The following is a 72,089-nucleotide window of genomic DNA, read 5'->3' on the forward strand; positions in this document are numbered from 1 at the left end:
AGTGGGTTTTCCCAATTGTGAGCAGCAAGAAAGTGGCTGCTCATGTGTATAAAGAACTGTACGAAAAGATGCACCACCACCTGAAGCGCATGCTTCATTTTGAAAATCCAGCTGTAAGGGCCTCAATTACGGATTGCTTTCGGAAACATATCAGGCATAATTCAGGAAAGCGGAAATGTAACAAAGCTTGCAGTTTGAAGTTTCCATAAGGCGGGGACTTGAGGACTATTAGGAATACAGTGCATCTATTGGCAGCACTTTGTTGTTTATGTGGGGCAATCTGGGGCTCAGCATCTTGCCCAAGGCAGTTCGGCATGTAGATGGGAAGGACTGGGGATCGAACTGCCGACCTTCAAGGGTGATGGAGGACGACCACTCTATCCCTCAGCCAAAGCCGCCCTATATATAAAGGTAGGAATGTCTTTCAACAAAATAACACAAATGTCTTTGATGTCTTTAGCAATGTGAGGTAATGCACCTTAATGTCACCGGCCAATAGACCGAACAAAGGACAAGGAGACTGTAATATGATCAGAGCAGATCACAGACCAGTCTTTGTCTAAAAGACATTTTATATGTTTAATCTCTAGATATAAAGGTAGAACAAATCTACCTGTAGAGGATTCTGCTGAACAGATACCAGAACTGAGAAGCACCCAGCTTACAGAGGACAGAACACAGAGACGATGGGAAACACAATCCGATTTTCAGAGAACACAGAGATGATGCCTTCTCAAATGGTCTTCATACCTGATGAGATTGTAGCAGATGGTCGGACCGTATCAGACGTTACAATGACAGAGTGTGACTTTGAGATGACAGATCTGGAGATGGAAGTCCGGACATTTATCTCTTTGGTGGTCTTGGATGTCTTAAAAAAGTGTAAATCGAAATCGGACTATGGAGAGATGACCACCATCACCCTAGCACATCAGCTGATGATTGGAATCATGAGAGACTACCCTATCACGGAGTGGGTTTTCCCGATTGTTAGCAGCAAAAAAGTGGCCGCTCAGGTGTATAAAGAACTGTACCAAAAGATGCACCACCACCTGAAGCGCATGCTACACTTTGAAAATCCAGCTGTAAGGGCCTCAATTACGGATTGCTTTCGGAAACATATCAGGCATAATTCAGGAAAGCGGAAATATAACAAAGCTGGCAGTTTCAAGTTTCCATAAGGCAGGGACTTATGGACTATTAGGAATAGGAGCTACTTTTGGATGGCTCTTGTTAGCTATTAGCTCTTTGAGAAAAACATCACATTAATTCTACTAATGTAGAATGAGAGTGGTGCGCCGTAGGGAAGGTCGCACTGACAATGGCTCCGCATGCACTACGAAGTTTTATGTTTATTACGGTTTTTCTTGTTTGTTTTTTGTGCACTGTCGTTCATACAGTATGATCGACTAGCACCTTATACGTTGTTATACGGAAATACGTTGATCTGTTTACCGATACGCCGACGGAGCAGAAAGAAGAAAGGGAAGTGCTCCTCCATCCTGTGCAGATCTCGGACGAGATGCTGCAATTCCCCACTGCCGAGCACTCTACTCGCAAATGTTCAATCCCTGGACAATAAAATGGACGAGCTACACGCACGGACTAATTTCCAGCGGGACATCACAAACTGCTGTGTGCTGGCTTTCACTGAGACCTGGCTGGATCCTATGGTGCCTGACTCGGCCATCACTCCGGACGATTTTTTCCATCTACCGGCAGGACAGAATCTACAAGTCGGGTAGGAGCAGAGGTGGAGGGCTGTGCTTGATGGTGAACTCTCGCTGGGGCTTGAATGTTGATTGCTTTCAGCTCTCTGCTCACCATCAGAATAACAGCTATTATTCGGATTGATTGTGTTTGTAAATGCAATAACTTGAAAGAAACATTACATTAATTCTACGAAATTAATTCTGCTGCAGAGACCAAGTGTTTTTGTTTTCACCACATGGACACCAGCGTTGGCCCTCATGATGAAAAGCTCTCTGGACAGCTTCATTGGTGTCTGCTACGTGGTATTCTTTTTGAAAACCTGTCCTTAGAGCCGTCCACTTTCACAGAAAATCTGTAGCTAGGTTTTCTCCGGGTGCTCCGGTTTACCTATATATTTTCTAATAAAATTTTAAAAAGTATATATACATGTAGTTGGTCTTGAATTCCCTCCTCAATAAACTGAAAACATTGCTTTGAAAATGTGTAAAGTAAAATATTGAACTGTATACGGGAGCTGAGGGTTTACGAAAAAGGGACAAGCGTACGGAAAAAATTCAAACATAACGCTGACGGCCACTGGATATTACAGAACTATTGGAGGTTTGAAAAATGTAAGATGATGGCTGTAATGTGAACAAGTTGATCTTTTGTCTTTTAATGCTTGAAAATGTTTAACAACAAATTTTTCCATCTTCCGGCAGGACAGAACCTACAAGTCGGGTAGGAGCAGAGGTGGAGGGCTGTGCTTTATGGTGAACTCTCGCTGGGGCTGGAATGTTGTGTGCTTTCAGCACGCTGCTCACCAGACCTGGAGCTGCTATTGGTAAAAGTGCTGCCTCTATACCTTCCCTGTACATTCCACTGCAGGCAGATTGTATTGTATATAAGCCTTGGGGTTCTGTAAATCATAGCAGTTGTAGATACCAGGACTGAGAGGCACCCAGCTTACAGAGGGCAGAAGAAGACAGAGACGATGGAAGACTCAATCCGATTTTCATCGAACCCTGAAATGATACCAAGATAAATGGTCTTCGTACCTGATGAGATTGCAGCAGATGGTGGGAGCGGATCAGTATGACTTTAAGAGGTTTGAAAATTTTAAGATGATGGCTGTAATGTCCTGAACAAGTTGATCTTTTTGTCTTTTAATGCTTGAAAATGTTTAACAACAAATTGTTCCATCTACCGGCAGGACAGAACCTACAAGTCGAGTAGGAGCAGAGGTGGAGGGCTGTGCTTTATGGTGAACTCTCGCTGGGGCTCGAATGTCCGAACTTCCACAGATAAAGAGATGGACGTTCGGACATTTATCGCCTTGGTGGTCGTGGATGTCTTAAAAAAGTGCAAATTCGAAAAATCGGACTATGGAGAGATGACCACCATCACCCTAGCACATCAGCTGATGATTGGAGTTGGTTTTCCTGAGCAGCAAGAAAGATGCTGCTCAAGTGAATGATGAACTTCACGAAAAGACTCACCTCCACGTGAAGAGCATGCTACATTTTGAAAATCCAGCTGTTAGGGGCTTAATTACGGATTGTTTTTCGAAAACGTATCAGTGTCAGTTTAGTTCGTTTATTTCAGCCTCTGTGTTTTCTGTTTTATTTTGTAGTCTCTGTTCCTTGTGGGGTGTTTCTGTCTTCATTTCCTGTCTTGGTGATTGTCCTTGTAACTCCTCATGTGTTGCACCTGTGGCCAATTACCCCTGCCTACCCTGTATGTATTTAAGCCTCAGTCTTTCCCCTTGTCCTCTGTCGGATTTTCTGTTTTGCGTCCTGTTTTTCTCCAGTGTTTCTTGTGCTCGTTCTTGTTCCTCTAGTCGTTCTGGTGGATTATGTTCCATGTTGCTGTTCTGTTCTGCGTTCCTGTCCTGCCCTGTCCTGATCTTCTGAGCCTCGTGTAAGCTTTTTTGTGCTTTTGTTTATATTAAATACCCTTTTTGTTAAATATCTCCGCTCCTGGGTCCATCTCCTTCCTCAAATCGTGACAATCAGGCATAATTCAGGAAAGCGTACATATGACAAAATTGACATTATCTGTTAGTGTGCGCTAACCACTTTGAATCGGACTGTTTTATCAACCTGTGCCAATATAACGCCGGATTCTCAAAAAGGTTGTTATTGAAAGAGGGGTCGATGCCATTTTTCCATCACATTACTGAAGACGAGGGAAATGTAAGTATTTTTTTTTTTTTTTATAATTCTGGTATTTGCTTCTTTTAGACATTTTGTGTGGAGGCCAGTGACGTAAGCATGTTGTGCCGTGTATGTGAAGGGGGGGGGGGGGGGGGGGGCTAGTATGTTGTGGTTGGGGATAGGAAGAGACTTTACAGGAGTTTTCATGTTTGACTTTTAATAACGTTATTGAACAATTAATCGAGGACGGCTGGCGAGTCTTAGCGAGAAGACGGCGTCGGAGTCCACGGTGAACGGTGTTCGCACGGCAGGTTCGTGAGTGTTGTGCTCTCCACGCTCTTTTCCCCCCCTCCGCTTGAGTGTCCTCCCGTGAGTACTGTGCCGCTGATTTTTTTTTACACGGCAGCACTGGTCTGGAAGTTAGCTACAGCGCCCATAGCCGCTAATACCGAGGCCCGTAGCACACAGAAAACTGTGCTGCACTGACGTCGGTGTTGGGACCTCAGCTGTAAGAGGCCTCGCTTGGAGGAGGGAGAGGACAACACAAGTGGTTCAAGTATGGACTTTGGAGAGCCATAGGATGCTATCTATGATCCTGATGACTCGATCACAGTCTTGACTGAGTCAGCAGATGTGACGTGAGTAACTCAATATTTAATCTAAACATTTCAATAATCAGATGATTACCATCCTACACTTTTTTAGCTGTTGCAGCTTTTTTGTGAAATCTGTCGTTCAAATAGAATGGAATCTTCCAACCCTGTTCATAAGACACCCACATATATTGTCTATGAAAACTGCTTCGTGGAGCTGTTTGAGGTGTGTCCTGTGTGTCGGCGGGGGGCAGATGTACTATATAAGAAGGGCGAGTGCACAGCAAAGCCGGTGAAAGCAGATGCAATCTTCCGTGATTCTCACAGGCTCTATTTTAAACCCAAACAATGTACAAACAGTATGTGAAACATAAGTAACGACCATTTATTTATCGTCTTCACGATAAATAGACTAATATAATTACAAAATAATTATAAAAAGAGAATTTAAATTATCCTTGTGGTATTTTTACCCAAAAATTGTACAGATATTTCATTAAGACCCCAAGAAACCATATCAATTGTGGTAAAATGGGCATAATATGTTCCCTTGAGGGTGAGACTTGTGGACTATTAGGAATAGGAGCTACTTTTGGATTTTTTTGAGAAACCTGTCCTTGGAGCCGTCCACTTTCACAGAAAGTCTGTCACTAGGTTTTCTCCGGGTGCTCCAGTTGTCCTATATATTTTCTAATAAAATTGTAAAAAATATATACATGTAGATTGGTCTTGAATTCACTCCTCAATAAACTGAAAACTTGGCCTTGAAAACGTGTAAAGTAAAATATTAAACTGTGTGGGAGCTGAGAGTTTACGAGAATGGGACAGGCGAACCGACAACCTTAAAACATAATGCAGACGACCAGTTGATATTGCAGAACTATGGAGGTTTGACAAATTTAAGAGGATAGCTGCAATGTCCTGAACAAGTTTATTTTTTGACTTTTAAATGCTTGAACATGTTTAATAAATTGCAGAAGTTGTTAGCAACTGAATCCCAAATTGCAGAAAAGCTGAAACAGGAAAACTATAAGTGTTTGCAACTACAGAAGGATTGATAACTTTCTCAGAGGGAAGACAGAGACATTGTCGAAGTAATATTGAAATGTATTTATTTTATTTGTTAGTTTTTGACTGCTACCAGGTTACTTCAAGATTGGGTTTTTTTTTGAGACTGCTAAACTTGAATTTACACAATGTTTTGATATTCCTCCAGAAATTAACTTGAATTTTACTCGGTAAATTAATGTTATTAAATTAAGACATTTCTGTCTATAATGACATTTTATATCTTTGATCGCAAAAAAGTTGAACTAACCAGCTTGTAGAAGAATCTGTTGAGAAATTGTTGAACGGATACAAAGGCAGAATAGATACCCAGCTCACAGAGGGCAAGAATATTCTCAGAACAATGAGATGATGGCGAAGACACCAAGATTTGAAGCGATGAGATGATGAATACAGTTGTGTCCAACACACCAGATCAAATGGTCTTCTTACCTGAGAGACCAACAGATTGTCGGACCGTGTCAAACAATCCAAATTCACAGTCTGAGAGGATAGAGCTAGAGATTGTCCTCCGAAATCCACGACTGGTGGTCGTGGATTTCTTAATAAAGTGTCAATCAAAAAGTCACTATGTAGAGGATCGCACCATGATCCTTGCATTTCCTGAAAGGCTACCCTGTCCCGGAGTGAGTTTTTCCCGAATGTGAGCAGCGAGAAAGTGACTCAGGATGTGTATGATGAAATGTACAAAAAGATGCACAACCACGTGAAACACATGATACATCTCGAAGTGACAACTGTGAAGGCTTTAATTGTGGAACACTTTCGATGTCATCTCAGGAAATATTCAGGAAGGCGGAGGCGTGGTGGGTTCCTACCCAAATTCTATTTAGGTGTGGCTGCATGTCAGGAGCAGCAGTAATAACAAGTATATTCGGATTGATTGTGTTTGTAAATGCAATAACTTGAAAGAAACATTAGATTGATTCTACGAAATTAATTCTGCTACAGTGTTCAAGGGTTTTTGTTTTCACCACATCGACACCAGCGTTGGCCCTCATGATGAAAAGCTGTCTGGACAGCTTCATCGGTTTCTTCTACATGTGCGGCTCTGCCTTTTCATCATGAGATGTTGGTATTCTTTTTGAAAACCTGTCCTTAGAGCTGTCCACTTTCACGGAAACTCTGTCACTAGGTTTCTCCGGGTGTAAATACAATTTCAAAAAGTATATATAAAATGTTCTTCCTTGCATTCACTCCACAATTAACTGAAATACATTGATTTGAAAATGTGTAAAGTAAAATATAAAACTAGATGTGGGAGCTGAAGATCATAAGCTAAAATCTGGAGCTCATTTGTAAATAAATTCGAAGAAATTTAATCAAGGCATTTCTGAGAGATCAAATGAATGGTATTCAAACGACTGAATCCCAAATTGCAGGAAAGGCTGAAACAGGAAAACTACACGCGTTCACAACTACAGAACGATTACTGACCTTCTCACTGCGAAAACACAGACATGTTATTATATAAACTATATATAACTATATAAATACAAAGCCATTTACCATTTATGTCAAACGAGTTTGCTAAAAATAGCGCTTTCTAGTCATGATGACCACTAAAAGCTCTTTACAGTACAGTTTTACATTCATCCATTCACTTTGTTGTTTTATGTTGGTTAATCTGGGGTTCACCATCTTTCCCAAGGCAGTTCGGCATGCAGATGTGGTAGACTGGGGATCGAACAACCGTCCTTCAGGTTGGAGGACGACCGCTCTACCCCTCAGCCAAAGCCGTCCTATATATAAAGGTAGGAATGTCTTTCAACAAAATAACACAAATGTCTTTGATGTCTTTAGCAATGTCAGGTAATGCACCTTAATGTCACCGGCCAATAGACCGAACAAAGGACAAGGAGACTTTGATATGATCAGAGCAGATCACAGACCAGTCTTTGTCTAAGAGACATTTTATATGTTTAATCTCTAAAGATATAAAGGTAGAACAAATCTACCTGTAGTGGAATCTGTTGAACAGATACCAGAACTGAGAAGCACCCAGCTTACAGAGGACAGAACACAGAGACGATGGGAAACACAATCCGATTTTCAGAGAACACAGAGATGATGCCTTCTCAAATGGTCTTCATACCTGATGAGATTGTAGCAGATGGTCGGACCGTATCAGACGTTACAATGACAGAGTCTGACTTTGAGATGACAAATCTGGAGATGGAAGTCCGGACATTTATCTCCTTGGTGGTCTTGGATGTCTTAAAAAAGTGTAAATCGAAATCGGACTATGGAGAGCTGACCACCATCACCCTAGCACATCAGCTGATGATTGGAATCATGAGAGACTACCCTATCACGGAGTGGGTTTTCCCGATTGTGAGCAGCAAAAAAGTGGCCGCTCAGGTGTATAAAGAACTGTACGAAAAGATGCACCACCACCTGAAGCGCATGCTACACTTTGAAAATCCAGCTGTAAGGGCCTCAATTACGGATTGCTTTCGGAAACATATCAGGCATAATTCAGGAAAGCGGAAATATAACAAAGCTGGCAGTTTCAAGTTTCCATAAGGCAGGGACTTATGGACTATTAGGAATAGGAGCTACTTTTGGATGGCTCTTGTTAGCTATTAGCTCTTTGAGAAAAACATCACATTAATTCTACTAATGTAGAATGAGTGGTGCTCCGTAGGGAAGGTCGCACTGACAATGGCTCCGCATGCACTACGAAGTTTTATGTTTATTACGTTTTTTTTTGTGCATACTGCACTGTCGTTCATAAGAGTTTTTCTCAACTTATGGGAGTGCTTGCTGTGGCTCCTTGGTTCTACCACCGATCTGTTTACCAATACGCCGACGGAGCAGAAAGAAGAGAGGGAAGTGCTCCTGCATCCTGTGCAGATCTCCGACGAGATGCTGCAATTCCCCATGGCCGAGCATTCTACTCGCAAATGTTCAAAATCCCTGGAAAATAAAATGGATGAGCTACACGCACGGATTAATTTCCAGCGGGACCTCACAAACTGCTGTGTGCTGGCGTTCACTGAGACCTGGCTGGATCCTATGGTGCCTGACTCGGCCGTCACACTGGCCGTTTTTTCTATCTACCGGCAGGACAGAATCTACAAGTCGGGTAGGAGCAGAGGTGGAGGGCGGTGCTTGATCGTGAACTCTCGCTGGGGCTCGAATGTTGTTTGCTTTCAGCACTCTGCTCACCAGTCAGAATAACAGCTATTATTCGGATTGATTGTGTTTGTAAATGCAATAACTTGAAAGAATAATTACATTAATTCTACGAAATTAATTCTGCTGCAGTGATCAAGTGTTTTTGTTTTCACCACATGGACACCAGCGTTGGCCCTCATGATGAAAAGCTCTCTGGACAGCTTCATTGGTGTCTGCTACGTGGTATTCTTTTTGAAAACCTGTCCTTAGAGCCGTCCACTTTCACAGAAAATCTGTAGCTAGGTTTTCTCCGGGTGCTCCGGTTTTCCTATATATTTTCTAATAAAATTTAAAAAAGTATATATACATGTAGTTGGTCTTGAATTCCCTCCTCAATAAACTGAAAACATTGCTTTGAAAATGTGTAAAGTAAAATATTGAACTGTATACGGGAGCTGAGGGTTTACGAGAATGGGACAAGCGTACGGAAAAAATTCAAACATAACGCTGACGACCACTGGATATTACAGAGCTATGGAGGTTTGAAAAATGTAAGATGATGGCTGTAATGTGAACAAGTTGATCTTTTTGTCTTTTAATGCTTGAAAATGTTTAACAACCAATTTTTCCATCTACCGGCAGGACAGAACCTACAAGTCGGGTAGGAGCAGAGGTGGAGGGCTGTGCTTGATGGTGAACTCTCGCTGGGGCTCGAATTTCCGAACCTTCACAGATAAAGAGATGGACGTTCAGACATTTATCGCCTTGGTGGTCGTGGATGTCTTAAAAAAGTGCAAATCGAAATTCCGGCTATGGAGAGATGACCACCATCACCCTAGCACATCAGCTGATGATTGGAGTTGGTTTTCCCAAGCAGCAAGAAAGGTGCTGCTCAAGGGAATGATGAACTTTACGAAAAGACTCACCTCCACGTGAAGAGCATGCTACATTTTGAAAATCCAGCTGTTAGGGGCTTAATTACGGATTGTTTTTCGAAAACGTATCAGTGTTAGTTTAGTTTGTTTATTTCAGCCTCTGTGTTTTCTGTTTTATTTTGTAGTCTCTGTTCCTTTTGGGGTGTTTCTGTCTTCATTTCCTGTCTTGGTGATTGTCCTTGTAACTCCTCATGTGTTGCACCTGTGGCCAATTACCCCTGCCTACCCTGTATGTATTTAAGCCTCAGTCTTTCCCCTTGTCCTCTGTCGGATTTTCTGTTTTGCTTCCTGTTTTCTCCAGTGTTTCTTGTGCTCGTTCTTGTTCCTCTAGTCGTTCTGGTGGATTATGTTCAATGTTGCTGTTCTGTTCTGCGTTCCTGTCCTGCCCTGTCCTGATCTTCTGAGCCTCGTGTAAGCTTTTTTGTGCTTTTGTTTATATTAAATACCCTTTTTGTTAAATATCTCCGCTCCTGGGTCCATCTCCTTCCTCAAATCGTGACAATCAGGCATAATTCAGGAAAGCGTACATATGACAAAATTGACATTATCTGTTAGTGTGCGCTAACCACTTTGAATCGGACTGTTTTATCAACCTGTGCCAATATAACGCCGGATTTTCGAAAAGGTTGTTATTGAAAGAGGGGTCGATGCCATCTTTCCATCACATTACTGAAGACGAGGGAAATGTAAGTATTTTTTTTTTTTTTTATAATTCTGGTATTTGCTTCTTTTAGACATTTTGTGTGGAGGCCAGTGACGTAAGCATGTTGTGCCGTGTATGTGAAGGGGTAAGGGGCTAGTATGTTGTGGTTGGGGATAGGTAGAGACTTTACAGGAGTTTTCATGTTTGACTTTTAATAACGTTATTGAATAATTAATCGAGGACGGCTGGCGAGTCTTAGCGAGAAGACGGCGTCGGAGTCCACGGTGAACGGTGTTCGCACGGCAGGTTCGTGAGTGTTGTGCTCTCCACGCTCTTTCCCCCCCTCCGCTCGAGTGTCCTCCCGTGAGTACTGTGCCGCTGATTTTTTTTCCACGGCAGCACTGGTCTGGAAGTTAGCTACAGCGCCCATAGCCGCTAATACCGAGGCCCGTAGCACCTACTACGGGGGCCGGTAGTAGCGGCTATGGGCGTTGGGGGTAGCTGCTGTAGCTTGAAGTTAGCTACAGGCGCCCGTAGCTGCTATGAAAACACTGCGACCTCACTACAAAAGTACAGGTTTGTTTACCCTCAGTTATTCGTCATGTCATTGATTGTGTCTCCGTGTTAAAGTTGTAACAGCATCTCATTTGTTGTGACTCCATGGATACTGAATGTCTGTTCTATCATACGCACACAGAAAACTGTGCTGCACTGACGTCGGTGTTGGGACCTCAGCTGTAAGAGGCCTCGCTTGGAGGAGGGAGAGGACAACACAAGTGGTTAAAGTATGGACTTCGGAGAGCCATAGGATGCTATCTATGATCCTGATGACTCGATCACAGTCTTGACTGAGTCAGCAGATGTGACGTGAGTAACTCAATATTTAATCTAAACATTTCAATAATCAGATGATTACCATCCTACACTTTTTTAGCTGTTGCAGTTTTTTTGTGAAATCTTTGTCGTTCAAATAGAATGGAATCTTCCAACCCTGTTCATAAGACACCCACATATATTGTCTATGAAAACTGCTTCCTGGAGCTGTTTGAGGTGTGTCCTGTGTGTCGGCGGGGGGGAAGGGGTACTATATAAGAAGGGCGAGTGCACAGCAAAGCCGGTGAAAGCAGATGCAATCTTCCGTGATTCTCACAGGCTCTATTTTAAACCCAAACAATGTACAAACAGTATGTGAAACATAAGTAAAGACCATTTATTTATCGTCTTCACGATAAATAGACTAATATAATTACAAAATAATTATAAAAAGAGAATTTAAATTATCCTTGTGGTATTTTTACCCAAAAATTGTACAGATATTTCATTAAGACCCCAAGAAACCATATCAATTGTGGTAAAATGGGCATAATATGTCCCCTTTAAGGGTGAGACTTGTGGACTATTAGGAATAGGAGCTACTTTTGGATTTTTTTGAGAAACCTGTCCTTGGAGCCGTCCACTTTCACAGAAAGTCTGTCACTAGGTTTGCTCCGGGTGCTCCAGTTGTCCTATATATTTTCTAATAAAATTGTAAAAAATATATACATGTAGATTGGTCTTGAATACACTCCTCAATAAACTGAAAACTTGGCCTTGAAAACGTGTAAAGTAAAATATTAAACTGTGTGGGAGCTGAGAGTTTACGAGAATGGGACAGGCGAACCGACAACCTTAAAACATAATGCAGACGACCAGTTGATATTGTAGAACTATGGAGGTTTGACAAATTTAAGAGGATAGCTGCAATGTCCTGAACAAGTTTATTTTTTGACTTTTAAATGCTTGAACATGTTTAATAAATTGCAGAAGTTGTTAGCAACTGAATCCCAAATTGCAGAAAAGCTGAAACAGGAAAACTATAAGTCTTCACAACTACAGAAGGATTGATAACTTTCTCAGAGGGAAGACAGAGACATTGTCGAAGTAATATTGAAATGTATTTATTTTATTTGTTAGTTTTTGACTGCTACCAGGTTACTTCAAGATTGGGTTTTTTTTTGAGACTGCTAAACTTGAATTTACACAATGTTTTGATATTCCTCCAGAAATTAACTTGAATTTTACTCGGTAAATTAATGTTATTAAATTAAGACATTTCTGTATATAATGACATTTTATATCTTTGATCGCAAAAAAGTTGAACTAACCAGCTTGTAGAAGAATCTGTTGAGAAATTGTTGAACGGATACAAAGGCAGAATAGATACCCAGCTCACAGAGGGCAAGAATATTCTCAGAACACTGAGATGATGGCGAAGACACCAAGATTTGAAGCGATGAGATGATGAATACAGTTGTGTCCAACACACCAGATCAAATGGTCTTCTTACCTGAGAGACCAACAGATTGTCGGACCGTGTCAAACAATCCAAATTCACAGTCTGAGAGGATAGAGCTAGAGATTGTCCTCCGAAATCCACGACTGGTGGTCGTGGATTTCTTAATAAAGTGTCAATCAAAAAGTCACTATGTAGAGGATCGCACCATGATCCTTGCATTTCCTGAAAGGCTACCCTGTCCCGGAGTGAGTTTTTCCCGAATGTGAGCAGCGAGAAAGTGACTCAGGATGTGTATGATGAAATGTACAAAAAGATGCACAACCACGTGAAACACATGATACATCTCGAAGTGACAACTGTGAAGGCTTTAATTGTGGAACACTTTCGATGTCATCTCAGGAAATATTCAGGAAGGCGGAGGCGTGGTGGGTTCCTACCCAAATTCTATTTAGGTGTGGCTGCATGTCAGGAGCAGCAGTAATAACAAGTATATTCGGATTGATTGTGTTTGTAAATGCAATAACTTGAAAGAAACATTAGATTGATTCTACGAAATTAATTCTGCTGCAGTGTTCAAGGGTTTTTGTTTTCACCACATCGACACCAGCGTTGGCCCTCATGATGCAAAGCTGTCTGGACAGCTTCATCGGTTTCTTCTACGTGTGCGGCTCTGCCTTTTCATCATGAGATGTTGGTATTCTTTTTGAAAACCTGTCCTTCGAGCTGTCCACTTTCACGGAAACTCTGTCACTAGGTTTCTCCGGGTGTAAATACAATTTCAAAAAGTATATATAAATGTTCTTCCTTGCATTCACTCCACAATTAACTGAAATACATTGATTTGAAAATGTGTAAAGTAAAATATAAAACTAGATGTGGGAGCTGAAGATCATTAGCTAAAATCTGGAGCTCATTTGTAAATAAATTCGAAGAAATTTAATCAAGGCATTTCTGAGATATCAAATGAATGGTATTCAAACGACTGAATCCCAAATTGCAGGAAAGGCTGAAACAGGAAAACTACACGCGTTCACAACTACAGAACGATTACTGACCTTCTCACTGCGAAAACACAGACATGTTATTATATAAACTATATATAACTATATAAATACAAAGCCATTTACCATTTATGTCAAACGAGTTTGCTAAAAATAGCGCTTTTCTAGTCATGATGACCACTAAAAGCTCTTTACAGTACAGTTTTACATTCATCCATTCACTTTGTTGTTTTATGTTGGTTAATCTGGGGTTCACCATCTTTCCCAAGGCAGTTCGGCATGCAGATGTGGTAGACTTGGGATCGAACAACCGTCCTTCAGGTTGGAGGACGACCGCTCTACCCCTCAGCCAAAGCCGCCCTATATATAAAGGTAGGAATGTCTTTCAACAAAATAACACAAATGTCTTTGATGTCTTTAGCAATGTCAGGTAATGCACCTTAATGTCACCGGCCAATAGACCGAACAAAGGACAAGGAGACTGTAATATGATCAGAGCAGATCACAGACCAAGTCTTTGTCTAAGAGACATTTTATATGTTTAATCTCTAAAGATATAAAGGTAGAACAAATCTACCTGTAGAGGACTCTGCTGAACAGATACCAGAACTGAGAAGCACCCAGCTTACAGAGGACAGAACACAGAGACGATGGGAAACACAATCCGATTTTCAGAGAACACAGAGATGATGCCTTCTCAAATGGTCTTCATACCTGATGAGATTGTAGCAGATGGTCGGACCGTATCAGACGTTACAATGACAGAGTCTGACTTTGAGATGACAGATCTGGAGATGGAAGTCCGGACATTTATCTCCTTGGTGGTCCTAGATGTCTTAAAAAAGTGTAAATCGAAATCGGACTATGGAGAGATGACCACCATCACCCTAGCACATCAGCTGATGATTGGAATCATGAGAGACTACCCTATCACGGAGTGGGTTTTCCCGATTGTTAGCAGCAAAAAAGTGGCCGCTCAGGTGTATAAAGAACTGTACCAAAAGATGCACCACCACCTGAAGCGCATGCTACACTTTGAAAATCCAGCTGTAAGGGCCTCAATTACGGATTGCTTTCGGAAACATATCAGGCATAATTCAGGAAAGCGGAAATATAACAAAGCTGGCAGTTTCAAGTTTCCATAAGGCAGGGACTTATGGACTATTAGGAATAGGAGCTACTTTTGGATGCTCTTGTTAGCTATTAGCTCTTTGAGAAAAACATCACATTAATTCTACTAATGTAGAATGAGTGGTGCTCCGTAGGGAAGGTCGCACTGACAATGGCTCCGCATGCACTACGAAGTTTTATGTTTATTACGTTTTTTTTTTGTGCATACTGCACTGTCGTTCATAAGAGTTTTTCTCAACTTATGGGAGTGCTTGCTGTGGCTCCTTGGTTCTACCACCGATCTGTTTACCAATACGCCGACGGAGCAGAAAGAAGAGAGGGAAGTGCTCCTGCATCCTGTGCAGATCTCCGACGAGATGCTGCTTTTCCCCACTCCCGAGCATTCTACTCGCAAATGTTCAAAATCCCTGGAAAATAAAATGGATGAGCTACACGCACGGATTAATTTCCAGCGGGACCTCACTAACTGCTGTGTGCTGGCGTTCACTGAGACCTGGCTGGATCCTATGGTGCCTGACTCGGCCGTCACACTGGCCGTTTTTTCTATCTACCGGCAGGACAGAATCTACAAGTCGGGTAGGAGCAGAGGTGGAGGGCTGTGCTTGATCGTGAACTCTCGCTGGGGCTCGAATGTTGTTTGCTTTCAGCACTCTGCTCACCAGTCAGAATAACAGCTATTATTCGGATTGATTGCGTTTGTAAATGCAATAACTTGAAAGAATAATTACATTAATTCTACGAAATTAATTCTGCTGCAGTGATCAAGTGTTTTTGTTTTCACCACATGGACACCAGCGTTGGCCCTCATGATGAAAAGCTCTCTGGACAGCTTCATTGGTGTCTGCTACGTGGTATTCTTTTTGAAAACCTGTCCTTAGAGCCGTCCACTTTCACAGAAAATCTGTAGCCAGGTTTTCTCCGGGTGCTCGGTTTTCCTATATATTTTCTAATAAAATTTTAAAAAGTATATATACATGTAGTTGGTCTTGAATTCCCTCCTCAATAAACTGAAAACATTGCTTTGAAAATGTGTAAAGTAAAATATTGAACTGTATACGGGAGCTGAGGGTTTACGAGAATGGGACAAGCGTACAGAAAAAATTCAAACATAACGCTGACGACCACTGGATATTACAGAGCTATGGAGGTTTGAAAAATTTAAGATGATGGCTGTAATGTGAACAAGTTGATCTTTTTGTCTCTTAATGCTTGAAAATGTTTAACAACCAATTTTTCCATCTACCGGCAGGACAGAACCTACAAGTCGGGTAGGAGCAGAGGTGGAGGGCTGTGCTTTATGGTGAACTCTCACTGGGGCTCGAATGTTGTGTGCTTTCAGCACGCTGCTCACCAGACCTGGAGCTGCTATTGGTAAAAGTGCTGCCTCTATACCTTCCCTGTACATTCCACTGCAGGCAGATTGTATTGTATATAAGCCTTGGGGTTCTGTAAATCATAGCAGTTGTAGATACCAGGACTGAGAGGCACCCAGCTTACAGAGGGCAGAAGAACACAGAGACGATGGAAGACTCAATCCGATTTGCATCGAACCCTGAGATGATGCCAAGATAAATGGTCTTCATACCTGATGAGATTGCAGCAGATGGTGGGAGCGGATCAGTATGACTTTGAGAGGTTTAAGATGATGGCTGTAATGTGAACAAGTTGATCTTTTTGTCTTTTAATGCTTGAAAATGTTTAACAACCAATTTTTCCATCTACCGGCAGGACAGAACCTACAAGTCGGGTAGGAGCAGAGGTGGAGGGCTGTGCTTGATGGTGAACTCTCGCTGGGGCTCGAATTTCCGAACCTTCACAGATAAAGAGATGGACGTTCAGACATTTATCGCCTTGGTGGTCGTGGATGTCTTAAAAAAGTGCAAATCGAAATTCCGGCTATGGAGAGATGACCACCATCACCCTAGCACATCAGCTGATGATTGGAGTTGGTTTTCCCAAGCAGCAAGAAAGATGCTGCTCAAGGGAATGATGAACTTTATGAAAAGACTCACCTCCACGTGAAGAGCATGCTACATTTTGAAAATCCAGCTGTTAGGGGCTTAATTACGGATTGTTTTTCGAAAACGTATCAGTGTTAGTTTAGTTTGTTTATTTCAGCCTCTGTGTTTTCTGTTTTATTTTGTAGTCTCTGTTCCTTTTGGGGTGTTTCTGTCTTCATTTCCTGTCTTGGTGATTGTCCTTGTAACTCATGTGTTGCACCTGTGGCCAATTACCCCTGCCTACCCTGTATGTATTTAAGCCTCAGTCTTTCCCCTTGTCCTCTGTCGGATTTTCTGTTTTGCTTCCTGTTTTCTCCAGTGTTTCTTGTGCTCGTTCTTGTTCCTCTAGTCGTTCTGGTGGATTATGTTCCATGTTGCTGTTCTGTTCTGCGCTCCTGTCCTGCCCTGTCCTGATCTTCTGAGCCTTGTGTAAGCTTTTTTGTGCTTTTGTTTATATTAAATACCCTTTTTGTTAAATATCTCCGCTCCTGGGTCCATCTCCTTCCTCAAATCATGACAATCAGGCATAATTCAGGAAAGTGTACATATGACAAAACTGACATTATCTGTTAGTGTGCGCTAACCACTTTGAATCGGACTGTTTTATCAACCTGGGCCAATATAATGCCGGATTCTCGAAAAGGTTGGTATTGAAAGAGGGGTCGATGCCATCTTTCCATCACAATACTGAAGACGAGGGAAATGTAAGTATTTTATTTTTTTTTATAATTCTGGTATTTGCTTCTTTTAGACATTTTGCGTGGAGGCCAGTGACGTAAGCATGTTGTGCCGTGTATGTGAAGGGGTGGGGGGCTAGTATGTAGTGGTTGAGGATAGGTAGAGACTTTACAGGAGTTTTCATGTTTGACTTTTAATAACGTTATTGAACAATTAATCAAGGACGGCTGGCGAGTCTTAGCATGAAGACGGCGACGGAGTCCACGGTGAACGGTGTTCACACGGCAGGTTCGTAAGTGTTGTGCTCTCCACGCTCTTTTCCCCCCCTCCGCTTGAGTGTCCTCCCGTGAGTACTGTGCCGCTGATTTTTTTTACACGGCAGCACTGGTCTGGAAGTTAGCTACAGCGGCCATAGCCGCTAATACCGAGGCCCGTAGCACCTACTACGGGGGCCGGTAGTAGCTGCTATGGGCGTTAGGGGTAGCTGCTGTAGCTTGAAGTTAGCTACAGGCGCCCATAGCTGCTATGAAAACACTGCGACCTCACTACAAAAGTACAGGTTTGTTTACCCTCAGTTACTTCGTCATGTCATTGATTGTGTCTCCGTGTTAAAGTTGTAACAGCATCTCATTTGTTGTGACTCCATAGATACTGAATGTCTGTTTTATCATAGGCACACAGAAAACTGTGCTGCACTGACGTCGGTGTTGGGACCTCAGCTGTAAGAGGCCTCGCTTGGAGGAGGGAGAGGACAACACAAGTGGTTCAAGTATGGACTTTGGAGAGCCATAGGATGCTATCTATGATCCTGATGACTCGATCACAGTCTTGACTGAGTCAGCAGATGTGACGTGAGTAACTCAATATTTAATCTAAACATTTCAATAATCAGATGATTACCATCCTACACTTTTTTAGCTGTTGCAGCTTTTTTGTGAAATCTGTCGTTCAAATAGAATGGAATCTTCCAACCCTGTTCATAAGACACCCACATATATTGTCTATGAAAACTGCTTCCTGGAGCTGTTTGAGGTGTGTCCTGTGTGTCGGCGGGGGGCAGATGTACTATATAAGAAGGGCGAGTGCACAGCAAAGCCGGTGAAAGCAGATGCAATCTTCCGTGATTCTCACAGGCTCTATTTTAAACCCAAACAATGTACAAACAGTATGTGAAACATAAGTAAAGACCATTTATTTATCGTCTTCACGATAAATAGACTAATATAATTACAAAATAATTATAAAAAGAGAATTTAAATTATCCTTGTGGTATTTTTACCCAAAAATTGTACAGATATTTCATTAAGACCCCAAGAAACCATATCAATTGTGGTAAAATGGGCATAATATGTCCCCTTGAGGGTGAGACTTGTGGACTATTAGGAATAGGAGCTTCTTTTGGATTTTTTTGAGAAACCTGTCCTTGGGGCCGTCCACTTTCACAGAAAGTCTGTCACTAGATTTTCTCCGGGTGCTCCAGTTGTCCTATATATTTTCTAATAAAATTGTAAAAAATATATACATGTAGATTGGTCTTGAATTCACTCCTCAATAAACTGAAAACTTGGCCTTGAAAACGTGTAAAATATTAAACTGTGTGGGAGCTGAGAGTTTACGAGAATGGGACAGGCGAACCGACAACCTTAAAACATAATGCAGACGACCAGTTGATATTGCAGAACTATGGAGGTTTGACAAATTTAAGAGGATAGCTGCAATGTCCTGAACAAGTTTATTTTTTGACTTTTAAATGCTTGAACATGTTTAATAAATTGCAGAAGTTGTTAGCAACTGAATCCCAAATTGCAGAAAAGCTGAAACAGGAAAACCATAAGTCTTCACAACTACAGAAGGATTGATAACTTTCTCAGAGGGAAGACAGAGACATTGTCGAAGTAATATTGAAATGTATTTATTTTATTTGTTAGTTTTTGACTGCTACCAGGTTACTTCAAGATTGGGGTTTTTTTTGAGACTGCTAAACTTGAATTTACACAATGTTTTGATATTCCTCCAGAAATTAACTTGAATTTTACTCGGTAAATTAATGTTATTAAATTAAGACATTTCTGTCTATAATGACATTTTATATCTTTGATCGCAAAATAGTTGAACTAACCAGCTTGTAGAAGAATCTGTTGAGAAATTGTTGAACGGATACAAAGGCAGAATAGATACCCAGCTAACAGAGGGCAAGAATATTCTCAGAACACTGAGATGATGGCGAAGACACCAAGATTTGAAGCGATGAGATGATGAATACAGTTGTGTCCAACACACCAGATCAAATGGTCTTCTTACCTGAGAGACCAACAGATTGTCGGACCGTGTCAAACAATCCAAATTCACAGTCTGAGAGGATAGAGCTAGAGATTGTCCTCCGAAATCCACGACTGGTGGTCGTGGATTTCTTAATAAAGTGTCAATCAAAAAGTCACTATGTAGAGGATCGCACCATGATCCTTGCATTTCCTGAAAGGCTACCCTGTCCCGGAGTGAGTTTTTCCCGAATGTGAGCAGCGAGAAAGTGACTCAGGATGTGTATGATGAAATGTACAAAAAGATGCACAACCACGTGAAACACATGATACATCTCGAAGTGACAACTGTGAAGGCTTTAATTGTGGAACACTTTCGATGTCATCTCAGGAAATATTCAGGAAGGCGGAGGCGTGGTGGGTTCCTACCCAAATTCTATTTAGGTGTGGCTGCATGTCAGGAGCAGCAGTAATAACAAGTATATTCGGATTGGTTGTGTTTGTAAATGCAATAACTTGAAAGAAACATTAGATTGATTCTACGAAATTAATTCTGCTGCAGTGTTCAAGGGTTTTTGTTTTCACCACATCGACACCAGCGTTGGCCCTCATGATGCAAAGCTGTCTGGACAGCTTCATCGGTTTCTTCTACGTGTGCGGCTCTGCCTTTTCATCATGAGATGTTGGTATTCTTTTTGAAAACCTGTCCTTCGAGCTGTCCACTTTCACGGAAACTCTGTCACTAGGTTTCTCCGGGTGTAAATACAATTTCAAAAAGTATATATAAATGTTCTTCCTTGCATTCACTCCACAATTAACTGAAATACATTGATTTAAAAATGTGTAAAGTAAAATATAAAACTAGATGTGGGAGCTGAAGATCATTAGCTAAAATCTGGAGCTCATTTGTAAATAAATTCGAAGAAATTTAATCAAGGCATTTCTGAGATATCAAATGAATGGTATTCAAACGACTGAATCCCAAATTGCAGGAAAGGCTGAAACAGGAAAACTACACGCGTTCACAACTACAGAACGATTACTGACCTTCTCACTGCGAAAACACAGACATGTTATTATATAAACTATATATAACTATATAAATACAAAGCCATTTACCATTTATGTCAAACGAGTTTGCTAAAAATAGCGCTTTTCTAGTCATGATGACCACTAAAAGCTCTTTACAGTACAGTTTTACATTCATCCATTCACTTTGTTGTTTTATGTTGGTTAATCTGGGGTTCACCATCTTTCCCAAGGCAGTTCGGCATGCAGATGTGGTAGACTTGGGATCGAACAACCGTCCTTCAGGTTGGAGGACGACCGCTCTACCCCTCAGCCAAAGCCGCCCTATATATAAAGGTAGGAATGTCTTTCAACAAAATAACACAAATGTCTTTGATGTCTTTAGCAATGTCAGGTAATGCACCTTAATGTCACCGGCCAATAGACCGAACAAAGGACAAGGAGACTGTAATATGATCAGAGCAGATCACAGACCAAGTCTTTGTCTAAGAGACATTTTATATGTTTAATCTCTAAAGATATAAAGGTAGAACAAATCTACCTGTAGAGGACTCTGCTGAACAGATGCCAGAACTGAGAAGCACCCAGCTTACAGAGGACAGAACACAGAGACGATGGGAAACACAATCCGATTTTCAGAGAACACAGAGATGATGCCTTCTCAAATGGTCTTCATACCTGATGAGATTGTAGCAGATGGTCGGACCGTATCAGACGTTACAATGACAGAGTCTGACTTTGAGATGACAGATCTGGAGATGGAAGTCCGGACATTTATCTCCTTGGTGGTCTTGGATGTCTTAAAAAAGTGTAAATCGAAATCGGACTATGGAGAGATGACCACCATCACCCTAGCACATCAGCTGATGATTGGAATCATGAGAGACTACCCTATCACGGAGTGGGTTTTCCCGATTGTTAGCAGCAAAAAAGTGGCCGCTCAGGTGTATAAAGAACTGTACCAAAAGATGCACCACCACCTGAAGCGCATGCTACACTTTGAAAATCCAGCTGTAAGGGCCTCAATTACGGATTGCTTTCGGAAACATATCAGGCATAATTCAGGAAAGCGGAAATATAACAAAGCTGGCAGTTTCAAGTTTCCATAAGGCAGGGACTTATGGACTATTAGGAATAGGAGCTACTTTTGGATGGCTCTTGTTAGCTATTAGCTCTTTGAGAAAAACATCACATTAATTCTAATGTAGAATGAGAGTGGTGCTCCGTAGGGAAGGTCGCACTGACAATGGCGCCGCATGCACTACGAAGTTTTATGTTTATTACGTTTTTTTTTGTGCACACTGCACTGTCGTTCATACGAGTTTCTCAACTTACGGGAGTGCTTGCTGTGGCTCCTTGGTTCTACCACCGATCTCTTTACCAATACACCGACGGAGCAGAAAGAAGAAAGGGAAGTGCTCCTGCATCCTGTGCAGATCTCCGACGAGATGCTGCAATTCCCCATGGCCGAGCATTCTACTCGCAAATGTTCAAACCCTGGAAATTAAAATGGATGAGCTACACGCACGGATTAATTTCCAGCGGGACCTCACAAACTGCTGTGTGCTGGCGTTCACTGAGACCTGGCTGGATCCTATGGTGCCTGACTCGGCCGTCACGCTGGCCGTTTTTTCTATATACCGGCAGGACAGAATCTACAAGTCGGGTAGGAGCAGAGGTGGAGGGCGGTGCTTGATCGTGAACTCTCCCTGGGGCTTGAATGTTGTTTGCTTTCAGCACTCTGCTCACCAGTCAGAATAACAGCTATTATTCGGATTGATTGTGTTTGTAAATGCAATAACTTGAAAGAATAATTACATTAATTCTACGAAATTAATTCTGCTGCAGTGATCAAGTGTTTTTGTTTTCACCACATCTACACCAGCGTTGGCCCTCATGATGAAAAGCTCTCTGGACATCTTCATTGGTGTCTGCTACGTGGTATTCTTTTTGAAAACCTGTCCTTAGAGCCGTCCACTTCACAGAAAATCTGTAGCTAGGTTTTCTCCGGGTGCTCCGGTTTTCCTATATATTTTCTAATAAAATTTTAAAAAGTATATATACATGTAGTTGGTCTTGAATTCCCTCCTCAATAAACTGAAAACATTGCTTTGAAAATGTGTAAAGTAAAATATTGAACTGTATACGGGAGCTGAGGGTTTCCGAAAAAGGGACAAGCGTACGGAAAAAATTCAAACATAACGCTGACGACCACTGGATATTACAGAGCTATGGAGGTTTGAAAAATGTAAGATGATGGCTGTAATGTGAACAAGTTGATCTTTTTGTCTTTTAATGCTTGAAAAACAACAAATTGTTCCATCTACCGGCAGGACAGAACCTACAAGTCGAGTAGGAGCAGAGGTGGAGGGCTGTGCTTTATGGTGAACTCTCGCTGGGGCTCGAATGTCCGAACTTCCACAGATAAAGAGATGGACGTTCGGACATTTATCGCCTTGGTGGTCGTGGATGTCTTAAAAAAGTGCAAATCAAAATTCCGGCTATGGAGAGATGACCACCATCACCCTAGCACATCAGCTGATGATTGGAGTTGGTTTTCCCAAGCAGCAAGAAAGATGCTGCTCAAGGGAATGATGAACTTTACGAAAAGACTCACCTCCACGTGAAGAGCATGCTACATTTTGAAAATCCAGCTGTTAGGGGCTTAATTACGGATTGTTTTTCGAAAACGTATCAGTGTCAGTTTAGTTTGTTTATTTCAGCCTCTGTGTTTTCTGTTTTATTTTGTAGTCTCTGTTCCTTGTGGGGTGTTTCTGTCTTCATTTCCTGTCTTGGTGATTGTCCTTGTAACTCCTCATGTAAACACAGGCATTTCTGAGATATCAAATGAATGGTATTCAAACGACTGAATCCCAAATTGCAGAAAAAGCTGAAACAGGAAAACTATAAGTCTTCACAACTACAGAACGATTGATGACTTTCTCAGTGCGAAAACAAAGACTTGTTATTTCCAATGAGTTTGCTAAAAACACTTGAACATGGTTCTCAGCAGGAGCTCGACACGCTTCACTCATATGTCTAACATAGCCAGCACTTTTTTCACTAACACAGATAAAACACAGAAACAATCACAGACCGACACAGAGCCGCTGCTAGCCATTCGGGTGCCCTGCACGTAATTCCTTGGTGTAACTTAGGCCAGCTAACACGACTCAAGCAGATGAGATCAGCAAATCCACCACACGCACAGCTTGAACGCTGCATATTTGCCCACTGGCTCTCGCTGCCTGCTTCTCTTGGCCTCTTAACCACCATGGCCTTAATTGGAAATTGTTGTTTTCTCATTCTTTTTTCCCCATTTTTGCATCTGTAGCATGTTAGAGAACGTCATTGACACACTCACACCAAATGACTACTTTTTGGAGATTCAACGTTTTGTGTTATCCAATCCATTTGCAGCACGGTACACAAGTACCAGTGTCCTGAAGTGGATATGTGCAGCCACTGGTAACCAGTGAAGGGAGTGTGTAGTTTGAGAGAACGTAGGTTGGTTGAAGACCAGTCGAGCTGCTGCATTGTGGATGAGCTGCAGGGGTCAGATGGCACTAGCAGACTGATCAGCCAGGAGAGAGATTGCAGTATTTTAGAAATCTTTAGGGACATTCGGAGGTTTTCCAGATCATCTCCTCTGTGCTTCTCGATCATCTTTTCTCATATTACCTCTGTGCAGCCAGACATTCCTCGATGATCCAGGGATTTACGACAGCAACCATGCAGCCTTTAGTCAGCTCCTTTCCTATAGAATCCATTATATTACAATAAAACTCAAGTTAGTCATTACATTTTCCAGCCTTTTCTCAGATCAAGCATCTAACAAAAAATTTAACATGTATGAAATTATTAAAGCATTTTAAATACATTGAAATTATTTATTTTCACATTGAGGGGCTTTGTCACAACAAGATTGATAATTGTAAAAGAAATAGGTCTGGTCCCCCTGATTCTGCCGTGAACATTTCTAATATTGAGGTTGAAAAAATAGGCGAACAGTGCCACCCATTGGTAGCGGATGCTTTTCTACAAGCATTTGCACGTGTTAGTTATTCCATGTCCTACACTTGAGGAAAGCACTTTGATTTAACAGACATCTTTCAGGCTATTCAGATCCTTTACGGAACCAAAATTAAATCATGAGCTTAAAAACCTAGTATTTATCAAAACCATCCTTAGTGTTTTTCTGAGGGTGATTTACTGGTGTGACAAGCACTCACTATTATAGATTGCAAGCTATAAGAAATTAAGTATGTCTAAAATCATCCTACAATTTTGGCCTTGTATGGTACCGTCCACTGCACATCCTACTATACAGAACACTAAAGAAGATTTGATCGAGTAAAATTCCTCTTTGAGTGATAATTGCACATTATATCCTGCACACCAGTCTTCCATTTGCATTTTTATGACAACAAAACCCCTCAGTCTCATATAACACAGGCATAGAATATCAAGCATTTGGTCACAGACCATTGATTTTCTTTGTGGCTGATATAATTTCTCATTCTTCTAAGCCCTATTCATGCACCCCTTGACAATATGCAAATAATGTCCCTGGGCTACCATTGTATTGTGCCACACTTGAACAATATGTGTGAGAGGAACACGATTGTTGCTGGAGTTGTTATCAAATTCCACGAGCCTTTAAAAAAAGGGGTGGGGGCTGCAGCTGATCATTATGTAGGAGCGCAAACAAAGAGATCTATGTGATATGCCGAATGCTGCTTGGAAACGAGGGTCCTGTGTTAAGAGGAGCATGGAAATGAGGCCCTTGTGTGTGCTGCTCATCTCAATTAATTCCACCTCTTTCTATACTGCAATGACATTTGGTCACGTTGAGGAAAAGCAACACGGGTTAGTGGAGGTGGCTTCATGTTTCACAAACCTCAATGTTGCCGACAAGGAAGAGGCAGCCACAAGTCAGGTTAATGGGCAAAATACGATTTTTATTTATGAATAAACAAAACATAACTATTTCATTAAATGTACATATGGAGTAGGGTGGCATGGTGGTCCAGTGGTTAGCGCTGATGCCTCACAGCAATATGGATGTGGGTTGGAACCTGCCCGCCTGGGCCTTTACTCTGGGTTCCCCCCACAGTCCAGAGGAGGTGCAGCTTATGTTGACAGGGGCCTGACCTGGGTGTACCCCACGTCTCGCTCAATGCATCTTAATTTAGAATGTGCTTATTTTAACCTATATATTGATGAACTTTGTTACCGTGTTTAAAAAGTGCTATACCAATTATGAATGTTATTATTAAACTATACTACTTGTGCACCAGGCACAACTTTTATTTGTATTTATAAATATTTCTTATTGATATTCATCAGACTTATTACACTCGGGCCAGGAGATGGCAGCAAAGGCCTGCTGTGCCAACAGTAAAACTTTAAAACCGTCAATGGCTTAAAGGCTTCACATCTGACTGTAAGGCTTAAGGAGGAGGCACAGATATACATAGTTAGAGTTCAGGTTAGATTCAGGTCGGTAGAAAGACATATTGACGGCACGGATTCTGTTTGAACCTTCTCCCGGGCTTTAGGAATCTAACGCTCAACAAAGTCAATTATTAGTGTGACCACCACACAAAACACAGTGAGTGAGTCAGTTCTGATGATTTAAAATGTAAATACAGTCCTAAAGCTCAAAGCATTTATTGTCATATATACTGCCTTCCACTATGAATAGTGTGTTTTTATTTAAGTGTTTAATATATATATCAAAGTATGACAAATATATAAATAGAAGTATGTACAATAAAGCACCAACATAATCTCTGTCAGCCTCTGTCAGCATTTTTCGTAGATGACTGTCTCTGAATAGAAAGTTAATATAGTAGAACATTCCATTATGTCTGTGCTTTATCGCTGCCACAACGTAATTTCACATTTCAGGTTCATTGTTTCTTCCTTTTTTTTGAAGATGTCTTGAAATTCAGGACTTCCCAGCATACCAAAATGAAAATGTAGGAAAGAAACACAGAGATCAGAGAGAGAGAGAGAGAGAGATATTTAATCTGAACGCAGTAGCGACGGCCAACTGCAGCGCTGCAGGGCGTGTATTGACAACTCCAACAATCTTAAGATTATCAGTAGTCGTGGTAATGTTGCCTTCAGGGCTCAGGCTAGTACCTGCAACGCCAGGACACTGACAGGCCGACATAGCGTTCTCACCTCCGCCTCAGTTTGATTGACAGCTTCATACAAAAGCCCCCGAGAATCCCCGTTATATGCCTGAGCTGAGCAAAAATCCCTTTGCACTTTGATTTGATCAGTGACAGAAGAATCATTATCTACTGATCTTCTGCTTCAGTAAAAGCAATAACATAAAAAATGCAGTTCATCGCCAGATTGCAAACTTGTAATCTGAAAAAAATAACCAGTAACTACAGCTGTCAGACAAATGCATCAGGGCACCGTCCATGTACACACTACCGACATGATTCACTCGCTGCACCTTTTGTTCGACAACCTTTTGAAACATTAACTCATAACTGTTGCAGGCAAACACAGCAGTTTTATCTTTTCTAGTCAATGTGATGACACGAAAGAGACGCTTTCAACTTCAAACATGTTTTGTGACTCTTGTACAACAGAGACCGGAGCTCCCAGTTCCAGTCTTTTCTTTTAGTTTTTAACACCTTGCTTGAGACAAAGGCCAATGGCCGTATACCTCTGACTGGTTGAAGTGGAGGTCAGACAATAAGGCTTTGTGGATTCACCTCAGCAGCGGGGTTCAATAAGTCGCTTTGATAATGAGAATAATGTCCGTGTGTGTCAAAGAGAGGAAGAAGAAAGAAACACGCGATGAAAGAGTCAGTTTTAAAGTCTCCTACAGTCTGGGGTTGTCTGATGAAGGCCAGCACGTTTTGTAATGCTAAAGTACAGTTTAGTTTCAGACCCAGGTGATGCTGATACGGTTACACCCCGACGACAGAGGGGAAATGTTTAAAAGGACTTTCAAGCTGCTTTCAAAGGGATGTAGGTGTCCGAGTGACAGCCTCTGGACTTTCTGCCGACTTTCTCCCGTCAGCGCCAAAGAAGGAAAGTCAGCAGAATGTCTGGAGCCGATGTGAGAAAACATCAGGATATCCTCTGGGAAGTGGAAAAGTGGGAAAAAGAAATCTCAGGATTAAAAAGTTGTGTATTACTCTTAGAAGACATGAACGAAAAAGATACCGAGGCCGGTGTTGATGCACTGTGAACAAAAACATGTGATGTCCACTGCGGAATGAACATGTCATGTCCTCCGGCAAACTTCGGAGAAGTCTGTACACAATTCCTACGAAATATTCATCAGTTCTTCAGACACGATGCTTCCTCTGCAGCTGCTTCACCGAGAACGGATTGTCGAAAGAATAGTAACAAGGTTCTTTCGATTCAAATACAATTTATAAACAAACTTGATGTGACGCTAATATTTATTGTACATAAAATTATGAATGTGTCTCTTCGTATCAATTGATTCTTATGATCGACTGTTACGTAAGAAATTAACACACGGATGCATCACCAATTATCACACAAACAAACAAAAATGAAGCCTAAATTATCTTATGCGCGTCTCTTACTGGGCTAAACACTCAAAACATATGTAGCGTCTAAGCTAACTTCATGTTGTTCTGTCTAAGATACTGAGGCAGGAGTTTTAGCTAGATAGCTAACTGTTTGAAAATTAACAAATTAAAAACCACTGCTTCAAAAAAATATGTTAACAAAACACGTATAAAACATCTCAGCGCACACATTCAGAAGTTCAACAGGTCACGCGCTCGTCTCGTACCAGAAACAGGTGAAACGTCAATGATGACAGACAAGGTACTCTTCTTCTGTGGTCACTTCACTGATAATGAGACATCGTGGCCGAGAGCTCCCCATTCAGGCCTCTGCAGGCATCACTACTCAATCAAGAGCAGAGGCTGAGCAGGTAGATCACAGATTCTAGGGATCAGGTGTTGGTGTTTTTAAGTTTGTTAATAATTTTACACAGTTTTTAACATTTTACAGAAATTAGGTTTCATGACCTCTATGATATAACTTCATTAATGACACATTTTACTCTTGCAGTTATTTAAATTATCCCCTAATTATAATGAATTTCTTTTTTTTTCCAGTTTTACAGACTCTTAATAAAATCCATCTGTCACCACAGTTTGTAGATGATGTGTGTTCAGCCGCTTACAGCAGCGGTGATTATCTCTATAAAGCTGAAAGGCTTCAGAGTAGGTCCATTACTTTTCCGATGTATAATTCATGATTTTGAATGATTTTTATGAATAGTCAGGCCTATTAAAGATACTTTGATTTAAAGGAACACTCCAATTTTGCGTGAATTGGAGTGAATTTTTGTGTAATACAGCTGTGTGCTGGTCAAGTGCAGTGAATGTGAAAATAATCAAATGTGAAAACTAGGTTTGCTCAGGATCAACCTAAAACTAAGTGAGATCTGTTTTGATATTTCCTGCAATAACAAGGGTCAAACACAGAAACAGAATCATTCATCTTCTCCATTGAGGTTTCAGAAAATCTTTATAAAAAGAATTATAAGCGTGGAACCTTTCCAATGACCTCAATGGCCTGTTGAATTTTAACTTGCTGTAGTGATTATCACACGTTTGGACTATTTTCATCATCTCCAATAAAGCTCATGGTTACTCTGTGGTAAATGCATTGTGATGCTGAATGATGTGATCATAGCAGATATGAGTTTTGTGGTTGTGGTGAACTCTACCAATCCGACACGTTGCTATTACACCTGAGGATTGTGGGTATTGCAGTACTTCTCCCGGACATCACAGATAAAAAGAAATTTTATTAAACCTCGGTTGATATCACACGTTTCTTGTAGCTACACCAGGACCAGAATTAATTTTTACAATCTTGTAACGTGTGGTAAGTCTACCTTGGTAGGTTAAAAGATTATGGTTGAAGATCAAAATATTTTTGCAGAAAATGAATGGGATTTTACTTCACGCTGTTGAACTCTATAGGAATTGGCTCTAGCCCTGCATCCCTTACAGGATAACCAATAAAGATGGAAGAGATGAGATGCACTAGCAGCCATAAATGAGAGTGAACCTCTGACAAGTTATAATGTTGTCAGGTTCGTTACGCTGTAGCTAAAGGCTCATTCTTTACACTGATTCCTGTCAGCTTTAAACTTCGTATATATGATTTTCAACACATAAACTTCTGACAGGCAGAGTCATGCTGGCTGAAATATACTGTATCTGCAAGATTTTCTTGTCATTGTGCTCACATCTCTTATAATCACATCTCATTAAGTCAGTGCATGTGTTTGTTTTTGTGTTGTCCTTGCAGCTCCACCTCAAATCAACTCAAACACTTACAGCTGTTCAGATGTTTAGATCTTTTTACATGCTGGCGACAGAAGGTTTTGTTTTGCAAAGTCAACGACAGTATAAAAATGCCTTTAGGTCAGTGTGTCTGCATCCGGTGACCAGAGGGAAATAACAGGGCTGCCCTCGTGTCACGCAAATACATTTTAACAAGATCTGAAATGAGCTGAATGGACGACAGAGGAAAAACACTCTGTGTTCATGGAGAGAGGGCGGAGACTCCTGAAAGAAACCTGAGCAGGGTCGGTACTGCACTGGAATCTACCACACTGGCATCAGCCGGAGCCAAAACCTCATTCTGGAAGTTTGGAAAGCAGAGTGGAGTGACAGCATTTCCTGCATCCATTTAGAGTCCCACAATATGGAAAACATTTAGACCTCTTAAAGAAGAAAAGTCAAGTCGAACATTAGCTGCTTTGTGATTTATTTTTTAACTGGTAGTATTTTGGGTAAATGCAAGTTTTGTAAAGGAAGCCTTTTATCTACAAACAATAAAAAATTGAAAACAGAAGAGGAGCTGGTCTGAAACTTGACTGTGTGGTCTCGGGGCTGGATCATTCTTTGTTTGGCATCTTTAACATGATTTACATTAAGGCTTCTATGAAAGTTGTCAAACATGCTCTGTGTGTATCTCTTTTAAAATATGCTGCAGCCTTTGTCCGGGTGGTGTGGCTCTGTGCCAGGATAACCAGGCATGATATGTACACTAACCATTATTGAACCACTATTAACCACCATGTGTTGTATACATTTACATTGTAACTACATCCATTTCAGAAGTATGCCGGGGCTCCTACAGGCGGGACATGGCCCTCCGGCAACAGAGGAGATAGATATATGTCTTGTTGGTTCTTTAACTTCAGAATCACTCCTGATCTTTCTTCCTTGACATATGTGTCGGGTATTGAACAACTTATTCAGCATTTATGATCTTTTAAACCTCTACAAAATCCACAAAATAATAGAAAGCCCTGGAAAAGTTAGGTGTTGAAACTTTTCTATCCATGGCAGCATTTTTCTAAAAAGTAAAACAATCCAAAATTTGCTCCAGACTCTACACCATCCTCTTGTTTGAATGTAGGAGGAGACACTCCTCTTGTTCCTTATCTCACAGTGAATGGTTATTTTTTGTGCTGAAACCCTTAAAACATGGATTTGTTTTTTCAAATTCTTCTAGGAAATGATGAGTTTGCGTGTGTGTATGTCCTCAATTCAAGTAACATGGGCTGATTTAACTCATTCTACTGAAGTTGTCATTGTTTATAGTCTTTAATCAATCTAATTGGGGGGCTTGAAGCGCGGGCACCTGCATCAATGCTAAGGCTTTATCTCGCCTGATTGTGATTCACTCGGCTCATGCTCCAGCCCTCCGCAATATTTCGGGTAAATAGGCTTAGTCAATTTAGAGTAATGCTGTTCACAAACTAACAAATAAACAAACAGCAATAAAAACAACCTGTGTTTGTTAAATACAAATTTGTCTTATTTAAACTTACGTTACAGGAGACATGTTGGCTTTAGTTTTAAATCATTACAGCTGATATTTTATGTTTACTTCACAAAGTCTGTCTTCTCTACACTAATACATGTTCATCACTTCCTGTCCATTCCTGAGAGTGGGGAGTGTGATGCGCAATGTGATTTCTTATAAATTATTCTTACGTCAAATGCAAGGAAGTTTGTAGTTTGTAGCAAAAAGTTGAATCATCTGTGAGGCTTAATGGGACAGACGGCTGCACGTTGGGTCTAATGACATTTAATAAGTTCAGTAACATACTTGGATTTGCTCCAGTGTGTAAGTGGTTGTGGGAGTGACTGTGAAATATGAAGTGTAGTAGAACATATAAAGCAGCAAAAACGTTTTCACAAACTTGTAAACGTCGGGTGGGTTTTGAACACAGATCTCTCCGGGTGAGCTAAGGGGTTAAACGGGAGTCGCAGAGTCTCCTGGCTGCGATTCAAGCCGCGAGCAGCTTCAGGCGGTACTGGTCGTGGCTCACAGCAGCTGAAAGAGAAGGCTGTCTCCAACACCCTCCACCCCCCCTCCTGTGTCTGTCTCCATATAATTACACTATGGCTGACAGACATGGTGCTTAAAGTAACAAAACAAAGACAGGCTGGAAAATAAACAGCACCTCGCTCGTTCACTGAGACGCCGAGCTCCGAGATGGGCACCGAGTTTTAGCACTAATAGTTTAGTGGAGATGGGAAATATAAATATAAATAGTACGCTCAAGGAAAAGTTGCAGTAAAGGTGACAGCCAATCACCCGACTGTTAACATCCACGCTTTAATGAGGCAACCAGAAACTCACACACATTAGTGTTTTATTTCCAGTGACTCATGCGGGTCATTTAAAATTATTTCATGCTTCCCATTTTATAAATAACACAAAACTCTGTGAATAGATGTGTGTGTTAGTGAGAGTATCCACAGACTGTCTGTAAAGATACGTCTCCACTTCCCCCCATTGTACAATAATGAAGCCACAATATCCTGAGTACGGGTGCCACCATTTTGCACTTTTGGTGTCATTTGGAACTAAGAACATCTGTGTGATGCACTAAGAATCTAAAATGATAGAGATAATCTTTAAACTTTATTGAAGGTGCATTTTGACCCATGTGCCCATTCACTCATATGGAGGATGAAGGGTTTATGAACCCAGCCACCAGATGGCGACACATTTAATGAGTCATGTTGTCCTTCTTTGTGTGTATGTGTGTTTGTGTGTGTGTGTGTGTGTGTGTGTGTATGAGATTAATCCATGTACATAAACTTTAGAGGTCGTCAGCACCAAGCATCAGATTAACTTGCATCACTGTCAAAGACTATGATTCTCAAGTCAAGGACATGATGGAGGAATACTTAAAATCTAAGAAAAACTTAATGTTTACTGTTTTGGCTTCAGATTAGATAAATTCAGTGTTGAGAGATAAAACTTAAACCTCTGAGATCTCAATTCCGTGGCCACTTGAAGGTGTTTGAACCACAACAGTGACATATATCCACAGATTTCTTTTCACATGTTTCTCCGTCCAACAGCGACGGAGAAACACTTGAAGTCATGTTTCTGGTCATGTGGCAAACGGGTTGGGTTGAGCTCTGCAGCTCCTGAGGGAAATACCTGCTGCGGCCAACAGCGACGCTGTTAGAGCGGCGAGCCGAAACACAAAACCGTAGATTAACGACCACTCAGCCACCATTACTGTTATTGGTAACACCTGTACTTTTCCTACTGGGACAAGTCAAAATGTCTCTCGTGAAAAAGGCCTTTTTAGAGCAAATCTCAAATGTTTAAATCCTAACCTTTGACTCTGCATTATTTGGAATCCAATTTCCGTTTGAAATTAAATCGTCCGGAAGATTAATAAAAGCAAAGAGGTGAAAGACTGCCACAAATTAAGCTTCTTTATTATTATTATGATTATTATTAATAATAATGTTATTATCTAACGCAGATCTGCGGCCTCAGATCTCTGCTCTCCACTGTGAGTGAAACCCAACACATTCTCCTGCTGTTGTCGTCCTTCCACCTCGTGGTTAAACCTTTTGTTCATCCAGAGCTGCTCTCCTCTCTCACCACAGATGTAAAGAGCGGTTTTCTGAGTCACCATCACTTTTCTGTCAGCTCCAACCGGTTTGACCTTCTTCCTCCGACCTCTGTCATCAACGAGACGTTTACGGCCTCAGATCGAACTTTCAATAGATGCTTTTTGTTAACGTCAGCATTCTGAGGAAACTCTTCAGACTGTTGCAGATCAGCAATTCAATGAATATTCCAACTGGCCTATGTGAAATTGAACCAAAGCTCCTGAGCTGTATTTGCCCACGAGACCTGCACGGCTCCATTTTTGCAAACCTGCACCAGCAAAGCTCTGCACCAGACCTGAACCGCAATTAAGTCGAGTCAAATCTAGACCCGGTCGGACCCGTTAACATCTGACCCTCGGCACCGTCACCCGTGAATAAAAACACATGCTACACACACAGTCACTCACATCAAATGGGTAACGGCCTCCTTGTCCCATTGTGTTGGTGGTTGAGTTGTGTTCCTGCAAAAGTTTCCTTGAACTGTTTTTCTCCTGTAGGTGTCAATGTGTTTCCTGGGCAGCATCGGACGTCTTGCTTGCATGCTGCCGCCATTACCTCTTTGAAAAGCTGTTTGTCACTGAAGCTCAATGAATCCTGGGAGCGATGAGCTAGGAAGGATCCACCTGTTTGAGTCTTCATTTGTCAGGGAGGGAAAGACGTTTGCCGCATTTGAGGGAACCTTAGAAATGGGACAGGCTAGTGGCGCCACCGTGACATGAGTTGCCCTTCAAATGCAGCCTCCATAGGAAGCAGCCCCTGAATGGAGACGCAACCTCAGCGTAATACATTTGTAATTGTTTACTGGTTGGGAGTTAAGAGGAGGCCACTCAGGCCGCGTCCGTCATTCTGTGGAAGTGAGGAGACATTAATAAACTCTGATGTGCAATCAGCAACAAGACAGTGAAGAGATCTCTGAGCTGTCTGCGGTTTCACACAAGAGGGCTCGCTAACAGCGGAGCTATCGATCCATGTGCACTCTGAGCAGCCGAGTGACAAAACACTGACAAGATGATGATGAGATGTGATGGAGAGAACACGGTGGATCTGAGGCTGGAGGGTTTTTCTCTGGTGATCACGTTTAAGAGTTGAAGTGTGTTTGCCATGTATTGCATAACTACATTGATGGAAAGTAATTAAGTACATTACTGTACTTAATGTGAAGTATTCCCACTGTATGCTATAGAAGATTTTAATAAAATATTTATGTCTATCTCTTGTATTTTTATAATTTTATAATAACATTAAACTCAGACAACTTCAGAGTTTGTCAGGGTTACATTTTCATTATGAGGAAATGTAGTTTTGACTTTGCCGATCAAACCACACGACGATGAAGTAACACAAACTGAAATCAACGCAAACCTGACCTTCATTTCGAGGGATTAAACAATTCTCATTTTTAACAATCGGACTTTCAAACTATGCAGAGATGGACGAAATCAATGATGGACAGACCAGTACAGAAAATGACATCTGATTGAAGACACCTTTGAAAAATGAAGCCATTTCTCTGTGTTATTTTCCAATTCATGCTGGTGTGGTTAAGAAGAATTTAGTTTGAGTTGTTTTTGGTCTTAAAACCTGTGATAATTCACAACAAAATAAAGTGAAGATGAGAGGAGTGGCTCTTATTTAATATTTAACCCCTTAGATGTAACGTTCAACTCTTAAATCGGGCCCTAACAAACAGTCTGAGAACCACGGCTCCAGAAAAGGCATCTGGAAAAAAAAAGGTGGCGGCCTTCATGATCTGCAGTGAAGGAGCAGAAAGTTATAAACACGCTGCCACGGTCCTTCAAGCGATCGCTCATCATGTTTGGAGCAGCAACAGAAAATGTCTTCCATTAATTACCCCTCCCTGATGTATTCATTAACATAATTATAACATCATAATCTGGACAGGGATAATTATATGGTGAAGGGGCGGAGCTGGTGAGCCAGCGGCAGAATTAGCCCGTTTTCCTTCAGTTCACAGTGAGGTCAGTGAACACCGCAGCCCTGAAGCCGAGGGCCAAGAACCCTCCTCCACCGCTCGCTGCCTGGGATCCATTTCATGGTCTCCATGACTCTGAGTCCTGACAAAGGAAAACAAAAAACAAAAGGCAAGAGACTGGGCAGGGGTGTTTTCAGATGAGAAAAACCCAAAAAAAAAAGAGATGGAAAAGAAACCTGGTAAGTTTTTGGGACTTGTCCCGCCAGCAGCAACTCTCCCGACCCAACCCCTCCACTGAATCCTTCCATTGTATCCTAACCACAAATCCCACACTTTGCCTGGAAAAGCAGAGAGGAGAGGAGACTGAAATTTGGGGGGGGGGGGGGGGTATGGGAATGTGCAGAGCTTTTATAAAAGATTTCTATTTTCAGTCCTCTGTGTTGTTTAAAACAAATCTAAGAATTTAAAACAAAGACGTATTCACCTACAAACGGGCTTCGACGTCTATTTTAAGTTCAGACTGAAACCATACAGTAACACTGGAGAGGCTCTTTTCGTCTGTAGTGCTGCAACTTTGTAATCAACCCTTCTCTACATTTTGAGCTCAAGTTAATTACAGGTTTCAGCAGAGCCGCCTGCAGAGGTTCAGGGTCAAAACAAAAATGCCTGAGCCGAGCCGAGCGACGTGCCGCTGCTGCTGCCTCTAAATACACGTCTCCCTCGTTACGTTATAGTTCTTCTTTCTTCTACTGCTTACATTGCTTTTTTCATCTCACTGTTCTTTTCGCAACCTCTTCAAACTCAGAGTTTGAGTTTCCATAAATAATTGTGTCGATGAAAGACTCAAACAGGATGCCATTGCGCTATAAACACAGAACCTTCTCCTACCGGTGAGTCGGCTTCAGGCCTGAATGCCCTGCTGCGGTTTGTTGTGTAATCTCTAAGTTATGCACTTAATTTTCTTACCACTGGCGCTGTGACGCCTTGAACTGTTTTCTTGAACTGTTTTCCATCGCTGCTGGTCCCGTTTAGAGCCGAGGAGACGGTTAAAACTTGATTATGATTCGTACAGTTGGAACCCATTTTAAAGAAGTGTGCAGTGTAAGATGCAAACAAACAAAACGTCGGTGAAAATCAAAGCTCAAAGGTTCATGTACTGGCTTTGGAGATCTTTTAGCTGCAGATCAGTCTTCTTCAGCAGATAGAGCCGGTTCAGGTGACAAGGGACAGATTCCCTCATTCGACTGTGTGTGTAATGACCAGGCAGCATTTGATATTCCACACAGTAACTGTTTCTGTGTCTCTCACATAGTCTGACTGGTGGTGGCCTACACCAGAATGCAGCTTTTAAACTCAGATTAAAAACTTTTATTCAAAGTGCCTTTAGCTTAACTATTTTACAACATCTAAGGGTCATACCATAATTTAATTTCATATTTTTTTTACACATTTCTGTATATTTTATCAGTAATGTTTGCCTGATCAGATGGTGCAATGAAAAGTGCTAAAAACTTACTTATTCTTCAGTAAAAAATCAATGCCATTCTCATATCTGTTAAATATTAAACTACAATGGTGAGACGGTTAGTTTAAGTTATAGAAGAGTTTAAAAAAAGAAACCTGCCAAACTGAACCAGATCTACATGTAAACACAAGATCACAGCTACTTTCAGACATGCACTTAAGATCGGACATGTTAAAATGTCAAGAATATGTGTGAGTGAGTCCATGTGAGAATAAAGTGAAAAACAGCAAGGGAGTGGACGTGTTGATGATGTAGATGCTGACAAAGAACTTGGAAAGACAACAAGATTCAAGAGCATTCTCAGGACTTCAGGCGCAGAACTTAGACGTCATATCCTGTCTCCTGCTGCTCTACTCGAGACCCCCCCCCCCCTCACCTGAAAGTTCCGGACTTAAACATGTCTGACCTTCTGTGTTCTTCATATGTGAAAAGCAAACACATGCCTGAACACAGCTTATCACTGGACGCTATAAGTATTAAAGTGTCTTCCCATCCTAACTCCTCCTCAGTTCAGGTACAAGCACTGGAGATCACCACAGCCGCCTACATTTAATACAAAAAACTTTATTGAGAATGTGTGTATGTCATACATGTTGATGGAATTCCTAACTCGTGAGAACACAAACCAGGTTTGTTTTTTGTTTTTACAGTTTACGTCTGCAAAATGACACTGAGGATCTGTAACGCATATAGAGAATCAAAAGTGCATATTCTTGTTCCTTTTTATTTTGTCCATATACACATTACACTATACATAAATAATTGCATTGTAAAAATGACTCAAGTATTTACATGTATAATATATTTTATATAATATATAAATTTTATATTAAATCTAGGTAGATTACAATTAGGATACTGGGTCAGGAGCCCTCATGTGAGCGTGTGTGTGTTTGTGTGTGTGTTTGTGTGCTATCTGTGGTTGTTTAGTAGCACCTCCAGCCAACAGGGACAGGAGGTGATGAACTGTCTGGAGTAGCACGGGCCCCATCCTTTAGCAAAGCTGATGCGAACACTGTGGGGGTCCCAGGGCCCCTCCTGGCTCTCAGGCTTCACGTCATGCTCAGCCATCCAGTTGGAGCGTTCATAGTCAAACATCTTGAGGGAGAAGCCCGGCATCACCCTCTTCACGCTCAGCCCCCGGGCGCTGGGTGGGTCCAGGGTGGGTGAGTGGACGAACACCGGGTGCTGGCTGCGGTTGTACACCCACACTCCGTCCGGCTCGCGGCTCAGCACGATGCCGAAACCGATTTTACTGCGTATCTGTTGTACACTGCTGCTGCTGCTGCTGTTCCCTCCACCCCCGTGGATGGGATGTCCGTGAAGGCCCGACGTGCCGTGGCTGCCCGGGTCATCGCGGCGGGTGTGGTAGGCGTTGGCGTGGAGCTGGCCGAGGCAGAGGCCCGTGCCCTGAGGTAGGTCATAGAAGATACTGAGCGAGGGCTCGTAGGCCGGGTAGAGGCGACCCACGCGTGTGCGCTGCTCCCAGTAGGCAACACTGCACCAGTGAGAGCGGTGTCCGCCGGAGGTCGAGGAGCCGAGGGAGGTACCAGTGTCTGAGGGGAAGAAAAGAGGTGGAAGAATTAATGTTTGCGTTGGTAAGTGCGCTAATTTTTTTCACGACAGTAATTCCACTTGAAGGGAGGAGAATAATGTTATGGTAAGGGGGAGGAGGAAGGGAGGATGGGAGAGGAAGTCTTTATGCTCACTCAAGTTTTTCCTCTGTTTTCACTACGGGGGGACGATAGCACAAAGTCTGAATTTGGCCTGTGACCAAGTAACACCAGGGCCAGAATCACTGATATCATTACCAACATGTCTCATATTTGTAACAGCTAATGAACTATCAAGTGCTGCAGAGCCAAGTGTCCTGATTTATGAAGTGAATCATTATCCCTTCAAATTCCTTGGAAAACGTTGTTTCTTTAGGCTAAACGTCCCCATTACTTATTAAAACAGAGGACAAACCCACATGTTACAACACAATGTTACAACTCTGCTACGGATATGCCTGAAGTCCACTGTACTCGATAAAACAGAGAAGTTTGAAAACGCTGCTCCGAGGCTGCGTTTTGGTTGGTCGAGCAGAAACTGAGACGATTGAAAACAATGATGAAGACACAGCCACTTGCTGATTCTGGTCTCTCTGGTCACGACGTAGCCTTCGCTTATTCCTCAGGCTCCTATCACATGACCTGGTAGAAAACAACCGTCATTAGCCAGGGAACCAGGGGTTCCAACGTAGAAGCTGTTTACTGTGTGCTACTTTCATTAACTGTTCCAGCTTCTCAAGAAGCTGGAACAGTTAATCTCAAGAAAAGAAAACCCTCTTACTCTTACTTTTTGCCATTGCTGCAACTAACAACCAAATGCTTCCTGTCTACACCGGCAGACACGTGCCCTGTGTACGTGAGTGGCCCATTTGTTCACTCTATCTCCGAGCTGACATCCTGCTCTTTGATGCTTTGCATGTCCAACACCTCCTCGTTAAACCTCTGAGCAAACAAGTTATGAAACACAACGAATGAGATCAAGTCGACGAGAAAGTTGTGCGATGCCTTCAATTTAATTCCAAGTGACAGAAGAGAATCATTCCTCCCACGACCTGGTTTATCCCACGACCTTTGACCGTGTAGACCTGGAGATGAGAAGCAGGATAAACCCTCCTAAATTGTATTTGGTCTGTTCCTCAAAAACCTCCAGGAACTTTACATCTTGGAACTTAAGGGGTAAAAGTTCCTCCAGTGCCCAGTGGTTTACATTTGCACACCAGCTCCATGAAGACGAAGCAAATTGGTCCCCTGAACCTCAAAAGCATGACGATCCCTTTTCCTGTCATGTGTAAATGTGTGTAATGTGGTCATCTTCAAAAATGGAGATCCTAGTCTGGATGTGGTGGCTGTTTGTTGGTCCACCGCTCAGGCGGCACCATTCTAATTATCCCTGGACCCGGCTCCGCTTGGTGGTGATAGAAACGATACATCCGAATGAACGTGCTAATTTGAAAAGACGATAAGATGAGAGCAGTCATCTGTGCATTCGTGGCATTAAAAAACCTGCGCTTCTTTTATGGAAATTTGTTTTGCCCAAATAAAAATTTCTTTCCACAGAAATAATTGTTGTGTTCCGATATTCATTTATTTGTCTTCTTTTTCAGTAATGACCGTTAAAATGGATACTAAAACTAATTTATTTGCTGTAGGCATTTGTTTTTTGATACGGTTTAACCTGAGCCGGGCCATACAACAATTATAGCAATTATCAATATAAGTATAGTAGCATACAGATGTTAAACTGCATGATATGGAGTTGTATCAGATCAGTACTCTGCGTCTAACCATACACAAAGTCCAAATATCAGAATCAGTGCTGAGAGGGGAAAAGGATTTTAGTCTAAAAACAAAAAGTTAGCTTTAACGAGAAACCTTACATACAGTGCAGTACATCTGTTTTAATGCATATCCCTATGTGACACTTCTTGAGTGAATGGTCACTGTTAAATAAACGAACTGATAAAGTAAACGAACAAATGGACTTCACAACGTGGCAGCCACAAAGTGAGGAGGAATGAAACGAGGGTTGGGAACCAGGAAGCGAGTGAGTGGACATTTTATCTTTCACCTATAGCACCTGTACAGATTTGTCTATGTGTGCGTGTGCCTTGTAATTACTGCTCCTCAGTACATGATTCACGTCACTCGCTCAGTTCTCACCGAGCTGACTCAGTGACTCCATATGTTCCGTGTGTCCTCTCTCATTCGCTGCCTTCCCTCACTCGCTTCTCCTCCTTTTCCCTGTAATTTATCTTCCGTCGGGGGGGGGGGGGGTTTGTGTATTTTGAAAAACCCGTCAACACCGATCACCCCACTTTCTTCGCCGACACCCCTCGCCATCTCCCTCCATCACACTCCTTCAGAACCGCGGTTGAAGAGGAGGTGGAGAGCAGCAGAGAGGGGAGCGGGTGGGGGGGTGGGGCGTCTGGCAGTGGAAAGCATTCAGCTCTCTGTCAACCGAGCGCAAGCCCATGAACCCTTGACCCCCCAGCCTTCATGCTATCAGCTCACATTAACTCCCACACAGAGTGATGCCATTATTTTGCTCCAGAGACTCTATTGACACAGAGGATTTAAAGACCCATGTGCCTGTGGCCCCATTCCTTTCATTGTCACCCCCCCTTCATCCGCCAGGGGCCAAAATGGCTGTGGCCTTCTGCCATTGACAAGCTGCTTTTGGGTGAAACCAGGACTGAGATTAGGCTAGGTGTGTTTTCTTTGCACAGCCGCCATTTTCGTTTCAGGGCGACAGGGTAGAGGGTGGGTGGGGTGTACAGGGTGAGGTGGGGGAGGAGGAAAGAGGAGGAGGAGGAGGAGGAAAGGAGGAGGAGGGGAGGACATGTAGGAGGAGACAAGCAGTCGCACACACACACGGTAGATGATGAGATAGGGCCCCACAAATGCACACGTACACACACAAATTGGGCCTTCAGATCCAAACAGTACGACTATAACACACACACACACACAAACACACACACACACACACACACACACACACACACACACACACAAAATTGCACTTCTCATCTGAGGCCCACGTGTGTCATTAGTTGAATTCCAGGCTGCAACTCCTGCGGTCTGGAGTTTTTACAGCTCTCCAATAAGAGAGCTGGCTGCTCAGCTAGCAGGATCTCTCTCTCTCTCTCTCTCTCTCTCTCCTGCACACACACATACACACTCACACACACTTTAACAGCTGTGCTCTTCCCTGTAATAAGGCAACACAACATGTCTGGGGGGAAACACAGGGAGACTTTATGAGCTCATGATCAGATTAATTCCAAAGAAGACATAAAACAAACCGGGACTTTTTGGGGTTTTTAAGACACGGTGCACTTTAATTTCTCGGGTAATGAATGATGCAGAGTAAGGATAAAGTATCAAGCCCCGGCTTTTGAGTTTATGATGTTTTAAGAATTCATAGCGCGCAGACTGTATAATGCAAACAAAGAGACGGCGAGAGAGGGGGAGAGAGAGAGAGAGAGAGAGAGAGAGAGAGAGAGAGAGAGAGAGAGAGAGAGCAAAGAAAATGATGGGGACTTTTCATGCACCACTTATCTGGAAAAAAGTCCCAGAAACTTTAATTTGGAACAGAAAATTCACATCTTGGACTGTAACTGTGCTGTGATAGCTGGGATATTCTGTTTCAGCTCAATTCAATTTCCGCTTTTCATTTAAATCCTTTTTGTTTTTAAAGGTCTGTTTCCGTGTGAATTCAGACTCTTAAAATGTAAAAGTCTTAAATTTCTTCTTCAGCATCAGCACCACAGTGTTGTAGTTGAAAGAAATAAGAAATAAAGAAAGAAATATCTTTCTTTCTACTACAGCGTTAAACGCACACTCTTGATTTTTCGCCTATGTTTGACGGCCCGAGTGGAACCGCATGTCACATTTGATGTTTCTGGCACAGTCCTTAGTGTCATCATGCTCAGCCTGGCCATCATCCAACTCAAGGTATAATGATTTTGTGTGAGGACAACGAGGGAGGAGGAAGAAGGAAGGAGGAAAGAGCGGGTGAGCCACCTTCTTCTTCAATGGAATTTGTATAGACGGGTTCAAACTGGAGGTTATCAGCACGTTTACATTCGAGAGAAGGAAGTCGAGAGAACCGTGTGTGAATGTGCATCTGTATCGGGGCTGGCAGCAATTACAGTGTCCTGCGAGCATTTAAGCCGACCACCATTTAACAGTCCTGTTTACCAATTAGATAAGTAGTCTTTGTTATTTTGTTTCAGAATCACTGTCTCTTAGTGCCAATCTCATCCTAATGAACACACTTTATACACCACGCTGTTGTGTTGTTATCCAGGTGGAAAAACAGGAGGTGCATGAAACAAACAAATAAATAAACAAAGTTCAGGGGTTGGACATTCAGTTTCCTTCCGCTCTCCACAGACAGTTTGGACTTTAAACCACAACAAAACATATTTATTCGGGTCCTTTTTCGCACAGATCAGATGTGAAGGTTCACCACTTTTCGTATATTTGACTACAGCCCTCACTATGGATGCGTAATATTACAGATGGAGCTAAAGTCTTAGCAGGTATTATTATAACTCAGTTTTGAAATGAAAAGGTATATATAACAGCTAACATGGATCTGTGCAAAGAAAACAAAAACCTAGCTGCCTCCTCTTCCGAAGTTGATTCTTGTTTGTTTAACTTGTATAAAAACCCAAAGTGCAGAAACAACAATTTGCAGAGCGGCGACGCCATCGTGTCGCCGCTCTGTGCGTTTAACTTGTCTTCTCTTACACTGTTTTTAATGAAACAACACACAAGGTACAAGATGATCATCAGTTAGTTCTGCAGGGACTGGTACATGGATTTTCAAGTTATCAGACGACTGCTTGTAGCTTCATATGTTCTCAACAAACATTCTCAGCTTGAAAAGCTAAATGCATACTTCTCAAACTATTTATTCCTCCCTGCTTTCTCCCCTGTCCAGGTTGAGTGGTGCAGACTTCCTCCTGCTAACCTTAACCTGCACAGAGGAAGAAAGGAAAAGTAGAGAGTAAAAGAGAGAGAGGGAGAGAGAGAAAAAGAGAGTGAAGGTCGGAGCGGGAAATGAGAGGGGGAGAGAGCCGGAGCGAGAGCGAGGGAGAGAGAACCTGCCAAGCATAACCAGCATCCATGGAAAAAATGAAGGGAGAGAAAGAGACTGTGAGAAACAGAGGGAGGGAGGGAGACCCTCGTCTTTCATCCAGTGCCAAGGATTAGATTCCCCTCCAGTTATTAGACTCTTCCACTGTGCTGAAAGAAGCGGGTGGGATGGGGAGAGGGGGGGGTACGAGAAGGATAGAATTCAGCTACTGACCATTGTCAGTCGCCCCTAAGATGCTTTGTTTTGATTCAACTTCCTCAAATTTCCTCCCAAAGCTCCACAAAATTAGAAATAAAACAAAATGAGGGAATAAAAAGATCCCCCCCCCCCTCTCCCCCCTCGCTGCAAATGGAAGGTTCAGTGTTGTTTGAGACAACTATCATTACAGGGCAACTTCAATCCTGCAAGCCACATTTAAGCTGGCGTCTTGACTATCTCTGCCATCAGAGGGCTGTGTTATCGCCAGACATGGCCTTTACACAACGGGGCTCTCACTCACAAACATGTAAACTCTCACTCACACACACACACACACACACACACACACACACACGCACTTCTTCCTTCATCCTCGTTTTGTCTGGACTGCAACAGAAGCAAATGTCTGCCACTGACTGAGTCAAGCTACATGATTGGTCAGCCGAGGAGTTTCGCCATGGAGGCGTTTACACTGAGAGTTTAGTGCCTTTGGAACGAGATTTACCAACTTTCCAGAAGCCTTAGAAACTTTCTTTCTACTTCTTTTCATAAAAATACACTTCTTTCCCAAGTGTCTACCCACCGTGACTTAAACCTCTTTGTGAACCTTTGGTTTGAAGTCTCGAGGTTTGTCCAGGGCCATCTTGGCTTTTTGAAACCGCAAGTAACCATATTTGGAGAAGTGGGGTGGGGCTGCGTGAGAGCGTAATGACACTGCACGCCTATGTACACCTGAAACCTGCACCCATTGGACCGTGCTAGTTGTCAATCAAAAGCTTTATCAGTATAATACTAATACAAAGCTGAAATGTCGGGCTGGATGTGGATAGTTTACGAGAAACTCATGAGGGTGGACGTGGCCGTAGCAGTGCAACTACACAACGTTCTCTGCTTCTTGTTTAACAACACAAATCCATTATTTCATACAATCAGCCGACCGCATTCCTTGAACCTGCGTGGCAAACCAAGCCACAGGAAAGTTACTGTGTGCGATCTTGTAAAATTCCGAGGAAGACGAGCTTGGAGGCAGCTTAGAAAGCCGCTCCGAGAGGAAGAGAGAAAGTGACCGGTTTCCTGCATTGCTGCTGCGACTTCAAAGAGCCAGACGACTCAAGCCAAGGAATGTCTCAGGTTTTGCATATATCATTGCATCCTGCACGACTCTGCTGTCACGTCTCACATCATCGGCCAACACAGTAGTAAGCTGTGTGTTGTAATTGAGGACATAAAAAAGTGGAAATCCAAACTTTAAAAAATGTTTTCACTAGGGTTTCATGATTAAAGTCGAACTAATTCTCCAAATTCTTGTGAAACAGTTGCTGGAGACCGATGTTGTCACTGTATAGATTATAACTAGGGCTTTAACGATGCTCTGAATCCAAGGTTGGGTTTGGAACTCGGTTTTTGAGCCACGGTTTAGTTGAGGGGGGAATTTATGGGTTTTATTAAAAGACCAACATTTGGAGCATAAAGAGAAGAACAGTAAAGAACATGTTGGACTTGACTTCACATAAAACTACGTAAAGAAGTATAACCAGTAACACGTGGCTCCAGTAACAACAGCGTTCTAATGTTCAGGGCACTCGCGGCACCATCGATGGTCAAATCGGGCGTAAACCGGCCGGCAGCTCCAGGGAAACTCCACAGGGATTAAACTATGCACCGGATGAGTTCCTCCTGACCTTAGAGACAAGGCTTCTTCTCTCAAGCGCCAACAACACACTTTAGTGAAGGTCCTCTCCGAACTCCACACTCATTGTCTGGCTGCACGTGCTGCTGTGGCATCGTGCGCGGTTGTGCAGGGAGACGGGTTGCGGTTCCATCTTTGCATATCGCAAACCGAAACTGTGGACGTCTGGACCGCGATTTAGTTTTGGGGTTTGAGAATCATTTCAGCCCTAATTATAAACTAAATTGATAATGTTCCATTGCAATTTTATGTTGTCAGTGAAAATAAACACTATTGGCAAATTGGCGGAACTTCCACATTTTGTTTCTACATAAGATGAATAGCTAAAGGGTGGTTAAGTGGCTAACACGCATTAATGAAAGATTTTAATAATTTAAAAAATGTTCCCATCCAACATGTGAGTAAATCCGAGTGCACTGACTGACTGGAGCAGGCTGATTGTGTTACTGTGGGTGGTCTCGAACTTTAAACTCCCTGAAGCAGATTTTGACTTCCTTACAGTAGGTTTAGTTTCAGGGCAACATTTTCAACTGTTTTTAGCTCAACTTAACCAGCTATGCAGGATGAGGTTTGGACTGAAGCCTGAATTATACTTTTACAGGACATTAAGGTGTCACAGCGGCAACAGCATGAGCAGATTTATCTCTCAGCCTCACTGTTGAAGCAACAGCGTTCACGCAGACTGTTTGATCGATGGCTGAGCTTTTCCGTCTCTGACTCATGTAATCATTCTTACTGTACTTAATTTGTGACGGCGAGCGGTGAAAACAATCACATCAAAGTTAGAGGTTTGCACTAGAAATAGTTTTTCTAGATTAGAACGAGATAAACTATCAAGTGTTGTTTGATAAGGAAAACATTAGTGCTATTTTTTTTCAGCCTTCTCCATGTTGTCTTTCCACGCAGCAAACACAGCGGCTCAATCACGCTTCATGAGGTGCAGGCCACATACATGACGAAGATATTTTATAGCTTCGTGAAGAAATATGGAATTATTGTGTCTTTCAGAATAACTGGCCCTGAGTTTGGCACAAGTTACCGAAGAGAATTATGATTTGAATCTGAATAGGAAGACAAAAGCAGACGCAGAGAAGCTGAGCTCAGTAGTTAACAAGTCTCCCCTCCCAACACATTCCTGGACAGGCCCTTTTCCTCGACACTTCCTCCCCTCGCTCAGCCAGTAACAGGGGTCAAGTTGACACGTCTCTCATTGAGCCTCACATGATTCCACTATACGGCCTTCACCCCTCACAACATAATTACAAACGTTTCATTGCTGGAATATGGGTCTTGTTTCACAGCGAAGAAATTATGAAATTCCATCCTAAAACTGAATTTGGGGGGAGTTATGTGAATCTCAAGTGTAGACGCACTGATAAAGAAATGTCTGGACTGGCTACACAATGCACAATCCCTATACATAACTCACACAGTGTGACACAATAACCGGGTGACTGGGAATAAGTAGAATGTGCAAACACATTTTGAATGAGCACATTTACCATTTACCATAATTTCCATTTATCAAATCGGGGAGATATTTTTATTCTCCTTGGGTTTTTTCCAGTTTTGCAACTCGCTGAATTCTTCAGAAATAATCCTACTGTATCCTCACATGGGCTCAATCTGACATTCTCCAGGGATTGTAGTGGGCCAGTATCAGAAACTCTGCAGAACGTTGAGGCGATCCATTCAGATAATTTCTGGAGAAAGTCTGGAGTTGTTCATGACTGAAGGCAGTGATTAGTCAATGATTAAATGGGCAGGCTGGTCTGGGGCTAGCTGGTTAGCATGCTAATAGTAGAAGCAAATAAGTGACAGAAATAACAGAAACGCAAGTGTCTAAATTTTTGTTGTTTTATGCAGCTGGACCTTTGGAGGGTAAAGGAAATGAAGTTGGACGTTTGTAATATATTGGTAAGTAAATCTACTCATGCTAACATTGGCTAAGTAGCAATAGTTAAAAGTTACATTTATGTAATTTAACATAAATAGTTGACGTAAATGTATGGTTTGTGTGTCTGCACGTACATTTTATTCCACGAGACATGAGCATCATCCTCTGCCTAAGTTGTCAAGGATCCGTGTGACCTGATTAAAGGTCTGAACTGACCTCAACATGCCAACGGCACATGGAGCGAGCGTATAGAGATGTTCAGCCAAATACAACAAACAAAAGAGCGCTTCTTCTTGCTGTCCAGAAGTAATCATTACTGTATATTATCTATGGAATGTGTCTGAGTATGCATGCCCCCTAGTACAGCATGAATACAAGTGAGCCCATGTCTGCAGCCATTCAAGGACAAGCAGGAACCACGGACAGGGCTTTAGTCACGGCAACAAATGGCTCATCATTGAAATGAAATCAAGTGATTTAAGTGCAATAACTCAAACTACTCTGACAATAATTTCATTGTAAACCTAGATAATGAATCTTGTGTCTATCTCCAATTCCTCCAGTGCCTTTAACGCTAACATGAATGCTAAAATTACTGTTTCTAAAAGCACTGGATTAGCATTTAACAAGAGATTATATTCAAAATGTCTTTATTTTCATGAAAAAAATATATACATTTCAAACATGAACAAAAAAAGCTCTATAAACATTTAGGGCTTTATATTTCTCATCAAACTCACAGGTGAAGCTTAAGTACTGGAGGTGTTTTACTGTCAATGTGGTTTCCAATATCATTCTCAGATCACAATCACACGCTTGTTATCACTATAACAGCAGAAGCTACATCGCCCCGAAAAACTCCTTGAAATGTTGCTTTCCTCAAATAAACCTTGGTCCTAATTCTGCGAGCTCCCAAACACGGGCGACAGTTTCCTTCATTTCAGAAACTCAGAGCCTGTCGACATCTGCAAAGAATCTTTAGGTTCAGCAGCATGGCAGCATTCCATTAAAAGCCAAATTGCGAGCTGGCAAAAACTCTGAGGGAACAACGGAAAGCCACAGCCAGTCCTGTAATTTAAACCTTATTTTAAATTGTGACGGGCTGACAACATGGGCTGAAAGAGAGAGGGAGCAAAATAACAGCGAGAGGGAGGAGGAGAGAAAGAAAAGGAGCAAAGGAGCGAGTAAAACTAACAGTTGAGGCTAAACTGAGGAATATTTAGATCATCCACGAGGACAGAAGTCAAATGAAATTGACACTTAGGAAGTGAATCAGTAAAAGTGGGCTTGAGTAAGACAAGAATAAAGATGAAGAGCAAAGGGCAAAGCTAATAAAAACATTACTGCTATTTGCAACTATAAAAGACAACTTTTACTTCATGATCAGCATTTCTATGGATGTGTTACACTTTGTAAATACATGAACTTAGAGACATTGTAATTTGAACCAGCTTTGGATCCTAGAAACAAAACTAATATGTCACTTTGCATTTTTCTTTAATTTCTGCATTTTATGTTGGATGACGATAATTGATGTCACCCTCTGCTCTGTCAATAATCTGCTGCTCTACACATGTTAAGTTCTTGGAGCTGAAGTATTTTAGAAGTCTACATGTGAAGCAACAAGCTACAGTCACACAGAAACCATCTTACTAAAATGGACTTGCACTGATACACACTTCCACACTAAAGCCTCATTAAGCTTCCATCTGCCTCCTCACTTCTCCACAGGTTAAAAACAAGTGTAAGATAATCAAGTTGTATAGCTATTTAAGTTACAGCAGTTTTTTCCGTATCGACCACAAGTCCTGTTAATTAATTAACACTAAAAGAACCATGTTGTTTTTCTTATTTCATAAAGTAGAACACGAACACGATTACACAAACGTTGTTAAAAGTGCTTGAAATTATGAAATGATAAGATAAGAGCTTTTGTTCCACTTTAACCGATGATTCATTTAGTCAATGAAGTTGCTAATTAATTTCTTACTATTAGTCGGATTTCTAAGAAGTGGTGATTTTATGAGGAACTGTCTTATCTCCTACACAGGCCTTGAGTCATGTTGTTCATTGGCTTTTGCATCGTTGAGTACATAGGCATTAATTAGAGATTGTAAATATTGTAAATTAATGTATGTGGAGAATAAGTTACTGTTAGAATACAGTGAATAAATAAACATTCTCATCAAAATGAGAAGATTTTGTATTTAAGTTGGATATGTTGGGGGAAAACAAATGAAAAATGTTCATTGAGCATTTCAATATTGTATTTGATATCAACATCTTATGTTTTGCAACAACAATCGCTCATTAACTTAATAGAAAACTTAAACATTTCTGTCCAAATGTACTACTACTACTACTACTACTTTCCAAATTGTTTATGAACTCTGTAAATTCTTGGAGACATGGTATTAATAACAGTGTTAACATTCTGGCATTGGGCCAAAAACGTGTTTAAAAAGAAACACGGACATAAAAGAGTTCTGAGTGAGTTGTGCTCTCGTCGGCGACCCACGCTGCTCGTAGGGAAAACGAGCCGTGATGGAAAATATTTGAGGAAATGGCAAATGGTTAATGGGCCGGCACTTGAAGTTGAATTCCATAGTCTAATGTGTCTCAGTCAGGCATAAGAGCAAGTGTTGTACATGTGCGAGCGAACAGGCCGGAGGTTCAAGTCCCTTCGAGGACCCGTCCAGACACAGACACATTGGTTCTTGCTGGACGTTTTGTCTTTGCATTGATTTTGTAGCGTCTCAGCTCTTTGACACACTATTGGAATGATTTCCACTTTTCTGCAAAGGTGTCTCGTTCAATTTTCATGCTTCTGTGCCTCAAATCTTAACCTCAGAGTCTCCATAGATGATTTACAAGTCTTTGCCCAACTGTGTCAACCTGGACTGACCTGGGAGGCTTCACACGCTCTCAGCTAATGGCGCGGTCCAACTCTTAAAAAAAGTCTCCCAAACATCCAAGAATGTCGGCTCAGCTCCGCGTTTCTTAAGTATTAACGGCGATATGTTCAAACATGTATCAGGTGTCACTCTCCAGAGTCAGACCCCCTTATCCCCCTGCCTCCCACCTCCCTGGCTCCGAGACCCTGTACTCCCCCTCACCTTCCCAATTTCCCAACATTCCTGGGCCGTGCCCCATCAGTCAAAGGGCCGATTCATAGGGTTAATGCTGCAGCGAGTGCAGACAGGGCTTTGAGACAGGATGTTTGGCTGATACCTTGCTCTGCTTAAGCAAACAAGCCACCAAAATATGATTACTGAGGGCAAGGAGGGAGCAGACCTCTTGTCTTAATTCACTGCATCCACGCCGTCACTAATGTCCACTAAGTGTTATTGCTCTACCTGTTTCCACATGTTCAAAAGCCTGAGCCTAATGACGACAAGGTGGACAAACGCTGGACAAAAGATGACAAGGACATCACTGACTCTTTGGCATCGTCCTTATTGACTATTATTCCTTAACGATTAATTTAATGCCACTAGAAAACACTACAAATGTCAACTGTCATGCTAGCAATGCTTTAAATCATGTCTCGCTAACTCCAGGTCCCGATCAACTTTAGATGCTTGCAGACATGCCTAGAACTCTGGATAATCTCCTTACATTCTCCAAAGGGGTTGAATGTGAGAACGCAAATGTCCAAGTGAGAAGCGTCATACTTTCTCCAGAGATTCTCCTGCCCCAGTATGAACTCCAAATGAGAACACAGCAGGAGGGCCTCAGGAGGATTCACCGCGAGCCAGTGGACGTGTTGATGATGCCTCGGCCTCTGCTGCACCGGCGCTCATCTGAACCCTCTGGAGATTTCTGTGTTGTTGTGAACCCGTCTGAGCGGAGGGTCTCCTGCTGTGTGCTTCATATGTGAAAGGTAAACTCCAGAGAGAGACCCAAGTGTGCAGACATTCCGGAGTTTATCTCTGAAAACACCTTTAAGTCTGCATGGATTTTAATGCTTGCATACAATAAATATGATCTGTCTAGTGAGGACAATAGTTAATGTAACCCTAGTCAAGAGAAGGTTCCTGGTGGATTATAAGTCATGGAAGACACTGTGGTCACAACACGGTACAACTGGTAATGATCAACAGAGCAAACAAATGGGAACCATAACCAACTGGTTGAGGAGAAAATTGTCAAATTGTAAAAATTGCACTATTTTAAGTTTCCGTCGCCCTACCATCTTCTACAAAGATAAAAACGTAACAGTGTTTATATAATTCAACTTGCTAATAAAGGTTTTGATATCGTACTGCTGATTTATGCTTCTTCTTCATCTATATGGGGCGACGACAGCATCATATAATGAAGTGTGAACATGTGTGTGTCATAACAACACATCACATGTCTTCACATGCTGCTGACGTGATGCGAACGCTGCATCAGACTCAGATCTACATGTCACACTCAGCTTAGCGCTGCTTTCATCACGCTAAGCTGCAGGCTGCTTCACAGGTCTGGTGATGCTATGCTAACATGCTAGCATACCTGATGATATGTTAACCTGTAGGTCAACAACTAAAGGACATTACCATAAAGTAACAATTAGCAATGTACCATTTAGCCTTTTAGTGTGCTAAAGTTAGCCTATGCAAAGGTCAACATATAGCATTACTATGTAGCATGCACTTGGCATGTTAGCACTTAGCATGTTTTGGTAAATAATAGATGCATCTTTTTCAGGCTGATGTTATTTTCAGTCTTTACAGGAACTTGAGTATTGATCCCAAGGAGCTGTTGACTTCATGTGTTGATTAAAAAGCTGATTTTGCGAGTTGTTATTTCGTACGTTTTGCTACGAATTTCTCAAAATTCAGTCATGGATGTTAGTGCAATGTAAGGATAATCAATTCATGAAAAAATGCTGGTATTTGGCTGTGACTGTTACTGATTGTAGTGGAAATTGAGAAAGTGCTTATATTAGTAATTATGACCGTGCTCCTTATTAATTTTTAAGAAAATTATTTTAATTAACATAACATGAACACATAGATATGACCTGTGAAGTAGTGAGACTTAGTCTGGCACATTTTCTGTGTTTTTTGGGGATATTAACACTGTTTTATTAAATCTTTCTCATGTAATGTCCTGTTTTCCATTGAATAATATGGGCGGGCACTTTACAACTTTAACGTCCAGCATTTTCTCCATTTCCCTTTTCGTTTCATTAGTAAAAGGCTTTTCTTAGAAATATATCCTAGTAATTTCGGGAAATTAGCTGGAAAGTATGTGACCCGTTAAATAAAACGACCGAGCCAAATTTCATGTCCAATACCAACCGGCCAACTGCGCCACAGGAACACTGGCGAACGCTGGTAATGATTAGAGGTTATTCCTGTGCTGTAACCATAAGAGCTTGATATGCAGAAGGAAGGCAGTGGTAGGAAATAGTGGAGATACTCCAAAAAATGTAGGCAACACCATTATTGTCCAATACGGTAAACAGCAGACATGTGACTTCTATTTATACATCAATTATGAAGGTAGAGAAGGAGAACACTTCCTCCCTCACAGCCAATCATGTGATTGGTGAGTTTAGCCTTTTTCAGACATGACCTGAGGCTAAAATACAGAGAATTGGTCACAGAGTTTAGACGCAAGTTTGCCTTTCACACATGAATCCGTGGGGGGATCGCATGCTGGGTTCTCACATCGGATTCTCCTGAATTCCTACGGAGGCCAGGCTGAGAAACTTCGCAGAAAATAACTGAAATCAACTGTGGATTCAAGTCTGAAAAGCAGCTTACGTGTTTGCATGAATGTGTGTGTGTGGCCTTGCCCCACAATATTCGTGAGGTCCAAAAAACCCATCGCCCCACTGTGTTGAGGTTTTGCCAGCTCTGCAGGGACCAAAACGCTGGACCCCACACATTCGATTGGCAGTTTGAGGATTAGGAGGAATTTGTTTACTGGTTAGAACCAAGTTTAGGGAAAGGGTCAGTGTTGTGAAGGTTAGGATTAGGTATGTCAATGACTGGTCTTCACAAATGCAGTGAGACAAGAGCGTGTGTGTGTGTTTGTGTGTGTGTGTGTGTGTGTGTGTGTGTGTGTGTGCACGTGTTTGTCCTGATAGCACCCCTATGCCAGTCCTCTGAGACGATCTTATCACTAAGTCAGATAGAAATTCCTCCCTGTCTCTCTCCTTGTTGCAAACACAGACACACATACACACACACACATACACACACACTAACAACATGCAAGTGAATGACGTGTGTTGTCGGAGTCACACAGGGAAGGTCCGAGTAGATATAAGTCTACTTTACTTCCAGCAGACGTTTCCCCTCGTCAGAGCCGCTGCTTTCTGCTGCAGTTTAAAGGGAACGTTAACTGATTGAATGATAAAGGAGGCCGGGCAGAGGTATGTATGGACCACACCCTCGTGCAGCCTTTTTTTTTCTTCTTTAAGCTAAGGCACATAGCTTTAAATGAATAATACAACAACAAAAAAGATGTTAAAGCGCTGCAGCACATGTTCAATGCTTGTATTTGTTCTAAAGAAAACATCACAGGCTTTGGATGATGTGCCAGAGGATCATCGGCACACAAAAAAACTCATTTACACTCTTGAAAGATCTAACCAGCACAAAGGGGGTTTTAAGCTGCAGTCGATTCTTTGATACATGTTGGAATAAGCTTCGTGCTCAGCTTATTTCCCCTCATTCTCCCCAGAGCAGGAGTTTCATAACCTGTCAGAGTTAACAACAAAAGCTGCATGCAGATTTCTTGGCTGCCTCCATTTAGCCTGGTCTCGCTCCCACTCACGCTCTCTCTCCGGCTCTCAGCTCCAGTGTTCCGGCGTGGGGGGCAGGGGATCAGAGACCACACACACACACACACACACACATACACACAGACACGCACGCACACATACTCACCCAGCGCCCCACACGCAACATTTTGTAAGAAGGCTGATCTATTTCCACTCATTTCAGCGGGGTAAACAATAGGACGTGTTCTCCGTCTCACTTCTTGGAGCTCGGAAAGGCTCGAAATCACAACACTGCAGAGCGACTTGTGACCTTGACTGAACGGACTTCACGACTTTTAAGCTTCCGAACACCTTCATAGTAGTAAAATAGGCAGACTTGTTTGAACCAAAAGAAGTGTGTAAAGTCTGAAAGCAATGATAAGATTCATTATTTCTCCTAAAAAGTAGATGGAGACTATTAACCTCACGCCTCTGGTCAATCAGCCACAGCTAAAACACCAGTTTCCTGTTTTATTCCCCGTCCACACGGATCCTGATTCTCTGCCTTTGTGTCTCTCGTCCCCATGCAAACAACGTATGAAGTCCCAGATTGTTTGCCCATGTACACTTAATGTAATGAGCATCTGCCAGAAACAACAACAATGGCGGCTATATACAGGTTGACAGGAGAATAAGCTCACTGAGCTTCTCACAATGCTCTTCTCTGCTTCTTGAAGGAGACTATATTTGTTTTGGGGTATTTTTCAAAGGAATTTTAAGACTCAATGTATTTAATTTTGAACACTTCTAATGGAAAAAAGTTAAAGAGAACTGGAGGTTTCAGCATTCTCCTGAAAGTGTGGAAAAGGCTCTGAAACAGTTGATATTGCCCAGGAGCTATAAGTGAACCTCTCATTGAATAAGGAAAACACGGAAAATCTTCTGAAAGTGACTTTGTGACTTCAGTATTTCTAAAATGCTTCTTACAGCCCGGCTCTAAACACACTGGTACATGACATCTCTAAGCATCAACACGTCGGCTTCTCCCTCAGGGGACTCCGACAGGTCTGTGGAGCAGCGGCAACACAACACAGACTTAATCGGTGCCCATTCACCTTTCAACACCATCCACAAGTGAGCCTGGGGAGGCTCGATCGAGTGGGTTTGTGGGTTTCTTCTAACGCTGCAAGCACCTCTCCACCCGACCCAGGCACGTAAACAAATAAAGCTCCAGTTTCATCATCTAGAGGGGGCTGTTTCCTGTCCAAACTCAGCCCTCAGCCCACAGCGACTCCCCCCCCCCCCCACCCCGATATACACACGCACACAAAACTCTACACCTCCGCCTCATCAGAGTCGCTCGGCTCCCCCGCCCCCAAAATGCCAGTCTCTTTCCACTGCTCAATTGCCGAGAGGAATGGAGGGATTTGAGGGAAGAAAGAGGGAAAGAGGGGGATGGGTGGTTTGAGAGGCGGAGGGGATTGGGAGTATGCACAGGGATCTTATTGCAGCTTCATCGCAGAGAAAAAATGTTTTTTTGCAGTGGAGAAAATCTAGGGGGCGAGAAAGGCTACACTGCCGTGCCATCTCGACAGTGAGAGACCCCAGACCCCCTAGAGCCCCCCCCATGCCTCCCTGACAATCCACGCGCTATGCAGACATGTTTTTGGGTTGTCTTTACAGCATTGGAAAATAAGAAGGAAAGCACAGCATTCCAGCACACCATCACAACAGCTAATGTCATTCACTTTTTTCTATAAACATGCAAAGAGGATGCACGCTGTGTGTTACATACACACACACACACACACGCACAGACACTTGTACAACTCGAAAAAACTTATTTCTCCATTTGTGCTCCCTCACTGACACGAGGGAGCAGCGGTTCCTTCTTCAGGAACACACATCGAGGTGCAGCATCATACATGCTCCTGGTCACAGAGTGCACGGGACTCACCTGTGTAGTCTCTTGGCATGATGTGAGGCGGACTGGAGATGGGGGGGGCGACAGTTTCAGTGTAAGACAGAGTGGAGTCTGGTGAAGGTAGAAAAAAAAGAACAAACCAATGAGATCCAGATTATGACTCAACGGGTAATTCACGTATTTATCGAGCAGAAAATCATACACATTCTGTAGTTTTAACATTGATTGACGTATTTTTAAGATTTATATGATTAGAAACAGTTTTTGGAACTTACAAAAAATGCTAATTGAAGGCATCTCAGACTTTTATGACATATTAAGATACGAGGCATTAATACATTTTTGTCAGATTGATCAATAATGAGAATAAGACTGTTTGCGCTCCACATGCTTCCCCCTCAGTCTGCCTAGCACAAACAGAGCCTCCCTGTCATTAACTCCATGTCGTGCTCTGAAGGAAGGACGAGCACAGACGAGGCCCGACTCACTCTGTGTCACTTTCAGCACAAGCAGCTTTTCACTGTTAATCTGTGTTTCCAGTCTAAAAATACAATGTTGACGCCACCCTGGTTTATAATGTGGTGGCCTTTTTTTTTTGTCTCCTTCTTTTTTCCAAACTCACCCAGTGGCTTGTGTTCGTCTGAACGGGACAGAGAGTATGGAGGAGGAGGTGATTCTGGAAATACAACAGGAATGAAGGTTAAAATAAAGGCTGTGTGGTCTCGATCCTAAATTATCCGCAAAGAACAACTGAACAGATCATGTCTACTTGGTATAAGTAACTGTGTGGAAGCATCAAGAACCGACTGATGTGAAAATTTCATACAAAGTCACTGCAGAGTCAGTTATCACCTCCACAATGGAGGTTATGTTTTCACCCGCATGATCGTTGAGTTATTCGTTTGTGTATTTGTGAGCAGGATCACGCAAAAAGTATAAAACCAATTATCACTAAACTTGGTAGAGGCGGGGCTCTTAGGTCAGGGAAGAACAAGAAGTCAGTACAGATGTGGATCACTTTCTTTAACTATGTTTTATCGGTTTATCGGACCACTTCATCTTTTTCCTATAAGAACTAGATAACGATGTTTAGGGCGGTTTGGCCTCGATGGAGTTATGCTCTCTTCCGAGTGCCGTCCCATTACTTGTGTTGAGCGTAACACGGAGCAATAAGATGCAAAAGAAGCACTGCAGTGATGACAACAGACAAGAATTCAACCAAACAATACATTGCAAAAGAATAACTATATCTTCTTTCTCAAAATAAAATCAGCAACAAACTTCTGCTACACGTGAGGTGACACGTTATTAAATAGGTCTTGTGCCATCGACAGACCATCGCTGGACCAGCTACTTGAGCTTTTTTAGTTGTTTTTGTGTCCTCGTCTTCTAGACTGAATTTTTTTTAGAACGCAGAGGAAAATATCAGTAAAAAAATACAAATCCACAGTAGTGGGGACAAGGCCTCAATGTTGTGCTCGATGTATAGCTTTATATTTGACACGGAGGTCCTGCCGTCTTTTTTTTTAGAGTGGGTGCAGCCCGTCTTTCCTTGTGAACAACAAACTTATCCTGTTTGTCTCATGTGTGTAATTCACCATCATATCTCCTCTAACCTGCGTCTGCAAGTACAGTCCCCTCCTCAAACACTGTGCTCCTTCTTTTAACAAACACATCTGCATTCTGTCAAAGTGCTTCTTTCACATTAAGGACATTTTCCTTCGCAGGCTCAGTGCTGCTGCTGCTGCTTCAGGATCAGCCTTCAGTTCTCAGTGCCTCCAGGCCTCAGTGGACACGGGTTTGTGGCTGCGGCCCCTTTAAGAGCAGAGCCAGTAATTGCCGGAGTCCTCAGTCAGTCAGATACCCAGCGAGTCAGTCTGGCGCCAGCACTAAGCAAACTGTATATTATCGGCACTCCTTCACCTAAATAACAAGAGGAGGACCTCCTTGTCAGAGAAAAAAAGAGCCTAAGTGCAACTTGAGAGCGACCTTCAATTGGATGATGTGGGAAGCTGCAAAGTTTTACTCAGATTTAAATGTGCGTGTGTGTGTAATGAGTTTGGAATGTGCAGAGGAAATCAAAGTATTGTTTGACTGAGGTAAAAAAAAAATCTGCGTTATGAAAAGATGATTACAGAGTGCAGCATCAGTGACATGTGTCCTCAGGAGTTTCAGTGTCATGAGTTCAATTTAAGCACGACCTGATGAAGAACCCGATGGGTTTGTTTGTGTGTGTGTGTGTTGAAACTGCATCAACAATAACAGGATTGTTTAGCTGCAGGGAAACAACCAGCTGATATATTGGGAATTACCAAAACGCCCATGTTAACGTATGGGTCATAAATCTTCATGTATGTAAACTCAAATCATGACGCACTTCAACTTCAAAACATGTTGTTCTGTGTGTGTGTGTGTGTGTGTGTGTGTGCAGGGTCTTTCACCTGGTGTCAGCTTCCACGAGACAATATGAGATGGTTTAATTAGAGTGATGCGTAATTTGGTGTAAGTTGATCGGCTGGATAACATGTTTACTGAAAGTTTTAAAGTCTTTTCTGAGGGGAAAAGGTCTCAAGACCCTCGGATCGAACCCCCACCCCCCATCCAGTGTCCTTACCTGGCCCACATAAGCGGCTGTAGTGATAGGGGTTGCAGCACACCTTCGCGCTGTCCACTGCGCCAAAGCTCTGGCAGTGGCTCAGTGACTTGAGGTGGGCTGCGAGCGGCAGGTCGCTCCAGCGGTACAGCTTACACAGGAGGAGCTGTGGGGAGATGGGATGCGCACCCAGCCGCAGCTCGGTGCCCGGCACCATGACGCACTCGCTGGGGAGCCCTCCCTTGGCGTCCACAGCCTTGGCCAGGGCCTCCAGAGACCTCTCCTTGAGTCGCTTCAGAAAAACATGAGCGGTGCTCGCGAGTTCATCCTCCAGCCCAGCATGCCTCGTTGCGCACTGACAAGGCCCCCCTCTGTCTTTCCTCGGGGCCCAGTAAGGGCTCCGCGGTCGGAGATCCCATTCCCCAAACAAACAACACGTCACCGTACTACTGTCGCCCTCCTGTCCCGGCCGAGAGCCCCTGTGCTCGCGGGCGCACATGGCACCGCGGTCATCGTCCGGCTGCTCCTCGTCCTCCCGCTCCGCGCACTCTGTCAGGTCCCCCGCCTCGGCCCCCGCGAGTCCCGGGGACGGCTCGGCGTGTGTCACCGTCCGTTGCTCGTGTCTGTGCAGCTTCCCCGAGTGTCTCCCCGCGCACGGACCGCTCCGGGCGCCCTCACCTCTTCTGCTTCCATCCCGCCCGTCGCTCTCGGTGACCAGACGGCTTCTCCAGAGTCGCCGTACAAGACCTGAGCGTTTCGACTTAAACATACGACAGCCTAGACAGTTTTGGATGTGTCCTGTCGGTCCCGTCCGGGTCTCGAGAGATGCCACATCTGATTTACACTCGTCGCGCAGGACCAGTGGCTTGTGCACGGTGCGCACAGCATGCGCAGCCGGGTGTCACCGTGTCCTGGCTCCGCTGCAGCATGAGAAGGTAATATTCAGTCATGAAGGAGAATGCTCCACTCAGCCACCGCTCAGTGACCCGCTGTCGCCAGCTCAATCCCACCACAGCCCCCTCACAGAGCCGTCAACCCCCCCAGCACCGTGGAGATCCCGCACACGATCCACCGACCATCGCCAGAGCTCCAGGGACGCGCGATCGGTTCAAAGAGCATCAGAAACTCACCACCGAAACTTTTTTGCAGAGTCTCCCCCCGTGAGCCGCAGCGAACTCCCCCGCGAGTAAAATCCCTCCTTCACCCAAAGAAAATTAATCCTCACACCGGTGAAAGCCCGGAGATGTCTGCCGGCTGGTGGAAGCAACGCTCCAGCTGCAGAGCCCGGGGATGAAGCGGAGGTGGTCGGGGACTCCGGTGCCAAAACTCCCAAGCTGAGAAGTTGTTTTAGAGACAGAGCTGGAGTCACTCCGCTCTCCACTGTGTCCTCTGCAGACACACAAACACACACACATGACACACACACACACACATGACACACACACACACACACACACACACACACACACACACGCACACACAAACACACACACACATCACTGTCAAGTCAGACACAGTAGCACAGAGTCGACTGGTTTTCAAAATTAAACTCCGGGGAAATTTACATTTGCTTGTTGAAGAGAAAACTCTATCTAACTACATACAAAATAGACCAGATATAGTAATGAGCAGGAGATAGATGTGTTCATTGTGTTATTTTGCATATGAATGTGCCTTATGGTAAACATTTATTTCTGTATCTCCACAACTTCCTGAGAAGTTTCCTGGAAAGAACTGTGTATGTTTCTTAATTGCTAGGGGGGGGGGGGGGGTAGATGTTTTTTCTTTAAAAAAACTTTAAAGACAAGTATGAATATTATTTCACTTTTCACGTATCACAGAAAATATACTTAACAACACATCTATCAAAATAGGCTTTTGCATAAATTCAGTTTTTAATCAAACTTGGACACAAGGCTTTTATTTTGAAGGCCAAATAACTCAGCACCTCATGCTACTCCATCTGACTTGAAACGCTCTCTCTCTCTCTCTCTCTCTCTCTCTCTCTCTCTCTCTCTCTCTCTCTCTCTGTCTCTGTCTCTCTTTCTCTCCCCCAACCCCCCTCCCTCTCTCGGGGCCCAGAGGAAAGCTATGGAGCCATTGGTTGATTCCCGCCATCATGTGCCAGTCTAGACACTTTGGCGGCTGGGAGCCGCACTGATTGTTGCGCAAACACGGTTTCAAGTTTCTTAACTCTTAAAGACGCAACATCCTGCTCTGCTCAAACTGAAATGTTCCGCTGTGGCTGGTGATCACACTGGAAATCACACTGATCAACCCTGAGTGGGAACATGACAGAAACATGAAAACCCTGAAAACAGTGTTCACATATATATAATCTGATCCTTCTGAGCATGATTTATTAGTATATACTTAATACTTAATAGTATAAATATACATAATATATGTGTGAGGCAGGATTTAATGCAGGATCTTATTTCTAATAACTCCAAACTGCGAATAGTTTAAATCAATGAATTAATAAAGCAAAACAAATTCATATAATAACAAAAACACAATAATAATATGTAATGATCCAAACTATAATAATTATTACTATTATCTTAATTATTACATTGAATATGAAACTTATATTTTAATGAAACGAATTATTTAATATTGTCAAAACCTTAAGTCACTTTTTCGTCATATATGTATTCAACTGTCTCGGCCCAACGCACAATATGCAACAGTAAAGTACTGTGTTGTACTATTCTATTCACAAAATGTTGTTTTTTTTTTCACCCTGCTGGATAATGGTTGAAGTTCTGATCAGTTAGTACAAGCATGGGAATAGATGGGTAGAGGGAATAGCTGAACATTAGTAGCAAAGAGCACAAGGGGTATATGCGGGTAAACAGGGGGCAAACAGGGGGTTAGGGTATCCCCCCCCCCCAGTGGCATCTCATCACTGTGCCAATGTGACCACCTCCACCAGTGCTGGAGACTGGCATTTTAACAACTCCACGAGCGCAGGTTCAAGTGGATGTTGTGGTCGTGGGATTAGCACGGCGCTCTCGGTGGATGGCGATTCACACCTCATATCAAGAGAGTTAATCCTGGGTGTGTGTGTGGCATGTCCAGGGCCAGTGTGCCCAAACTCCACAGGAGTATGTGAGCTGGCTTACGAAGGGGGGAGTCACGTTACAATAGCAGGAGGAGAGAGTCGAGGAAGAAGAGGAGTGTGTGTGTGTGTGGTGGTGGTGGTGGTGGGGGGAGTTCACTGGGCACCTGTTCAAAATGTGTTCCCCTGTGTAACTCAATCAGAGGCAGAGAGGGAATAGAGAGACGTTTTGGAAGAGCTCCGTTTCGTTGACGGTTCAATGTTTAAAAAAACATCACTGGAATTCACGGATATAGGAAACATGATTTTTACGCGTTTACAACAACAACACACAACCATGTACATTCTTCAAATATATATATCACAGACTCTGAATAACTTGAACCATCATCATCCACTGTCAGCTCTGTTTTCTATTGTCGTCCTCTGCAGCGCATTCATCACCATCATAGCTTATCAATGAAAAGGAAGAGGGCTATTACATCAGCTGAGTCAAGCACATAAATCAAAAAGGGTGTAGCACACATTCCTCGTCGTCAACGCTCAGTTACACATCACGCTGTCAAAGTCGGTCGTCGAGGAAGTGTTCAGATTCTTGACTTAAGTGGCCTCAAAGTCCAGGTACCACAGTGCAAAAAATTCTGCAGTAGAAAATATTTCATAAGAAGCAAAAGTACTGCATTCCATAAATCCTGAGTAGGCCTGTAGGTAAAAGTGCAAATATCGTACTTGCTCTGGAGAACAGTGGTTCAGATAATAGAGATTAATACTGATGACATGAGCAGCACTCTACTCTCGTAGCTGGAGCTGGTTTGTACTATTTTAAATTCAGTGAGCTTGTTTAATCAAGGGATTCCAGACTGTGGGTCATTATCACAAGTATGTTTGTTTTTGTAAAATGCCAATTATAATATACAGTTTTCATTTGTTAGTGGCGATACTGGCCTGGCTCCCAAAAAGTGAAGCCAATGTATCTGGCATGCCCCCTTGTGGCTGGCTGCAGTACAGGTCAAAGAACAAATACATAGAACAAACTAAAAAGTCCAAAGTACATGTCAAATACAACACCCAGGGGGGGATCAAGACTCTTTGGGTTAACTTTTGGGGATCTGTCATGTCCTCCATCTTTTCATTCAGTCTTTGATTGATAGTTACAAGGCACAACTTAGTGACATCTAGTGGTGAAGTTGCATGTCGCAGCTGAACACCCCTCATCTCACCCTCCCCTTCTAAACATGAAGGAGAACCTGTGGAAACCTTCAGTTGTCATAAAAACTCAATTATCTTTAGTTTGTCCAGTCTTGGCTACTGTAAAAAAACATGGCAGCCTCAGTAGAGAGGACCCGCTCCTGATGTAACTATAAAGTATTTAAATATAAAGGAACCATTCTAGGGTAAAGAAAACTACAATTCTTACAATTTAGATAAAACATCACTAGGATTATTTTATATTCAGTTTCTGCCAACAGATCCCTTTCACCTAAATCTTACACACTGGATCTTTAATACTTTTCAGCCTATTAGTTGCCGAATTTAAGTTTCCGGATTGTGTGTGTGTGTATCGTTGATAAGGTGTGTGTGTGTGTGTGTGTGTGTGTTGCGACAGGGGGGAGGAGGGTGTATAAAGGTTGGTGGGAGAGTAGACAGGGTGTCCGGCACCAAACCACCTCCCAAAATAAACGCCGTCCCTGCGTCTGTGTGTCTGTCCAGCGGCAGACCCGCGGGCTCCCACAGCCCCAGCGGCAGCACAGAGGAGTCAGGCGGCCTGTCACAGGAACAACATGTCATCAGCTTCATTGCTCCCCTAATGGCTCTCAAACAGAGACGTGGCAGACTGTGTGTTGCCCCACCAAGGCGGCAGTTTATTCTGCACTCACACACATGCATACATAAACATTCATGCACGCACAAACACTCCTGCTGCCCACTCCCAGCCACTTACAGGCCAGCACTGGAGAGACTGGGAGGCCCCCTTATGAAAACATACAGGGGTGCTGCAGATAATGTCCGGCCAGGCTGCTCTCTTAATCTGAGCGCCATAGGAATCTGTGCACAAAAACACTGCCAAGGCTCAGTAACGTTAGCCAGCTAAAATATTTATCTGCTCGGAGCTGATCCTGACTTAAAGGTCCAGTGTGTGAGATTTAGATGAAATTAATCTTTTGGCAGAAATTGAATATAAAATAATCCTAGTGATGTTTTCACAAGCGTGTTTCATCTAAACTGTATGGGTTGTTGTTTACTTCAACCTTGAATGTCACTTTATGTTTAAATACTTTATAGTTACATCAGGAGAGGGTCCTCTTTACGGAGGCTAACATTTTTTACAGTAGCCCAGACTGGACAAACTAAAAACCTTTTGAGTTTTTACGACGACTGATGCTTCCACAGGTTCTCTCTCTATTTGGAAGAAGAGGGGGAGGCGAGGGGTATTCAGCTGCAACATGCAACCTTACCACTAGATGTCACTAAATTCTACACACTGAACCTTTAAAGGAAAAGTTCAACAGTTCTGGAAAATACAGGTATTTCCTTCACGAAAAGTTCAGCACAATTCCTATATCATAGCATTAAACTACAGCCAGCAGCTGGTTAGCTTAGCTTAAAACAATGTGCATGGGAAAGCAAGTAGCCGGGGCTCACTCTACTGTTATAAACAAACAAATATACATATATATATATATATATATATATATATGTTCTTTTTTAAGGTAAGATTAGTTTTAAATATTTGTTTGATGGTATAAACATGGGGAGAAACGTCATAATTGACAGTTGAAACTGATTAATGATTGGTTGAGTGCACAGAAAACATTTTCTGTCCTTTGTTGCTATTTGCAGCATTTTATGTATTTGCATGTGTTGTGACTTTTTGCAGCCCATGTGTCGTCAAATTAATGAAGATGTTTTCTTAATTTGCACATGTGCTTTCTCTTTGCACCAGTTTTCTTACCTCCAACCTTGTAAATATTCAGCCTGCTTGTTGCTTAGAGCCAAACGTTACTGCACAGTCTCTTCTCAACCTTCTGCAGAATGAGCGCTGCACGCTAAGAGGCTGAAAGGGGAGGCCGACAGGGCTGCTCTCCTTGTTAACAGTTCTCAGCTCAGCACACAGCCGTCTCCGTCTGCTGGACTTCTGGCTCCACACAGAACATGATGGAGCCTTGCACTGCCCTCTCACTCACAGTTCAGCTCTAATGCTGCACCATCCCTTTGGCACTGCACTCAGCTCCCGTTTCAATGAATTTCCATGCACTTCTTCTCTTTTTTTCTTCCAAAAGCATATTTATTTTGTTTCTGTCTCTCTGCGGGTCCGACTCTCACGCTCACCACTGGGGCCGGGCGAGCCGCTGGCCGCTCCAGTTGGCTCATTAATCAATCTTCTCCTGTCCCCCTCCTCCCGGAGAAAAAGAGTCACTAATTAATGGAAAGCACTTTATGAGAGAACACAGGAGTTTCCTGGAAATTAACCATTAATCTCGACTTCCATTATATGTCTAATAGCATGAGGTGGGAGGGGATGGATGGGTTTGAAAAGGGCGACGCAGTAACACGCCGGAGAAAAAAGCTGCCTAGCAAAGTGTGTAAAACCTCATTAATGTTAATGCAAGCATTAGCCAGGTTAACTAACTGTGCAGGCTGCTGCATCGTCAGCTGCATGGACACACTGTCGGTGTGCACAAATGCAGACTCACATGTTTAGTATTTCACTTCATTTGTACAGTATATACATCCAATTTGTCATCATCATCATCATCATCATCATCATCATCATCATCATCATCATCATCATCACCATCATCATCATCATCATCATTTCCACTGGACCTTGTTCAACATACATTCCTTTCAATTTACAATCAGACTGTATATAAAGTCACATCTTCACTTCCTCCCACAATCCAGGAATGAAGCTAAAATATCCCAGATACTGACGCTGCCAGTTTACTACACACAAGTTTGTCCAATCACGTATCAATCACGACGATTAATCACCGATTTATAGAATGAAATAATTGAAACCAAACATATCAGAAACCTGAACACTTGAACATATACGAGTGTGATAAGAATTTGCTAAAATGTGTTTATTTGATGTGTACTTTTTTAGTTTGGTCCTCATCTTATCCATTGACACAGGGGAGGCAGGATGTATGACCTGTGCTGAAGCCAGCCACCAGGTGGCGATCAAGACGTTTTGGCTTTGGCTTACCTCATGTCGACCATCTTTATATAAAGTCTACGCTTTTTTTCCAATTTAACCAGTTGAACGAACAAACTATTGCTAAAACACACTTATAATCATTGTATTGAATTCAAGAATAGATTTTGATATCAGAATAAGACAGAATTTGAGATTAGGAATTGAAGATCTTATATAAATATTTCGGCATGAGTCGAGGTAAACACAAAAATGGCCACACAGCAAGAAGTTTGAACTTCTTACTTAATTCTTACTCTTCCCTTTTTCAGATTCCATCTTGTTTCAGTTGGAATCAGCAAGCTCGCTCTACTTCAGTAAGCACATGCAAAAATCTAAAAAGTACTCAAGGTTGTGTGCTTCATCGCAGACACCAGAGTCACACACTAAATCCTTGCCCTTGGATCCTGTCGAAGCCGCATCCTGATTTCATCAGTGCCAAGGCTGCACGACATGATATTTGTTTACATTCACAGTATTGTATTTTGTTTAGACTTCCACTGGGGGGGAACAGTAACTAAGAAAACAAGGAAGGAAACAGGATGAAAACAAAGGAAGAGGAAGGGAACCCAGTGTGATGGAGCCTGTCTCTCGCTGATCCTGGTTCAGCGGGAGTCATGCAGACAGTGGCGCCACCACAGCAACTAATTGCCGTGGTCACTCACAGAGGACCTTCCATTCAATCTTTTTCTTTTTTTCAAATGAAAGCACAAATATCTAAACAAAACTACAGAATGCTGGTGAAATGTGACCTGGTTCAGCTGTTATCACATCTTAACATCAGTCACTGATCCTCACTGAGGTCAAGTGCTGGAAGGAAACTAATGAGAAGAGTCTGAAAGTGTGCGTAACATCACTGGAGTCCGTGATTTACACTGTGGAAGTCAACGCTTTGTTGGTTCATTCTTGACTCAAGGGCATTATGGGTCATTTTATTCATTTATTAGTAGACAGAGTGGAGAGATCTTTTTGTAAACTGCTCAAAAGTCCTGGAGTTATAAAGATGACTCAGGCTCAACGGTTGTGTTTTGTTTGCTCCTGTTAAATAAACTAATAAACGTAACTAACTAAATAAAAACACAGACACTGTAAGATATAAATAATATCATATACAATAAAAAAACAGACCGTATGATGTCATGGTTATATTGAATATTGGCTTGTATTTCCTAATATTAATGTATTTGTATGGGGTAGACTGGGATCGAACCGAAGGTCCTCTAGTTAGTGGACGACCCACTGTACCTCCTAAGCCACAGCCAGATCAGATTCGTGCTTTGGTTTATGATTCGTCTTTTCACTGAGATTATAAACAATGCGATGAATAAAAGGTGAAAGCACAGAGACGCTGCAGCGGGGACAACAGTGAGATATCTGCAAGCGTGAGCATTAATCTAAATGTATTTAGCATCATGAGACTAAGTTCTGAGAGAAACTCGAGATTGTGCGTACGTGTGTAAGAATGCAACACATTCCGAGGTGTAGCGTGAATTATTTATTATTTCTCTGGATTTAACTCATGTGCAGAGCAAAACATTCACTATTAACTTGACATTCCTGCCTCCCTGTTGATTTGTTAGTTTGTCCTTAAATTACCGAAGATCCACACATCCACCAATGAAGCATTTCATGCCGATAATGTTTCTCTAAATCCAGAGTAACGTGAAGCTAATTCTCATAGTGTCTGACAGATTTCATCATGAGATGGCAGCTGCATGGGGATGCTTTGGCCAGAACCATTTAAATGCACAAAACAGGACTTCTGTGCCTGCGAGTTCACGACCTCTGCAGTGAGGATTTGGCAGCGCACAGTGAGTAACTCAATATAGATGACCTAACGAGGCTGAACTCAGATTGAGCAGTAAACCAAACCTTGAGGTCCTCGGGATACTTCAGTCATGATGCTGATGATTTTCAGAGTTCAGGTGGAGATCAGGGGTCGTCTCTGCTGTGCTGCTCTATTCGATATGAGGTCTGCTGGCACTGCCTCTGTTTTAACATGAACTGTGTCTGACATGACGACTCTCTGTCATGTTACCAGCAGGTCATATAAGGAGTGGTAGAGAATAAAGGTAGGTACGTTACAGTTGGAAGTTATAGGCCAGTGCTGGTTTCTGCAGACCTGGCCTAGGATGGTACTCCTGTTATAATTTAGGGTGAAGCCTATGAACATCATTCTGAGCCTTTGCAGCTAAGGTATTTTTATTCTCATGGTTAAACAAATGACTATTTTTTATAATATTATTAGTCATTATAATGTTATTATATTAAATATTCAGGATTTCAATTGGTAAAATTCTTGTAATCATGATTTTCTTGTGTGACGTTAGCTTGAGGGGCTGATGTAATGATTGCTCTTGATTGGAAACCTCCATTCATGTTTCCTAGTGATAGATAAACATAAAAACAATGACCTTTCATGACCTTTTCCTTTTCTGAAATCCTTCACAATCAGACAGACTCAAGGCCCAGTTGGTGGCTCAAAAGATTATTTAAGTTATTATGTTGTGGGAACAAGTTGAGATCGTGTCCACTACAAACGTGCAGAGTATTCTTTTTAATTTATGGGGAGACAACAGGATGGATGGTTAATGGGAAGGTGTTGATGTGAAGATACCTCATCCATCATAACCCATGTGTTATTGGCCAATATTTCCAAAGCAGCAGAGCTCGGCCCATAAACACCTCAGAGCATCATAAAGTGAAGTGAAATGATCTGATATCTTAAATTAATCTGCCGAGAGCTGTAGCGCATTAACAGATGAGAGGTCCACGGTTTTTTATTGATTCATCAGATCTGTCTTCAGCTCTCAGCCGATGACAAACAGGAGCAGATGACGGGCTGGCAGGAGACTGAGCGAGAGGTTAAACAGAGGTGACAAGCTCAGAGGAAGGTGGAGCATTCGCCACCAGGTCTGATGATCAAGATACTTTTCCACACACACACACACACACACACACACACACACACACACACACACACACACACACTCACACACACATGCACACACACACACAGAAGTGAAATGCAGCAGTAATTCCTGTCAGCTTCCTTTTAAGGCCACGGTTGGAGCTGTGAATTCTCCCCGGCTGGTGTCGCCTTTAAGCTAAAAGGATGATGCTGGAAATAGCAATGCTTATTTGTCAGTAGCAACAGAACGTGTGGATCATGAATAAACCCGAGAGTTGCCGGGTCTTTGCTTTACTCTTTTCTCTTCTCTGTGCCCTGCGTTGATCCCGGCCGCTCCTTTAACCCAGAGTGTGCTCTGTGTTTTGGTCACTTCAGTCCAGAGTCAAAACAAGGGTTGAAATGATGAACTTCAGGAGGAGGACTACACCCACGGCTGTGATTCTGTTTACACAGGGACGGGCCGAGAGTTCGAGGGAACACACTCTGCATCGCCTGTAATTGCTCGTGATTCACTCCCCGGACTTCAAAGACAGGGGAGTGCTGCAGTTCAGGGGTCAAAGGCTCCACTGTTGCCCAAATGCCCCCGAATTTCCTGTTATGTCTGGATCCGTGAGTGGAAAAGGGATCTCCAATGTGGAGGCCACGATCCGTCGGTGCAGCCAATGAGACAAAAGGCTCCGCCGCCGACTTTTGTTTAACTCTCACAGTCATAATGGATTTGAACCGCCGAGTCTTTTGAGGTTATCAAATGAAACTCAGTCACAGAAAGAACGGAATTTAACTTCGACTCCCTGATTTCGTCTTGTCAGGATGGATGCGACTTTACTGCCATGGTAAACAAGAAACCTCCCTCTCCCACTCTTTTCTTTCCCCTCCGTCTAAAACCAGCAGCCAAGATGGGGACTCTCACAGGCAGCGAAGTTATTTTCAGACATGCACTCCTCTAAAGCAAGACAATATATATTATTCATCCATTTTACAAACCAAAAAAACGTTTTACGTGTCGTGCAAATGCTCTTTTTCTGAGGATTCTGCAAAGCACACAAGTCAGAACACTCAAAGTACATATGTGAGAGGTTTTTTTTTTGGGGGGGGGGGGGTACGTGCAAGTAAGTGGCCCCAGTGCTAAATTACACTGCAGCATGGTCCCTCTCCGAGCCCACATCTGGGATTGGCCCTGACAACTGGATGCCGTGCTGCTCTAATTTTGGTTACTTTGTTTATAACCCTATAATAGAGACAGTAGAGGACCACAGGGCTGGAATGGAGGAGGGCCGGCAAAGTAAAGGCAGTCATTTTGAAAGAGAGCTCTTGGGGATTGTTGACGATGCCGAAAAAGTATAAAGTTGGGTAGAAAAATAATTTTAAGATTCCTTTGTGAGCTTGTTTTCTTTTCAACACCATCGCAGCGGTTCCCCCTCCGACCCGGAGGATGCAGGTTGCAGCTTGTCGGGTCGGGTAAGCACGGATGGAACAATGATGAGAAATCTGTAATTACACTGGGAGCAGATCTGGGCTTAGCCGGCCCCCTCACTCTCTTTGGAGTCTGAGCGTGGACATAATCACTGAATACACTTTGTCAACACTCGGATCGTCTGTATAAAGTCACTTTGGGTTCCTGACAATAAACAACGTGTTCGCCTGAGGACGCGGATCAGCTCACCGGATGGAAACAGAAACGTGGCCGTGCACCAGATCTCAGTATCAGGGGATTAAACTGTCGTCTGTGCATTGATTTGTCAGCTTCCATCTCAAAATTCGCTAATCCCAACATATGTGAGCAGTTTCAAGAAAGAGACGAGATTACGTCTGGAGCGCTGCAACCGATGACTTCAATGTGAGGTTCCACTTCTTAAATCTAACGTGATCTGTCTACATGTCACAAACTATTTAAAATTGTGCTGTGAGCCTGAAGCTGCCACATCATTCAGGATGTGATCACAGCCTCACGGCAACATCAATGCACATTTACATAAATATATATGATCTGATATGAAGCATTTGAATTAAAACAATTGGAGAGTTTTGTGGTCACATTGAATTAAATGACTTCCTCATAATCACATATCACATTTTTGATCAGACTGTTATGTTCCCAATTTGACGTTTTATAGATCAATCAAGTAACTGATTAATCTAAACAAGAATTAGTCGCAGCTTCAAACTACACTTATGACATGAAGATAATTGAAATAAACTTATGGTTGGTTTTAATAAAGCTGGGAAAGACAGAGAGACAGATGGATGGAGAACTCCTGTGTTACAGGAACAAGGAACAGCTTCTCAGTGGAGCTCATACCTCCGCCAAGGCCAAACACTCCTCAAAATGTCAGATTAATGTTAAGACCAAAACATTGTTTCTTACAAAATTGACAAAAATGTAAAAAGAAAATTCTTGCAATGTTCCGGAAAGTGATAAACATACATGGATCCCCATCGAAAAATGTAATGGTTTCCCTCCTGGCCAATACCAGACCAATGTGTGTTGATGAAGTGTTTTTAAGAGTGGGCCAGTGAAGAAAGACATGAACTCATTAACTCACACATCCTCAGTTGAAGCTGGGGTACTGTTGCGATATCATTTCTTATGAAAAAGAAATATCATAATTTGAACCTTATGAATTCATTTTCTTCCTAGTTTCTTGTTCAGTTGTTATCCTGTTTGAAATCATGAAAAGAACTTTGTAAACAAATGTATTTATCAATTATCTTTATTTTGAGACCATTCAAATTCTGTTAAACCCAGAGATAGCCCAGACTCTTGTTAGTTTCACTTGATTGTGTAGAAAAAGAAGAGAACTTGAATGTTAAAATGATCACCTATAAGTTTATGAAGCATATCATTTAATTCAGATGGTTATCCCACGTTTGACTGAGGAGGTGAGAATTCCCATCTCTCCATGAAATATATTAGAAACCGTTCAGTTGGGTCCAGCAAGTACAAAATGTGTTTAATGTATTTATTAAGGCAACTAAAGCGACTCTTAGCATGTATAAGGAACCTGTATAACACTTGCTCAGTACATTAAATTGTGACTGAACGGACACGGCTTGAAAAATAGCGACACAGGGAGCATAAATAAAAGAAGTTTCTTCTGGAAAAGACATTGTGATACAGATTTTTATTGCAAAAATGTTCCCAGTAAAAACTTGATTATAACCAGTGGATTTTACCAGCTCAAGAATGAAATCGCTCAGTTGTGAAACGAAGGGTCGATGACTTCTGTCGGACCAGAGAAT

General features: G+C 42.4%; 2 protein-coding genes and 1 long non-coding RNA gene across 3 annotated transcripts in view; 1 reads left to right on the top strand and 2 right to left on the bottom strand.

Annotated features, from left to right (window-relative positions):
* Positions 1 to 1,358: 1,358 nt before the first annotated feature.
* On the top strand, positions 1,359 to 3,875 carry LOC133958346 (uncharacterized). Its single transcript, XR_009921676.1, has 3 exons — positions 1,359 to 2,536; positions 2,625 to 2,800; positions 2,906 to 3,875. It is a non-coding gene; the product is annotated as an uncharacterized LOC133958346 (long non-coding RNA).
* Positions 3,876 to 37,552: 33,677 nt separating this feature from the next.
* LOC133968543 (mothers against decapentaplegic homolog 6-like) lies at positions 37,553 to 60,074 on the bottom strand. The gene is made up of 4 exons (XM_062404691.1): positions 58,695 to 60,074; positions 56,703 to 56,756; positions 56,114 to 56,191; positions 37,553 to 38,564 (listed from the first exon to the last, which is right to left on the bottom strand). The coding sequence occupies exons 1-4, from the start codon at positions 59,440 to 59,442 to the stop codon at positions 37,921 to 37,923; spliced, it is 1,524 nt and encodes a 507-aa protein (XP_062260675.1). The 5' UTR covers positions 59,443 to 60,074; the 3' UTR covers positions 37,553 to 37,920.
* An 11,878-nt stretch (positions 60,075 to 71,952) lies between these two features.
* Positions 71,953 to 72,089, bottom strand: part of tmem208 (transmembrane protein 208) — a 3,607-nt gene continuing 3,470 nt past the window's right edge. Inside the window, exon 6 of the mRNA XM_062404811.1 lies at positions 71,953 to 72,089. This exon is cut by the window's right edge and continues 540 nt beyond it. The gene's annotated coding sequence lies outside the window, so the exon portion shown is untranslated.

This window comes from Platichthys flesus, chromosome 1 (assembly GCF_949316205.1).
Source record: "Platichthys flesus chromosome 1, fPlaFle2.1, whole genome shotgun sequence".
Lineage (NCBI taxonomy): Eukaryota > Metazoa > Chordata > Actinopteri > Pleuronectiformes > Pleuronectidae > Platichthys > Platichthys flesus.

Coding starts and splice junctions, on each gene's coding strand:
- LOC133968543 (XM_062404691.1), bottom strand. CDS start 59,442: ATGTTTAAGTCGAAACGCTCAGGTCTTGTACGGCGACTCTGGAGAAGC. Junction 56,757..58,694: donor CAGCCGCTTATGTGGGCCAG/GTAAGGACACTG, acceptor TTGTATTTCCAG/AATCACCTCCTCCTCCATAC. Junction 38,565..56,113: donor CATGCCAAGAGACTACACAG/GTGAGTCCCGTG, acceptor TCTTCCCCTCAG/ACACTGGTACCTCCCTCGGC.